A 72,089-nucleotide genomic window follows, 5' to 3' on the forward strand; every position below is an offset into this window, starting at 1 on the left:
CTGCAGAAAGATGGTATGATTTCCCACATTGCATTAGTATCGGAGAAGGACTTGGAAGTTACTTTTGATAACAAGCTCAAGTTTAATCAGCAAGTTCGAAGAGTTGTCGTTGCAGCAAATAATAAACTAGAAATGATCATCTTTTGACCAAGAAGGTTTTCTGCTTCTTGTACAAGTCTTTAATAAGACCTGTCTTGGAGTATTCCTCATATGTATGGCATCCTAACTACAAAAATATATATTGAGAAGCTCAGGAAGGTGCAACGAAGGGCCACTAAACTTCTGACTTCATTAAGGGACCTCACCTACCCTGCACGCCTCCAAAGCCTGAAACTGCCTACAAATGCCTATGGAGATACCGATCAGACATGTTGCAGATCTTCAAATTATTAACCGGTATTGATGACTTTAGTCCGGACCGATTCTCTGCATTGTCAAGATCAGAGAGAACACGTGGGCACAATTTTAAAAATTCAGAAGAATCGCGTTCATACAAAGCTAAGACAAGGTGTATTCTTACAAAGAGTTGCAGCCACACAATGTGAATATCGACCAGGGGAGCGTAGCACAAAGATAAGCGATCAATCGCTAATAAATGAACTGACCGATCAAGATGTGACTCATCTAGCCAATCAGAAACATGTACCCTGCAATGTACCGTGCATACGGCACTTTGACAGAGTATATAAGGCCTGCTTTTACAAATGAACATTATAAAGTCATCCTGAATTATGTGAAAAGAATTATTCGAATAAGAATATTCCATTGATCTCTTTCCATCTCTCTCTCTCTCTTTCTCTTCCTTTTGTTCTGATAATTAGTGATGTAATAATTCTTAGACTACTAAAATTGAGCTTCGACTTAGCTTCTTATATAAGTTTGCATATATACTATGAAGTACAAAAATGCACAATTTACAGGTGGAGGTATAACTAATCATAATTATATTGCACCTCGCTATATGACAGGTCAGACTAGTCTAACGCCGAGGACACTGTTCAAAGCGGGAATTAAGCAACTAACTCGGAAATGACCTGGCGCAGATAATCTACTAGATTGAAGAGCGCCAACCTAACTCCAACACCATCCAACCTTTGCTCATTCTTCTGAAGACGACAAGAACAAACTTGTCGAAACGTCGAGATTGGGTGGTCCTTTTCAGGACCAACACTTGCCCAAGAAAGATACATGGTGTACCGTGAAACCTACTACACCAATCAAGATCATTGTTACACGCGCATTTGGCTCAAAATACTTAACCAATCAGAAGCGTTCTTTCATATATATTTTGCTATTCATCGCAAAACTTTGTGTTACGGGGCCCAGATCTTGTTGTTAATACCGTGGTCACATTTGTTCTACGGCGGCCGTACGGCGAGTCGAAAACAGCCGTTTTATCAATTTTGATTCAAACCACCTATATGTAGTTGGACAAAAAATGTTAAAACGGCTGTTTTCGACTCGCCGTACGGCCGCCGTAGAACAAATGTGACCATGGCATAACTGTCAATATGCATTGTTCGAACCGCCTTTGGAAAAGGTGTGAAAAATATCTTTGAATATTTATAATCCAGATGAGAATTTCTATGTCCATGCTCGATCCAGGGGCAAAATAACTGTATGCCTACTTCGAAGGTGAATTTCCAAGGTAAATATAGATTGTAAAAAGTCAAGTATATATAGGCCTACAGTACAAAATATCGAAATATTATCAGTATGTTGTATAATTTATCAAATATAGATTGACATCATGACATCGTAGTGACCGGACGCGTTTTAGGCGTGCTCCCGATATTTTTTTCATTCCTGTGAGAAATCCACCCATGTTTAAAAACCACCTATGAAGCCATGTCAGATGAGCCCAAGGAATATAACCTAAGGAAACATACATCAACATCTAAATTCAACAAATTCAACAAATCTGTGAAAAATCCACCAAAAATGTCAACGAGTTCTGCCAAATCTTCGGCCCCAGCGACCAGATCAAATCGTCAGATATCGGCACCGGGATCGGGTCTCTCATGGCGCCTCCAACCCGGCGCTGATTCTCCAGGTGTGCCCGTTGATAGCCCCCTGTTAGTTCCGCCGTTTCCGAGCCCGGACCCACATTCACTGCAGGTGGACAGTGATTTCAGCGAGATGAAGGCGATGGTTTCTAAACTGTCACAACAAGTCAACACCAAGCTGGATCTTGTCATAGAGGAAATGAATGCCATTAAGCGGGACATTGCTGAAACAAAAAGGTATGTCACAGAAGTGGAAACTGCAGTCAATTTCAATTCGGAAAAAATACTGAACATGGAGAAAGAAATTTTGCCTAAAATGAATGAATCAATTGATGACAAGAATAACGAACTAGAAGAAAAGATTTTATCGCTTGAACTTCATCAAAGGAAACAGAATCTACTAATCTATGGAGTCCCGGATGTCAAAAACGAAAACATTTATTCCACTGTGTGTGATATTTTCTGTCATTTTTGGGGCATTAATCGTGAGAAGGCCAGTATGATCCCGATAATTAACGCCCACCGGTTACCGGCACCTGCACAACGCGGTAACCAGCCCGCCAGCCCCTGCCCCATCATCGTACGATTTTCTCGCATGGCTGACAGAGACCGCTTGCTGCAAGCTTTCGAGCAACCTCGGCGTCTTTCGGGAAATCAGCACCCTGCCTTACCTGGCCAGTCAGCCCAGCCCGCCCATCCCGGCCAGTTGGTCCAACCCGCCCGGCCAGGTGAGGCTAGCTCCCAGCCCGGTCAGTCAGCCCATCCCGGACAAGCCGCCCAGCCCGGAATGCCCACCCGACCCGGACAGCCCGCCGTACCCGCCCAGCCCGGACAGCCTGCCGTACCCGCCCAGCCCGCCGTACCCGCCCATCCCGTACTGCCCGCCGTACCCGCCCAGCCTGGACAGCCCGCCGTACCCGCCCAGCCCAGACAGCCTGGACAGCACGGCCAATTCGGACAGCCCGCCCAGCCCGGACAGCCCGCCCAACAGAGCTACGTCGAGGTGACATCGGAATCTTTGCCCAGCGCCAATCAACGCTTCAATCGGGTGACTATTCGTACTGATTTACCTGCTAAAATGAAAAAAGAAAGAGGCCGATTAGCTTCATTGGCATACAAACTCCGCCATGAAAAGAAACTAGCCACGAGAATAAGACAGATTGGAACCAAGATATTCTTACAAACTAGGCAAGGCACGGCAAACAGCAGTGTTCAGCCAAATTGGATTAACTGGACTGAATAAGTACAAGCAAGTCAATCGTTATTAGAAACTCTCCTGATGTTTATTTGGACTATAATATAGGTCTCATTCATAACTCATCAGAATCATACAACAGTAAAATTTAATAACAAGTATTATATCTGGCATTTTACAGTTTTCTGCAAATTTACATTTGAACTCTTAATTGATCCCGAAAGTTTTGTTTATATTATTGATCTATTCTATATAACGTTGGACTTGTGTATACGCTCACATCTTATCTTTAAAAGCCAAGTGTTTTTTTTTCTCGCAAGTTTTATATCCAATTGCGAAGTTTCAACTGTTCCTTCATAATATCGAACGCTTTTGTGCTTTTAATGTTTTACAAAAAAATATTAACAACACCATACTTTACCAAAATGCAATCTATTGCTATTTGTGCATGCCATGATATTCATACACTCACAGTGTCTGTGGTTAACTTCAATTTGACCACAAGTTACTGATCAAAGCTTGGTATCTTCTACATAGGTTACTTTCTCTGGAGTGTGACAAATTATGATATATTTTCTATGAACAGCTAGATACGATAATTACTTGTAAAAACAAAACTTTGAATTGTGCTCATGACTTTTGTCTGTATGGCAACACATTGGTTTGGTAAGCCTTGAACATAAATTTTGGCGTTAATAGACTTCACGACATTATTCTTTCCATCTTATAGAGTGCAGATATATGATTTTCCCCCCTTTTACGCAAAATTCATCTTATTTTTAGTATTAATTCATCGTTTCTATTTTGATTATTTGGTATAGCATGATTCTTTTATCTTATGGGCTATTTTATACTATATTGATCATTATAAAGTCTCGCTCACCAAAGTTATTCAAATTCCTTTTTTAATATTTCAATATCTCTTGGTGTTTTTTTGTCACCTATCTGCTTCATGCTTTGTTAGATAAATACATCAATGAAGGAAATTCCAATGCTTTGAGTCCTGAATGGCCCATATTTTGCACTAAACGTGGCAAGAAATTTTGGCTGCGGGTGACAATTTCTGATCTCCTGCGAGGTTAATGCTATATAATTATAACTACTAGTATCTCTAACATGGCTACACTCTAAAAATTCTAATGTTGAATCAGCATTTGGAAGGTTGGGGAGTAGCGGCCTTTTCCAAAGGTTGCATCCAACCATCTATAAGGCTGAATCCAACATTCTAAGTGTTGGGTAGAACCATTTTAAATGGTAAATGCAACATTTGGAAAATGTTGTCGCTCCTCCGTCCTTTCAGAAGTTGAGTTTGCATATCTGTTTTTTAGAGTGTAAATTCCACTTTTCACTGTACTTGCACATTGATATCTTGTGCGTAGGTGTACTTGCTTCTGAGTGCGACAAATTATGATATATCTTTATGAACAGCTGGATATGTATAATTACTTGTAAAACAAAAGTCTAATTGTGCTCATGACTTTTGACTTTTAACTATATGGCAACACATTGGTTTGGTAAGCCTTAAAACATAAATTTTAGCTTTAATATAAAATAACATTAACCTCGCAGGGGGTCGGAGGTTGAATTTTGTGTGGGGGGGGGGGGGAGAGGGGAGGGAGGAGTCGTTTGTCTTGTGCATTTGAGATTTGCGACGGGGTTCAGATGTTTCCACTGTGTTGGGGTGGAGGGAGTAATGTCTATAGACATTATTCTTTCCACTTCAATGTGGTGGAGGCGTCTGGGCCTCGTCGTGGGTCTTAAGATGTGCAAGATGAATGATTTTTCTTTCCTTTCTCCCCTTTTACACGGGATTCGGCTTCTGATCTCCTGCGAGGTTGATGCTATATAATTATAACTACTAGCATCTCTAACATGGCTACACTCTAAAAATTATAATGTTGAATCAGCATTTGGAAGGTTGGGGAGTAGCGGCCTTTTCCAAAGGTTGCATGCAACCTTGTATAAAGCTGAATCGAACATTCTAAATGTTGGGTAGAACCATTTCAAATGGTAAATGCAACATTTGGAAAATGTTGTCGCTCCTCCGTCCTTTCAGAAGTTGAGTTTGCATATCTGTTTTTAGAGTGTAAATTCCACTTTTCACTGTACTTGCACATTGATATCTTGTACGTAGGTGTATTTGCTTCTGAGTGCGACAAATTATGATATATCTTTATGAACAGCTGGATATGTATAACTACTTGTAAAACAAAAGTCTAATTGTGCTTATGACTTTTATCTATATGGCAACACATTGGTTTGGTAAGCCTTGAACATAAATTTTGGCTTTAATAGACATTATTCTCTCCACTTCAATATAGTGGAAACACCTGAACCTCGTCGTAAATCTTAAATGTACATGATAAATGATTTTTCTTTCTTTTCTCCCCTTTTACATAAAATTCAACTTATGTTTAGTAAAAATTCATTGTTTCTATATTGATTATTTGGTATAGCATGGTTCATTCATCTTCTGGGCTATTTTATAATATTTTTGATCATTATAAAGTCTCGCTCACCAAAGTTAATTCAATTTCTTTTTTTAATAAGTAATCTCTTTGTGATTTTGGTCACCTATCTGTTTCATGCCTTGTTAGATAAATACAACAATGAAGGAAATTCCATTTCTGTGAGTCCTGAATGGCACAGATAGTTCAACGCTCCTAATTTGTTTTTACATTCAATTCGACATCTCTTCTAGCTACCCAGGCCGAACAGGTACGGGACTGGAGACTACGTCACACGTGATTATGTTGTGTATTGCAGACGCCACTGCCCTCTCCTGTATGGGTATCAATGCCGGAGGATTTCCCGCGCAAATTTTCCGCGCGAAAATTAATCGAATTAATTAAGCCGAATTAATCTCCTTATAGGCGTCAGTCTCCCTTCACGCCTGCACGACCTGATTTAAAACAGTCACTGCATAGTTCAGAAGTGTATTATTGTGTCAATAATGGTACCACCTTGCACCGATTAGTACTTACGATACAAATATTTTCTCGTAATTAACCTAAAGCCTCGATCTTTTCCTTTCTTTTTATGCAAATACACTGTCCCGATATTACTATGAAGAATTTGCTACGATTCACGCCTCAAACTGGCGCCATTTGGTTAGATAAGTCATTTGTCTACATGATAAAGGAGGGACTCTCTTCCTCCCAAATAACTCAAGTAACGCTAAACAGATCAGTGCGTTCACACCATGACCATTATGAACCAGGGCCTTTATGCAGTCAGTATCATTGTTGTATTCACATTATTTTGTATTAACTTTTCTCTCCTTCCACATATTTTGCCATCAGGCTCATACCAATCTGGAATTCATTCAGGATTCTTGTTTACAATATATTAGGGATGGGTCGATCCAAGAGATTAACACCATTACATTTCACACATTCACTGGTTATTTTGATCCTTGCCTTTGAAGCTATTCTTTCTAAACGCTCCTATCATGAGGAATTGATTTCGAGCCAAATATGCAGAAGACTTTAATCCTCCTTAATAATAATAGAGGGTAGCCCCCATACGATCCCTCGCATCACTGCAACCTCGTTATTACGCATAATACTTCATACATTCACTCTGGGTCATGACCCATCATGGTCGTTTGATTCTCGCTTTCCAAATAATTTAGATATTGAGAACTAGCCGACCCTGTTGGGTCGTGACCTATAGTTTATTGTTCTATCAAATCTGCTAATTCCTTCTCAATGAAGTTTTCAACGATTATACAAATCGCTCATCCAGTTGGAAGTATTACGGCCTCCGCTCACACCCGACTATGTAAACACAGTACCCATCAAAACAGCATCTTATCAGTGTGGGTAAGCCTTTTCACACATGATTCCATACTCTGTATAAGTAATGCTAGAACCAAAATATACACAAATGCTACTTTAATTTCAAGGAGATACATTTTGATTATTTAAATGCAATTTTTTTTCCACTTTATCCATTTACATCTGACCTTAATTAACTTTGTTTTCAAAGTCAGAGTTCTTATTTTTCCATTGTCTTAAGATATGATTAAACACTTTGCTATTGAATGCGTATGATTCATATTAATTCATTTCTGCTCCATACTCATAACAGGGTGTAATTTCAAAAAAGTATATATTTTCGTTTTGTGAAATCGGGTTCTCGCTTGAACATCCCTTATACATGATACGTCATTTTAATTTACCATTATTTTGCTCTCTACTGCCCTCTACAGGTGCCTTCGTGGGCTCAAGCAACGGACACTGCACATGCTCAAAACTGCGGCTTGCTCACCCTTCAATACACAATAAGCGGACTTCCTTTGCCTCTTCTCTCATTACGCTCGTAGGTTCCTTGAACCGCCTTTGTGTATCGTGCTTTGTATGTTGTAAGTTCCCTTTCTGTTCGTTTTTGCTTCAGTACCTCTTCTCATTGTATCTGTTCCTGACCAGGACTTGTATTTCAGATTTCACTGTTCCTGTTAGAGACATTTTAATGTCATCTAAACAAAAAAATGCGTTTTCTGATTTTTCTTTAATATGGCAAATTCAATTCAATTAACGATGATGACTTTCTTGACCTGTTTAGACCACCATTAGTAGAAGGTGAATCAAACATAAATCCCTATGTTACTTCCTTTGAAAATCATGTTACAGACAAATTTAATTCATCGTCACAAGAGTTGAATTATGATTTTGACACTGATAACCAATTTCAAAGTCCATGTTCTGAATACGTCACCCACAACCAGTTTAATAATGTTGTTAAGGAATTTGATAACTCCTCTTTTTCTCTTATACACCTTAATATTAGGAGCATTAATAAACACTTTGATGAATTACGGTTACTTTTGAATAATCCCACCATGCAAACATTTTCAGTAGTAGGTTTAACCGAAACATGGCTTTCTCATGATTCAAGCCTTCCATTCGCTCTCGATGGATATGATCTTTTAGTTAACAACAGACAAAATAGGATGGGTGGGGGCGTTGCGTTATATGTTTCACAATCCTATGATTATGTAGTTCGAGACGAACTTAACAGCATGACTGATACAATTGAATCTCTTTTTATTGAAATTACTATCCCTAACAGCAAAAACATTATCATAGGTGTTATATACAGGCCTCCGAGTTCGAATATTAAATCATTTTTAGATCATCTCTCAGACTTAGTTAAAAATCAAATTTTTGATAATAAAAATTGCTTTATAATGGGCGATTTTAATATTGATTTATTAAAACAAAATAATGTCACACAAGATTTTTTGGAAACATTTTTATCCGCTTCTTACTTACCTTTAATATCTAAACCCACACGCATAGTCAATGAATCCGCTTCTCTTATTGATAATATTTTCTGTAACGTTCTTCCCCCACCCGATTCCTTCATATTACTCTCTGATATCACTGATCACTTCCCTGTCTCGACTAATTTCTCTTTAAAAGACAGATTCAATAACATATATAGCCGTCCATTAAAACGAAGAATAACACACGAAAATATAGCTCGTCTGGGTGCTAGTTTAGACGATGTTGATTGGTCTTGTGTCTTTGATAATAATGACGTAAACTTGTCCTTTGAAAATTTTATGAACATTTTTAATTTACACTTTGACACTCATATTCCAAAACTTAGAGATAAGACATCTAACTACAAAAAATCACCGAAGCTCCCATGGATTTCCAAATCGCTCTTGCGTTCGATAAATAGGAAGAATAATTTGTATTATAAACATAAAATGAAACGCTCTGAGCAATCCAAACTTAAATATACTTCTTACAAAAATACATTGACAAAAATTATACGTTTAGAAAAGAAAAGATATTTTACTAACCAGTTACAACTTTACAAATTATGTGTAAAAATTACATTTCACACATTCACTGGTTATTTTGATCCTTGCCTTTGAAGCTATTCTTTCTAAACGCTCCTATCATGAGGAATTGATTTCGAGCCAAATATGCAGAAGACTTTCCTTAATAATAATAGAGGGTAGCCCCCATACGATCCCTCGCATCACTGCAACCTCGTTATTACGCATAATACTTCATACATTCACTCTGGGTCATGACCCATCATGGTCGTTTGATTCTCGCTTTCCAAATAATTTAGATATTGAGAACTAGCCGACCCTGTTGGGTCGTGACCTATAGTTTATTGTTCTATCAAATCTGCTAATTCCTTCTCAATGAAGTTTTCAACGATTATACAAATCGCTCATCCAGTTGGAAGTATTACGGCCTCCGCTCACACCCGACTATGTAAACACAGTACCCATCAAAACAGCATCTTATCAGTGTGGGTAAGCCTTTTCACACATGATTCCATACTCTGTATAAGTAATGCTAGAACCAAAATATACACAAATGCTACTTTAATTTCAAGGAGATACATTTTGATTATTTAAATGCAATTTTTTTTTCCACTTTATCCATTTACATCTGACCTTAATTAACTTTGTTTTCAAAGTCAGAGTTCTTATTTTTCCATTGTCTTAAGATATGATTAAACACTTTGCTATTGAATGCGTATGATTCATATTAATTCATTTCTGCTCCATACTTATAACAGGGTGTAATTTCAAAAAAGTATATATTTTCGTTTTGTGAAATCGGGTTCTCGCTTGAACATCCCTTATACATGATACGTCATTTTAATTTACCATTATTTTGCTCTCTACTGCCCTCTACAGGTGCCTTCGTGGGCTCAAGCAACGGACACTGCACATGCTCAAAACTGCGGCTTGCTCACCCTTCAATACACAATAAGCGGACTTCCTTTGCCTCTTCTCTCATTACGCTCGTAGGTTCCTTGAACCGCCTTTGTGTATCGTGCTTTGTATGTTGTAAGTTCCCTTTCTGTTCGTTTTTGCTTCAGTACCTCTTCTCATTGTATCTGTTCCTGACCAGGACTTGTATTTCAGATTTCACTGTTCCTGTTAGAGACATTTTAATGTCATCTAAACAAAAAAATGCGTTTTCTGATTTTTCTTTAATATGGCAAATTCAATTCAATTAACGATGATGACTTTCTTGACCTGTTTAGACCACCATTAGTAGAAGGTGAATCAAACATAAATCCCTATGTTACTTCCTTTGAAAATCATGTTACAGACAAATTTAATTCATCGTCACAAGAGTTGAATTATGATTTTGACACTGATAACCAATTTCAAAGTCCATGTTCTGAATACGTCACCCACAACCAGTTTAATAATGTTGTTAAGGAATTTGATAACTCCTCTTTTTCTCTTATACACCTTAATATTAGGAGCATTAATAAACACTTTGATGAATTACGGTTACTTTTGAATAATCCCACCATGCAAACATTTTCAGTAGTAGGTTTAACCGAAACATGGCTTTCTCATGATTCAAGCCTTCCATTCGCTCTCGATGGATATGATCTTTTAGTTAACAACAGACAAAATAGGATGGGTGGGGGCGTTGCGTTATATGTTTCACAATCCTATGATTATGTAGTTCGAGACGAACTTAACAGCATGACTGATACAATTGAATCTCTTTTTATTGAAATTACTATCCCTAACAGCAAAAACATTATCATAGGTGTTATATACAGGCCTCCGAGTTCGAATATTAAATCATTTTTAGATCATCTCTCAGACTTAGTTAAAAATCAAATTTTTGATAATAAAAATTGCTTTATAATGGGCGATTTTAATATTGATTTATTAAAACAAAATAATGTCACACAAGATTTTTTGGAAACATTTTTATCCGCTTCTTACTTACCTTTAATATCTAAACCCACACGCATAGTCAATGAATCCGCTTCTCTTATTGATAATATTTTCTGTAACGTTCTTCCCCCACCCGATTCCTTCATATTACTCTCTGATATCACTGATCACTTCCCTGTCTCGACTAATTTCTCTTTAAAAGACAGATTCAATAACATATATAGCCGTCCATTAAAACGAAGAATAACACACGAAAATATAGCTCGTCTGGGTGCTAGTTTAGACGATGTTGATTGGTCTTGTGTCTTTGATAATAATGACGTAAACTTGTCCTTTGAAAATTTTATGAACATTTTTAATTTACACTTTGACACTCATATTCCAAAACTTAGAGATAAGACATCTAACTACAAAAAATCACCGAAGCTCCCATGGATTTCCAAATCGCTCTTGCGTTCGATAAATAGGAAGAATAATTTGTATTATAAACATAAAATGAAACGCTCTGAGCAATCCAAACTTAAATATACTTCTTACAAAAATACATTGACAAAAATTATACGTTTAGAAAAGAAAAGATATTTTACTAACCAGTTACAACTTTACAAGCGTGATGTGCAAAATACTTGGAAAGTTTTAAAACAAGCAATGAATATATCAAATAACAAATCTAATATTACAAAAATTAGATCTGGCGATGTTATTTTTGAAGATTCCCACCAAATTTGTAGTATCCTGAATAATCACTTTTCTTCAATTGGGGAAAATCTTGCAAGTAATATTCCTCCCGCAACAAAACACTTTTCTGAATTTTTAGGCCCACCAAATTCTAGTTCAATGTTTCTCGCTCCAACTTATAATCAGGAGATAATTAATATTGTCTCTGATTTTAGTTCTAAAAAAAGTACAGGACATGATGACATCAATAATTTTCTTCTTAAGGGGGTAATATCGTCAATTGCGGATCCCCTAACTCATATTTTCAATCTGTCACTTCTTAACGGCATTGTCCCCGAGAGCATGAAAATTGCAAAAGCCATTCCCTTGTTTAAAAAGGGTGATAAATTAGATGTTAATAATTATCGCCCTATTTCTTTGTTATCTACATTGTCGAAAATACTTGAAAAGATTATTCATAAAAGAACTGTAAATTTTTTCAAATCAAATAATATTCTTTCAAATTCCCAATTTGGATTTAGGGAAAAGCATAGCACCACACATGCTTTATTGAGTTTCATTGAAAAAGCGGCACATTCAATCGATAAATCTTCTCATTTAATTGGTTTGTTCCTGGACTTCTCCAAGGCCTTCGACACCATTAATCATGATATTTTACTTAACAAATTACATCATTATGGAGTGCGTGGGAAGGCATTGGAGTGGTTCAGGAGCTACCTCTTGAATAGAAAGCAATATGTCTTTTTAAACGGTTGCAATTCTCAAATGAAAAAAAATAATTGTGGAGTTCCCCAGGGTAGTATTTTAGGCCCGATTTTGTTTATAGTTTATATTAATGATTTTTGTAGATCATCAGACGTTCTTTCTTTCATTCTCTTTGCGGACGACTCTAACTTATTTTTTTCACATAAAAATCCTCTTCACCTTGCTAATATAATCAACTCTGAACTAGAAAATGTTACCGAATGGATAAGAGCAAACAAATTGTCACTAAATCTTCAAAAAACAAAATACATGTTGTTTAGCAACTCCATAAATACACTTCCTGTTGATATTATTTTGGATGGAACTCCCTTGGAAAATGTGTCCCATATTAAGTTTCTTGGAATAACAGTCGATAATAAGCTCTCATGGAAATTTCACATAGATAACATATGTAAAACTATTTCACGCAACATTGGTATAATTAACAAGCTTAAATTTTGTTTACCATTATCGTCCCTGCTTACATTATATTCATCCCTTATATTGCCTTATTTAAATTATGGAATTTTAGCGTGGGGTAACACACAACAAACACTCTTAGACAAATTACTCCTATTACAAAAGAAGTCTCTACGTATTATATGTCACACGGCATATTTGTCTCATACTGACCCATTATTTTTTTAACATAGAATATTGAAAATTAAGGACTTATATTTGTTTAATCTCGGTCAGTTTATGTATAACTATAACAACAACAACCTCCCAAATGTATTCAATTCAATGTTTCCAAAATATCAATCCATTCACAACTATCCAACAAGGCGATTGGGTGAATTTCATTTACCACTTTTAAGAACTTTGCGGGCTCAGAACACATTTATATACGATGGACCGAAGTTATGGAACTCACTTCATAATGATATAACAAATGCAAAATCTTTGAACTCTTTTAAGACTAAATTCAAATTATCTCTATTAAAACCTTATAATATACTCCCAAATTAATTTTAATTCATCATTTCTGTCAAGTCATCATCATTATTATGTCAAGTCATCATCATTATTACTTTAAACTAAAATTAAAACATAAAATTATTATCCTTTTTTTATAAAAAAAATCTGACACAAGTCCTTCTCAGATGTGCTCATTATTGTGTCTATCCTCTCCTCTTTTTTCTCCTCTCCAGTCCGCTTATCCGCCTTCCTACCGGTTATTTGTTTAACGGCATCAATCACATTTTTCGTGCATTATATTCTTTCCAGGTTATTTTATATATTTTTTCTCCTCTTATACACATCATTGAATCCAGTTTGCTTGAGTCCACGACGGCATGTGTTCTATCTACGTACAGCAGCACCCATCCATCTTCTCAGGGCATTCTCCCCCTTTTCCCTTTTTTTTTTCTTCTCAAGTTTTTCTGGGGGGGGGGGGGTGGGAAGGGTAGATATTTTTAGGACGGGTTGTTTTGTCCTTCACCAAACTGTATATTTTTTATTACTTTGTATTTATTTTGTGAGTATTTCCCTCTCATTTATTCATTCTTTTCTCATTTGATTATCTGTATTTATACTTTGTTATTTTGTTATTTGTTGTGTTATCTATTTCTTGAGGGGCCCACATTGTACAAGCATTGCTTTTTAGTGGGTCCCTCCATTTCCATCTTAATTTAATTTCTATTGAAAAATAGTATATATATTTAAAACCTACAATGTGTTGCCCAAATCGTCTAAGTGTTTTTTTTTTTCACTACATATGTATAATTAATTTTGTTTGCAACGGATACAAATATTTATGTTTTATATATGGTATACAATTTGTTTTTGTTTGATGGAAGTGAAATAAATGAATTTGAATTTGAATTTGAATGTATAGAGTCTGGTCTATGACTATGTTTCATTGGAAACCTACATAAAACCTTCAACTTTACGACACATCTTGTCTCGCATAATACAAAACCACTAGGCTTACGTCTTATTTGATTCTATGACTGAATATTCATGCATGACCACCATGATGACGTGACAACTAAATTTTAACTGCCTATCATAATCTCGATACCGACTCATAGGATGGTACTGGTATAGACTCATCTGCGTTGTCGGTTGGTCGAATGTCAAATTTTGAATCGAAAGCTTTGTCATAGCATGGCGGCGCTGCTCTGTCTCCACGCGGCGGTGACGGTGGGGGCGCTGTTGGTGTAATACGCGAATGCATCGGTAACGATCGATCAGAGTTTACGTTACCGGCTCGTGCTGGTGGCTCAGATGGCGCTGACGGAGTAGCCCTTGAATGCCGATTTGGATCAGTACGGCCGCGGGCATCTGGAGCCCGATTAAGAGGTTCTCGCGTTTCAGGTTCACGACATGATGTCCTTTCCCTCCTCTCGCGTCGTTTTCTGCGCAGTTCTCTACAGGTTACACATCGGTAAATATGGGCAAAGCATGACTGGATAGCTCGACCTAAAACACACAACCACTCGTATATCTGTGCAGGTCCACGGCGTATACAGTCCCACAATCGCCCCGGCGAGTCGCATATACAATTGCAAATGCAAGTTCTTGTACGTTCACATCTGTTCGGTAAACAACATACGAACAGGAGGATGCCGAAAACGATCAGGAGGGAGACCACTAATAACGTGATTCTTACTGGATCCCAAGGTGCTCCTGGTGGATACCATGAATAATCATCATCATCACCCCACTCCTCCCACCAATTACCTACAGGAGGCGTCGGAGGAGGAGATGGCGTCTCATCGGGGCGATCTGAAATATTATAAAAGTATAAAAAAAAATCGTCAAAAATATTTATCATTATTTGAATAAAAATATTAATTTCGTGCTAATTATCTTACGCTATACATGATAGTATGCATATGGCGTACATTCCCACTTTTCGCTGTGCAACGCGGACGGACTTAACGACGGTGTATTGATTTTGGAAGAGGCTTTTGGGCCCGTCGCGAAACACTGTCCTGCAATGCAATTTCAGTGACATGAAATTTTTTTTACGTTTAGCATCAGCAACGGAAACATTCAATCTGCGTTTCGTGTGCAAAATTCTGATTGCTACTATGATAACAGCGATATTTCCGATTTAGGACGAGCTTCTAAAGGTCACACAGGCCTAACTACAACTGGCAGGCAAAAGATATTTATTCGAGCCAACCTATTGCTGACTGACAAAAATGAATGAATATGATTGACAATTTAACACTGATTCTAGGGAGGGTACCTACTGAACTTCCTTTTTCCAAATTGGAAAAATATATCACTACTTTTCATCAACCTTTCACCTTTCATCAACTCCATTTGAATTGAGGAGAAACTACCAAAGAAAGAATTTCAACAGATTACATGTACCAGAAGTAGGTCATCTCCTAGAGTCTGATGGCAAATGCTTGAGGAGTAGAAAAATGATAATCCTCTCTCTACTCCTGAGTGGTAGACTTGAGCTTAATCCCGGACCCAACACGGTTCTATTCCCATGTGGCCAATGTGGGCATGAAGTTAAAGATGATGATGCTGGTGTAGCCTGTGACCACTGTAATGTCTGGTTTCATTGCCAATGTATGGGAATTACTGACAGTCATTATGAAGCACTGTGTAATGACTCTAACATTTCCTGGATCTGCAGTTGTGGACTTCCAAATTTTTCGCATGGGTTATTCAGAACCTTCATCTCTGTTGACACATCGAATTCCTTTACCCCTCTCATGACTGACGAGTCCTCTAGTCCATCAAGTCCTGATAATTCATGCGTAGATAGGTCTTCCTTTTCTCCTCGGCTGACCTCAACGCCATTGAGAAACGCCCCAAGAGCGAAGAAGAAGTCCAAATCTCGTCGAACAAAGCTTCGTGGGATGCAAGTTAACTGCAATGGACTGAAGTCTGAGAAGAGCAAAATGGATTTCCAGGCTGCTCTTGCCCAACATGATCCAGACATAATAATTGGATGCGAATCAAAACTGAATGCTGACGTGCCGACATATTCTATCTTTCCAGAAAACTATGAAGTATACAGAAAGGATCGGAATGCATTTGGAGGTGGTGTGTTTGTTGCAGTGAAGAGGGACTTGGCTTCAATCAGGCGTCCTGAGTTTGATTGCTCTGCAGAAGTATGCTGGGCTTCCATAGACTTTGTCAAAGGAGGGCTGCTCTATCTCGGTAGCTTCTACAGACCACCCGGTTCTAAGGATGAGGTGATTGACGAATTACAAGGTAGCATCAGTACTATCTTTCGAAAGCACAGGAAACTGCCTGCTTTAGTCCTAGCGGGAGATTTTAATCTACCGGATATTGACTGGTGTAAAGTTGTAACATCGAATCCTAGAACTTATGCAATTCATTCTCACTTCCTCAACTTTGTGAATGGATGTAGTTTAACCCAGATGGGTAGGGAGCCTACAAGACCGGCCTCTGGAAATATCTTAGATCTTATACTCACAACTACACCTGATGCTGTGAATAATACCCAAACAAAACCTGGGATCAGTGACCATGACATCACCCTGTTTGACATCAATATGCGACCCAAACTCCAAAGAAAACCAGTGCGGAGAATTTACCAGTATGACAAAGCTGACAAACAAGACATTAAGGAGCGCTGCTCTCAGATGTCATATGACTACTTTGAAAGATCTCCTGAAGACATCTCTGTAGAAGATAATTGGATATTCTTCAAGACTTCTCTTTTGTCAATCATGTCTCACATTCCCCACAGGAACTCGAGGCCCAAGACAAGCCACCCGTACATCACCTCGAAGATCATACGGGAAATGAATAAGAGGGACAGGCTATACAAGAAGGCAAGACGTTCAAGGTCACATTCAGATTGGGAAACATACAAAACAAAGAGAAATTCTGTTCAAAGAGCAAAAGAAACAGCTCACAGTGAATACCTTCAAAATGTTGTTGGAGGAAGTCTTATGACTGACGCAAAGAAATTCTGGAGGTACGTCAAAGCTCAGCGGAGAGAGTCGGTAGGAATCCCAACTTTAAAAGTGGGAAATGTTTCCTATGTATCCAATGAGGAGAAAGCTAATGCTCTAAATGCTCAGTTCTCTTCAGTTTTTACACATGATAATACTTCATCTGTACTACCAGACAAGGGTCCCTCACCGTACACACCAATTGAAGATCTCTTCATCAGCTTACGAGGAGTGAATAAACAACTGAAAGAACTTAACACCAAAAAAGCCAGTGGTCCAGATGAAATACCTGCTAGAATGTTAAGAGACTATGCAGATGAGATTAGCCCAGTCCTTACTCATCTCTTCCAACAATCCTATGATGAGGGAATTCTTCCAAGTGATTGGCTAAGAGCTCAAGTGGCCAGCATCTACAAGTCTGGCGACAAGAGTAACCCAGCCAATTATAGACCGGTGTCACTCACATGCATCTGCTGCAAGATCCTAGAGCACATTGTATTGAGCCACATGTCAAAATACTTGGAAAAGAATAACATCATCAACCCAAACCAACATGGATTTAGGAAGGGACTGTCATGCGAAACGCAACTTGTTGAGGCCATCAATGACTGGGCATACAACATCGACCAGCAATGTCAGACAGACGCCTTCTTTCTCGACTTTAGTAAGGCCTTTGATAAGGTATCACACAGGAAGCTGCTCTACAAATTGGAGTATTATGGCATTACTGGTCAAATGCATGGATGGATCCAAGCTTTTCTATCAGGCAGATCTCAGTCAGTTCATGTTGATGGAACATCCTCACCACGAGCCAGTGTACTCTCAGGCGTGCCGCAAGGCTCAGTACTCGGGCCTATGTTATTCCTGCTGTACATCAATGACATCTGTGAATGCATCTCATCACCAATCAGACTCTTTGCTGATGACTGTGTGCTGTATCGCAAGGTCAAGACAAGAGCTGACCACGCAATTCTCCAGCGAGATCTTTCAACATTATCAGATTGGGCAAAACTGTGGGATATGTCCTTCAATGTCAAGAAGTGTGCCCACATGTGTATCTCCTTGAAACGACAACCCTTGGCTTGCAACTTTACCATCAGTGACCAACCTGTTCCAACGGCAACCTCCTGTAAATACCTCGGTGTGACCATCACAGACAACCTGAGTTGGAACTCCCATGCACATAAGATATCCTCCAAAGCTGCTCGTACTCTTGGAATCATACGTCGAGCATTGGGTAAATGTGACCTGAAAGTGAGAGACATTGCGTACAAGCAACTTGTCAGACCTCAACTTGAGTATGCTTCATGTGCATGGAATCCTCACATACAGAAAGATGTAAACATTATTGAGAACATTCAGCGTCAGGGTGCTCGGTTTGTCCTTCATGACTATAGCAGAGAATCCAGTGTAACATCGATGTTGTCAACTCTTCACTGGGATACTCTCCAACACAGACGCCTTCTTAGCCAATGTGAGATGTTCTACAAAATTCATCACAATTATGTTTACATCAACATGCCACATCAGATTAAGTTAAGCAGCAGTTCTCGTCCACAACGTTCACAACACACTGGACATCAGCTCAAGTACACCCAGCCTTTTTGTAGAGTGAACTGCTACATGTACAGTATGTTCCCAAGAACCATCCGTATTTGGAATACTCTCCCAAACGCTGCTGTAACTTCGACCTCTATAGCTGGCTTCCGGGGAGCAACATTGCCTATCATTCAGCAAATATTGCCTCCCCCTCCCCTTAAGATGCTGTAAGAGGGACACACACGCACCACCCGCACACTGCACCTAGCACACTGTCTATAGTGCACCAAGAATACCACCACAGGATCACCACATCACCTGAAGCACTGGCAGCACCTGACACAGCACAACCCTCTCCAGGACAGCGTGTACGCTTTTGGGAGAGTACTTCTTCAAGATTCAAGACTACTTTGGGACATTTTTTTTTTACTGGTGGAAGAATTAGGGCCATTTTACTCAAGTGATGAATTTGACCCCTTCAGGTGTAGTCTTCATAAATGCTGATCTATTTTTAAAATGAGCCGGTCGTGGTACCCTTTTCTGGTCAAATATGGAATGTCAGACATTTATCCTATCCACTGGTAGTAAACATTCAACCCTCGAATTTCCTCCTTATTTTATATGAATTTTTTTTAAGTGCCACTGTAACACACGAGTCTATGGGAAATGAATTAGGCCTGTGATGCCTATACCAAGACTAGCCTATTTCAAGGGGAATTCCCTAGTGGATGAAATACCAGCCCAAACTCTTCAGTAGCAAATTATTCTCACTAGTATGCATGTTTCAATCATCAAGAGGTCCAAAAACTAAACTTAATGGTTATGTGCAAGGCTATAGATCTATCAGGTAACGAATTGTGATCAGTAGCTCTGTGTTTGTATACGGTAGGCCTACCGAGGCTAGGCTGTGTAGGCTAACGTTAGTCTCTGTGTGCATGTTTTCGTATACCAGCGAGCACTGTTGTGTTCGTGTATAGCACCCATTACAAGATATACTAAACTTTAGATAGGCCTTGATCAATTGCAATTGTAAAAATGGTTCATGGGGAAGGGATGGAGAAGAGAGAACTTTAGCATTTAACTGAATAATGGTGGATTCAAGAGGAAGGAGGGTAGAGAAAAGCATAGTAAGTATGTCTGCGGGGGGGGGGGTGGCTGCGCTGTAAAAACTGAAGTGCTAATTTAGCACTTACAGTGCTTGTATAGGGAATTTGAACTAGAAAATCAGCACTCGTATAGTGCAGTATATACAAGCACTATAAGTGCTAAATTAGCACTACAGTTTTTACAGTGTGAGAATGAGTGCTACTGACTGCTATATTTTTCTAACTTTTACTTATTTCTAGCCCCCATCCCTTTAGAATACACAAGACATCTGACCCCCCTCTCTCTCTCTCTCATAATCTGTAATCATAATCTATCGTTTCGCAGATCTCCAGCCAGCTGCTAGCCTCTTGTCGAGGCCCTGCCGGCTGCTCTCCGAGCGAAGCAAGGGATATAGCCATGCATAGCGAATAGAGGGCAGCGAGCCAGGCAGGCCTCTTGACATCTGAGCCGAATTTCACCGACTTTCTTTTGTTTTTTATTGTTTTTACCAATAATCCAATCGAAAACTGGTCGGTGAAAATCATCCAATGAGAGCGCGGGCTGCTATGACGTCATATTGAATATCCATGAGCTCATCTTGAATGGCGACCCGTGGATTCTTGGCGAAGAGTGACGACGAAATATCAACGAGCATTGTATATATGCCTCTAAAATGCTGAATAATGACCGATTTAAGGATTTGCAAGTCGATGAAATTAAATCTGCACTGAAAGGACGAGATGTGTTTGTAAATCTACCCACAGGATATGAAATGACATAATCTTACCAATCTTTCATGCGATTCTACTTTGCGTCGATTATCGAACTCCGCGGTGCAGTGAAGGAATGAATAATGCTGAGTCGTGTTCAGTATTGGTGCTTCCCCTTGACTCGAGTCTGACCACGCCGATCTCCCGGGAAGTTTCGGGGCGGTGGTGGGTCTGTTACGGCTCGTACTACCAGTAGTAGTATTAGTAGTACCACAATTTGTAGCATTTTGCTGATTATATCCCCTTTAGTGTCCCGGAATTAAATGAATCCCTGCAGAATAGTGGACTACTAGCATGACAAGTATTAATATTCCGAACCCCGGACGAAACAGCTTTGACATTTCATTGGTTTACTGGGACTGGTGACCGGTAATATTCATGAATCATATATTCATTAGGAAGACGTTCCTCATGAATATATAATTCCGCTCAGATGTCAAGAGGCCATTGCTATCTGCGCTCACAAGGCCTAATTCGCTTCGCGAATTAGGATATCCCTCGCTTCGCTCGGGAAGCAGCTGCCAGGGCCTCGACAAGAGGCTAGCAAGCTGCCAGTGTAGAGGCCCGCCGGCGACTCAGGCGGGCATACGCTGATGACCAGTCGTACATGCGTGAAAGTTGGATCATCTTGGAAAAAGCATGGTATCCCATGAAATAATTTTGCACAGGAAAAGCAGATCTATATGGCCTGTAACACAAAGCTTAAAGCCCCCTCACACCTGACCGAATGTAGGCGGACGAAGGGTGACGAATGGGAAATGAACGAAATGCACGCGAATTCAACGAATTTAAATAAATTTCCGTCAAATCATGCGAACAGTAACTATTGTCAAATTTTATCAACGAACGGTAAGCGAAGGATGAATATGACATGCAAAGGATATCGATTTTTCGGTTCACCTCTTTGAGAAAATTGCTGCCGAAGGCGAGCGAAGGGTTGATATAACCCAATAAGATGAAGGAACAGTGAGCAATGGTTTGATATGGTGTGCGATTAGTAACGGAGACGAGGGAATAGATCAGGTAATCTTGTTCGTTGTGTCATCGTGTTGCTTCGTTACGGGTTCTCTCGAGATCGGTCCACTTTGGCAAAAGCGCGAAGAGGGACTATGCGCGACAAAAACACACGAACGATTACCGCAGACTAAATAAGAGATGCAAATTCAAACAGATGACCAACTATTTTTCAATTCGTCGGGAAATATTAAACATGTTCAAAATTTCCGCGCGAATTCGAATAATCGCAGCTGTTAGTTCAGATGATGTACGAACCCAAACACGAAGGGTAAATATGATTTACTATCAGTTACCATTGAGAACGATTTTAAAAAAATCCCTTTCGCCAGCCATCGCAAGGCATATTTCAGGTAATTCGGTTAGGTGTGAGGGGGCCTTTAGCAATGATTGTAGAACAGTTTTCTACGTTTGATTTTATTGACTACAATGTACAATCAATCTTAAAAATCGAGTGTATGATTAATCGTTAACCTTTGTGTTACCGGACTATAATGATGCGTCCCCGAGGTTTGCAAAAACTCGCTATTAAGTGGATGAGACAGGGACATGTACCCAATAAATTTTCAAGACAAAGACGAGAGAATAGAAAGATAAAGAAAATAAATGACAAAAGGGTGAATTGTACCAAAATCATCAGTTACACAATTTGATTTTGATAATAAAAACATGAAAAAAATTGTGTTTGCTCTCTTTGATCAATGGGTGAATTCAGTTTCTTTTTACTTTAAGAATATGCAATGAATTCACTTTATTGATTAGTGATTATTATGCTTTTCCAGACGAATGCAAATGATTATACACACACATATATTGTATATATAAATAAATAAATATATATATATATATATATATATATGTATATTGGCGAAGAAGCTCAAAAAGCATTGAAGCTAGAGACGTAGCCTGGATTTCTTCAACTTTTATTAGTACAAGCTTTCGGCCATTTAGTTGGGCCTTCTTCAGGTATCTGAAGATGTAAAAGACATAATGGCTTTACAATTACCATGCATATATTTGGATTAATTTACTAAATATAGGTATATCTTAAAAGAAAATGTTTTACATCGGTAATTGTAAAGCCATTATGTCTTTTTCATCTTCAGATACCTGAAGAAGGCCCAACTAAATGGCCGAAAGCTTGTACTAATAAAAGTTGAAGAAATCCAGGCTACGTCTCTAGCTTCAATGCTTTTTGAGCTTCTTCGCCAATATATTACTTACTGAAGCACCCACGCAATGTTTAGGTCCTTGCTCATCACAATTATATATATATGTATATATATATATGTGTGTATATGTATATATGTATGTATATATGTGTATATGTATATATATGTGTATATGTATGTAGATGTATATATATGTATACCCCTGTACGTGCATGTGTGTATGTGTGCATATATTATATACGACGCTGTTGTTTATATGTTGTTATACCAGTTATTGTATTTGTACATGTATATGCCTATATGTCCATATGTTGCTCCCTTTATACTATTTATATGTTTCGTTCGTTTTTGTTGACATAGAACCCATGAAGAAGGCCTAAGGCCGAAAGCTCGGATTAAATTGTGGTCTATCAGCAACGTCCAATCGTCTTGTCATGGCAACTCTTTTATTTCAATATTGTGTGAAAGATTTAAAAGAGTGACCAAAGCTGTTGTACATGTATAACTTCACACATTTGTATACTTTCTCTCATACGTGTACTGTATCAAAGCAATACCTTTGATCTAGCTGAGGCGTGGCGGCTTGTCATTGTTCAAAACCCACCTTCACCCGACAAACATGACAAAGGAAATTATAATTGGTATCGTGTCAAAAATCTGTCTATCTATCTGACGGTCAATCGGATCGGGGTCGCCCAGCCACTAACCCGTCTCTGTGGTCTAGTGGTTAAGGCACCAACGTTCAAAGCTTGGTGCCCGGGTTCGATTCCCGGCTTCACCCATTTTTCCAAAGGGTAGATAGCTCTGGGGAACCTTGATTTAAGCTACGCCTACCATTGTTCTCTTCATCCATTTCTTTCACACAATATTTAAATAAAAGAGTTGCCAAAGCTGTTGTACATGTATAACTTCACACATTTATATAAATATATATATATATATATGAATTTATATATATATATATATATATATATATACATTATTGTTGGGGGAGGATCACACCTTTATCTATCTTGCAGATGAATTTGAGTCTAGAATCAAGACAATCTGATACATTCCATATTCCATTTCTTTCAAGATCAATTACTGAGCACTTGCTAGTACTAAGCGTTTCATATCTAAAGCTGAAAACAAAAAAAAGGGAAATAAAGGATTACATAAAAAACAAGGATAGAAAGTATTTGTCAATTTTGCCCACACGGAGCCATGATTATGACGAATTGTACGGGATAAGGGCAAGAGATCTTGTGCGTGTGTGCATGTAGTGTGGGTGTCTAGTGGGTTGAAACGTTTGAAATATTTTAAACCAAAAATGTATTGGTGCCGTCGAGAAAAGCACATTGATCAACATTTTTCCTTTATCCCATGTCAAATAAATGACATTATTTGTACACGTAAAGAATCTGCATCGAATTTCAATTAATATTTCTACTTTTTTTTGGTTTACATGGATTTATCTTATGCTATTTATGATCGCAAAAGGGTCCCCGACAAAGTTCATCGGAAAAACAATAAAATACATAAGAAAATAATGATATTTTGGCCACTTTTTGCAGATATTTGTTAGAAATCGATACCCTCACCACAAATTAGCATTCTACTAGCTATACAAACTGAGTTAGTGAGTTAAAGCCAAAAATATGCAGAAAAAAATGAAATTAAGGGCAAATTTTATATGCTTGTTTAAATAATTAATTAATAAAAGAGTATAAACAATTAATTTGAAAATTTTACAATACTGTTTTGTAGTTTACATCCGGCTCTAGATACGCGCGTGTAAATTTTCGCGGCGATCGGGTAATCAGCGGCCGAGATCCGAAGGGGGAAGTCAAATTGCCCCCCTCCCGTATATCCTGGTCTGAAATAGCCCAATTAATGAGATTTGACTTTTGACAGAGTTGGATTACTAGAATAACGAATAATATGACAATCAGTCTAACGTAAACGACTCCAGGCACATCAAAGCTGTTACACTATTACACAGGGTCTGTTTGGAGTCGGTTTCATTGGTGTGTCTTATACATCAATTAAATAGGGAATTTTCGCAATCATTAAGCAGACGTTATCTTTAACAGTCAGTCGGCAGGTCCGCAAAAAGTAATTTGTTTTACCTAAGTAATGTTCATGACTAGAGTGTTTTTGTATTGTTAATGAGCTTGGCGCGGACGAAAACATATTTTTTTGGTCATTGCTGCTCTAAATATTGAAAAAATTTCATCTTTTTTGCATCTTTATATAAAGAGGAAAATTGTTCTTTCAAGTCATGTGTCTAAATTTTTTAAAAGATTTTGTTAAATAGGTGAAACTTTTAATCTAAAACATGATACAAAATAATTATTTTCATGCAACAAAAGCTGTTGTTTTTACATTTAATTTCTGTTTGAGTACAAATGATTTTTAAATTATGATAAAGCTTAAGATCTAAGCTTTAATATGATATAGGTTTTATAATAGGGGGTATTTTTTCATAGGCTAAGTACATTTAGCAGCTAAGAAACAAGAATACCGAGCTTTGATTGGTCATAGAGACAACAAACCCACTTGAATTCCAATGTTTCTACACTGGGCCACTGCTAGGTCACACTCACCATGTGGTGGTAATCTCTTCAAATTACCCGCGCCTGTTTTGAAAACACTATTCACCCAATCAGAACTCTGGATTTTATGCTACTCAGAAATTTCAGAAATCTCGTCTTGCATCTTGATTGAAAACGCTGGCTGCTTACCTATCTAAAAGATGCCACATCAAGAGTACAGAGTAATTTTAAGAAAGTACAGAGTTTGAGTTTTCTGATGATAAAGACAAAGCGTTTAGCACATTTTGCAAGAGAAAACAGGAAGAAATTTCTGTTTGAGGCATCTTTTCAGGCCTGAAATTCACTTATTTTTCAAAATATTTTAATTAAAAAAATAGCCAATGTAAAAAAGTAACATTTACTTTTTCTTATGATGCTAAAAACATCAGTTTTACTTGAGGAAAAAAGTGGTTAAATTATATGAGAAAGAAAGTCTCACGATTCACGAGATTTTGCAAGGATATGAATTCAGCCACGAGAGAGCTTGGATAAATAATTTGCTCACTAGCATAGGGACCTGCAGACTGACTGTAACGCACAACGAAAAAACAGCCTTTGTAGAAAATCTACGAATCAATACAGCAGTGCCATCCTGGACTAAGGACCAACGACATAATTGCAATTTCTCGTCCGATCCGAATCTTCAGACGATCAGCTGTTCCGGTCTTTCCACCTTTCTTAGCACTCCATTCTGATTTGACTCCAATTTTCAAAGGAATTGCTGCATTGTAGAAGCATCTGCGTAGTGATTGCGAAAATATGATGTTACTACAGACCAGCATAAGAACTTACCCGTTGTAGAATTTTTCAGAACTCGATCCATCCAACCATCGTCCTGTAGAATCCATTCCTATCCAGGCTAAGGATGTCAGATCTTTGAACATACCTAAGGAAAGCAATGATAGTAATTGTTTCAATATTTTTTTTTGTTTAATGGAATTTTGACAGCTTTATCTGTAATCGTAACTACCACTGATGTTTATTTTACCATTTAACGCAAAAAGGGGGAAAATATATACATCTCTAAAAAGTTATAAATGTTAAGATAGGCCTTTCTGGAATCAAAATGATTCGTTAGCCTACATAATTTATATCGTGCAATGTAGTCTTCAAATATTATGCTAGGTACTTCTACTAGTACTGCTACTACTACTACTACTACTACTACTACTACTACTACTACTATACTACTACTACTACTACTACTACTACTACTACTACTACTACTACTACTACTACTACTATACTACTACTACTATACTACTACTACTACTACTACTACTACTACTACTACTACTACTACTACTACTACTACTACTACTATGCTTCTACTATACTACTACTTCTACTACTACTACTACTACTGATACTATTACTACTACTACTACTATACTACTACTATTTCTCCTACTACTAATATTATAACTGCTGCTACTACTACTGCTACTTTACATTCTGTCAATATTACCATCTGCTTCATCCACCGACTAGCACCTTACCTACTAGTAAGTCATTCTCCTGTCTGTTGACTATGGAAGTCAAGAAACCTCCATCAAATTTACACTGTGATCCTGCTAGTTGCCATGACAAACTTTCATTGTAGAGTTTGTAGCAGTATCTCGAACGAATAATCCAATCATTAGGACAGGAAACTGAGAGATATCAGGTACAATAAAATAACAGCAGGTAAATAGGAAAATAAAAGAGGGAAAATTAATAATTTTGAGGATCTTTGGTATAGAGGTCAAACATTTTTTTAATTGAAAGATTGTGAACACTGACGCTGTACCACTATAGCTTCATTCTCGTAATGTACATGTATAATGTAATTTCAAAGGGATGCGCTATTGACATAATCGAAATAACTCAATTTTACAGTGGGTTCAACTGCCATAAAATAACAATGACAGAAAGGTAAAAATCAATTATTAAAGAAATATACATTTTTTATACAAAAATCCTAGAAATTGGCAGGCAGCATGTAATAAATTGTTCTCAAAAAGAAGAGAACAGCAGCGGCAACATCAATTAATAATAGCGGCTATAAAAAACTACCATATATTCATGATAGTATTGATGATAAGATGATAATTATGATAGTAATGAATTATTAAAAAAAAATATATATATATATAAAAACAATAATAATGAAAATGATAATCATAACCATAATAGTAATCATATGATAATGGTGATAATAATAATAATAAACAATAATAATAACAATGATAATGATAATATGATGGAGGGAGCAAAAATTCTGGCTATGATGTCTGAACCATTCCTTTCTATAAATTATAATTTTGTATGATAACAAATAAAAATCACGATGAAAATGAATAGTACCTTGGCCAGAAGAGGCAGAGACGAGTATAAGTAGAACGAATGCAAGAAAGACATGAAAGAGTGGCCTCCTCCGAACCTAGTAATGAGAAAAAATATATATTATAAGCGTGACAACCGAGAGGATGATAATATGATTAACCATTTTTATAAATTTTATGTTTACCCAACTTTACGACGTAAATACCTTCCATTTAAATTTTAAAGCGCTTACATTATTATATTAAGCGCTTTATAACAACCCCATATTATTGTTAATGACACTAACATTGTTTGATCATATGTTTCCCATATTTTCAAATGAATCCATTGCAGCGTTATATTCTTCTTTCAATTAGTAATTGCCTTTCCATTATTTTGCTATAGGGACAGGGCCCTACCCCTAAATCGTGATTCAATGTATATATAAGGACCCCCACTCTCAGGATACATGATGACCTTTTTTTTAATCGTCGTTGTGCTTGCTATTATTATATGTCGGATGCAAAGCAGTCATTTTTGGTTACCAACGAGAAAACTTTTCTTCCATTTTCTTAAAAAACATCATGTACCAGGTATCTTGATCCCCCCCCCCCCCCATTTAAGTATCGTAGCTCTGTCCTTGCATGTTGGCACGTTGTACTCGTAAACATACCGCTTGTTTCGTGTTACACGCGATGTGTATACAGGGGAAAATATAACTATTACAATACTATTACTGCTGCTGCTACTACTACTACTACCACTATTACCACTACTTCTAATACAAATACTACTATTACTACTACCACCACCACCACCACCACCACCCCAAAACCCTTATCACTACTTCTAATACCACTACAGCTACATCTAAATTTACTACTACTACCAATACTACTATTACGATACTACTACTATTTCTACTATTATTAATATACTACCACTTTTACCATTTATATTATTGATATACTACTACTACTACTACTACTACTGCTGCTGCTGCTACTACTACTACTACTACTACTACTACTACTACTACTGCTGCTGCTGCTGTTACTACTGCTGCTGCTGCTGCTACTACTACTATTACTACTTATAAAATACTTATACTGCTGCATTAGCTATTATTTATACTCACAATATTAATATAATACTATTGGTACTACTTTACGACTACCACATTTCCTATTAGGCCTTTCTCACTTCTGATACAGAAATAAATGTTCTGTTTTTAATATTTTCTTTCAGCAACGCTTGGAACCATTCACAGTGGTACATTGTATGTAACAGGCATTGCCATTTATGAGCTTAGGGCAATTGTATTTATGATTATTAGACTTACTATAATATTCATACTTCTAATACACGATCATTACACATTTCTTATCCATACGAGTACTCACGCCTTAATTTACTTACCTGAATAGAAACACCAAACACCATCCTTGTCATATTCCTCCATTTTGCATGCACAGCCCTGAAAGCCATGGGAGAAGGCACAATGGTGAAAAACTACCAGCTTCAAACTTCAGCTTGCCATAGTTCTAATTAAATGGTGCTCATGTATGAAAGTTCTGAATGTATTTGACATTAGCTAGGATGATAGCATTTAATCTTGCTCGTTTCTTGTTGCATGAAAGTACTAGGTTACATAGATGCACATACATGCATGACTAAGCTAATATTCATATCTAGTTGCTTCGATGATGAATATTTCAGAAGCGATTCTAAATGATTTGAGTAAATATTTCTTTTTCTATATGTAAACACGGTCAGGACTCAGGATCATAAGTAAATCTAGAGATTAAAGGGGAGGTACATCCCAACCTCAAAGTGGTTTTATTGAACCAGGAAATTAGAGAAGCGCATGGACTAAGTCGACGGTTACTTAGAATTTAGTCAAAGGATAAAATCTAATAATTTCGAGAATTGTATCATTTTATGGTTCTTTTGTGATGCACTTTCACCTCTCTTTTTTTTTTTTTTTTTTGGGGGGGGGGGGGTGTGAATGATAATCAATATATTTCACGCATGAGGGAGTAGTTAATGGTACACATAATATACACAGAATGTGCTCTATTACTCTCTCTCTCACACACACACCCACACACACACAGAGGGTATTTTTTCATCCTAGACCCCCTAACTTCTCCTAAATTTGGGACACACTTTCTATTTTGGTATCAAAAGCATTTCAATTACAAAATGGTACTAAATACACTATTCGCGTATCTTTTATGCAATGTACAATAGCAAGATCTATAATCTTATAGATAGGGCGTCTAATACATTTTCAAGTCCGTATTTGAAAGAATGAATTAATACAAAACTATGTAACAGTCGCTACACTTGAGTATTACATTATTGTTTAGTATCACACTATTCGTTTAATCTATTTCTTACCCCGACATCAAGGGGTCCTTAAGATTATATGAGGTACAAATCCTCTTTCCTGAATGTTTGCGCTGTATTAATATTTGTGATTCCTATTTATAGAACCACGTCACATCATGGTGAATTAAGTCCTCTCAAACCTCCCCGAACAGAGTTGGCAAATAAAATTTTTAAATAAAATATATAAATCCATTGTCATTATGCACTGCTAGTATATGCATAGTATACAGATGGTGTGTTTATTAACTAATTTGATTTGTTTCATCCTGTTTGATTAAGCAAATACAATTTAGAGGCTGTACGTGGTGCAAGAATCCTGAGAGCAGAACATGCGTAAGCAATGCGTAAGAAATGGGTTTCTAAATAGTTATTAGAAATTAATCGTATGGGTAAAAGTTCAAGAATATGATTTTGAAAAAAGTACATTTGATATGTTTCCCTCATTTCACTATTTCGTTCTTTCTTTTTTTCTTGGTCGTTGTGCTTTTGTGGAGGGGGGGGGGGGAACGGTCCCCGTGCATGCCCCACTATATGCCCCACCTGTGGGATTTGGCGTTAAACGTCATAAACAGTCATCTTTAAAATTTGTTACCAGCTTCATTATTTTTCCTTAGTACAGACTGAAACAGATAAGTAGAAATGAGGGAAATGCAAAGACAAAGCCCAATATGGCGTCGTGGCACAAAAAGAACGTAACATATTATATTCAAGTATCTTATCATAAGCACTAGCGTACCTAAAGGGGGCAGGGGGCAGCCTGCCCTCCCCCCTGACGAGTCACACGCAAAAAAAAGGAAAGAAAAGAGGAACAAGGAAAGAGAGAAAAAAGGGGAAAAGGAAGAGTATAAGCGAAAGGGGAAAACTAAAACTGGACTGCAGTCTGTCGGAAAAAAATGATAAACTGTCGGCTCACGGGGCTGTTCCAACTGATTCGGTTTTTTAGTTCCACCATCTTGGTCGGTAAATGTCAATTAAACTGTCCACTTTTATCGGTAAATTGTGATGTTTACACGATACGACTTTTAGAGCTCTCTGTACCGATATCGAGGACGGACTGGGCTGACCAGGGACAGGAAAAAGGTAGAGAACAACTTTTAGGTAATATAATTATAACAATAACAATTTTATTTGGGGCTACGCGCTCGCGTCAAATTTAAGTTGGATACCTAAGATTAATGTAAAGTTTTCAGGTCAATATATCAAAAAATTTCAGCTCGCGCTTCGCGCTCACACTAATTGTTTTTAACTACCATCTTGTAAAAAAAAAGTGGTTAGAATGTCCACTTTTCGAGGGGAAATATCTCAAAATTTCAGCTCGCTCTCCGCACCCGCACAACTGTTTAGATACCCATCCTGTACTGTTTAGAATGTCTAGTGTCCAGTTAGGAATATCAAAAAATTTAGCTCGCGCTTCGCGCTTGCATAATTTATTAAGGAAGATACCCATCCTATTCATAATTAAGTGCACAAAATGTATCGTTTTAGGTCAAAATGTTTAGACAAAACTCGCAATTTTTATTTTTATATTATTGTAGTGTTGATTGTTAGGCACGTGCGAGTGAAAGTGAAGACTTTTTGGGGTGGGGCTTGTCAAATGTTTTGTAAACAAAAATGTCCCCCTTGAAAATCCATGATCTGCCCCTGGGTTGGATATAGATGAGTATTGGTCGTCGGACGTCGGTAATCGGTACTGATATCTGTCAGTAATCAAGGGCATCCCCCTGGAAAAGGCCTAGCTATACATGTACACCCCTGCTTACACATTCCCTCTGGTTATTACCGTCCCCCCCCCCTTTTTATCCTATGTACCCGATCCCTTCGTCCGCCTATCTATCTTTCTCCCATTTCAATTCCCTCAACCTTCTGACATTCCTGCCAGTGAGTGAGAGTGATTATTTTCCCCATATCTAGTGATATATCATGTTACTATCGCATATACATGTATGTTCACGTTCATATTTATTATTTATGAGTGAATGGATGCATTTATTTTTTATTTAACTGTATATATTAAAATAATAGAAATGCAAATCAATACCGGTACATAAATACAACTGATTTCAGTGTCAAATACCTCTTTTATGACGTCTCCAATTGAGCAGAATTGGGAACATAATGTAAACACCTTCAAAGAGGAATAAAAGAAACATTGCAATTACCACCTGATTAGAAATATATCGATCACGATCCAAAGTGGCGTAACTACGGGGGGGGGGCATGGGGGGGCACGTGCCCCCCCCCCCCCAATCGGCTGGCAAAAAAAAAAGGGGGGGAAGGAGAAAAAGAGGGAGAAAGGAAGAGAAACGTAGTGGGAAAGAAGAAATTATTGTTCATTAAAATGTTATATCATAATTATGTTTTGTTATATTACATAAGAAACTTTTTTTTTCATTACTTTATATGAAACATAATTTGCTCAGGGCCTATGTCTTCATTGTTCCTGGTGCTCGCACTGTCTGTTTAACGAGATTTATAATCCTGTTGTACTCAAACCTCCCGTTTTCAAGTCAATATAAGCCAAATATATTTCTCGCACTTCGAGTTTTTTTTTTTTTTTGTGTAAAATAACCATTGCTGGTCTTCTTTATTCATTAAACAAAATATATTCACAGTGCTAACATTTGCCTCCATTTCTGGAGGGAAATACATGGTTTTCTGGATTTCACATTTTCTTCTATCTGTAAACGATATCTTAATAGGTAAAACAAAATATTAAACAGCCTTTGAATCGTTATTTTCCTTTTAGATTCTTTTCCAGCGAAACATTTATAAATGGTATATAAAGCATAATTCAAAATTATATCTGCATCATTTTTTTCTTTTGATCTAAATGAAATTCCTGATAATATATGACATGGCTGGAAATGAAAATTTGGCAAAATATATTTCTGTACATTTTCTTCAACTTTTTTCCAAAATATTATCATTATGTTACAAGAGAAAAACATATGACTGCAATCACCTTTTTGATCACAGTAAAAACATTGGTCATTTTCTTTTAATTTCCATCTAAAAAGGTTAGCTGGTGTTGCCAAAATATTATACATGAACTTAAAATTAAAATTGACCAGTACATTGTCCTTAACTAACTTTAACTTAAATAACCAAACATCTGTCCAAATTGGTAAACAGTCAAATACTAAGGTATTACACCAAAATTCCTCTGCTCTAGATTCTTCAGTTTTTATGTGGATCAATTCATAATATATTTTCCTAACTGTCAATTTACTTAATGAAATAATACTATCAACCAATCTAATATCATTATATACATTAACATTGGATCTAAATTCCGAATACTTCTTTTGTAATAAACTTGTATTAGAAAAAAGAGACATGGTGCCACATAACTCAATAGCCTGTCGTATACGAGCATACTGACTGTACCACCTTCCGTCCTTAACTACTATTTTAGCGCTAATCTTATCTATAGGTAGAAAACCCTTATCATCCATTAAATCCCCCACAAACAAAATATCAGAGTTTATCCAATTCATATAGAATAACATTTTCCCTTTGTATAAGATATCTTTATTTAGCCAAATCATTTCTTTTTGATAATTATCCTGTATATCTGCTTGAATATTTCTTGAATAGTTATACCTTTTTAATAAGAAAAACGTTGATATCAAGTTATAATAGAAATAAGGCATCCTGTTTTCCAAAAAACATTTGTTTTTAATATTATATTTACAATTCATAATAACTTTTATACCACCCAGTTGCTGAAACCAGTAATCAAACATACATTTACATCCAGGGTTTAACTCATCACTCAAATATTTACAAAGCCAAAATAAATTCAACGACGCAACTTTTGTTTCAACATCTAACATATTTAGGCCACCTTCCTCTATTGTACTTACTACATTAGTCCGTTTAACCTTTGCGGGTCGTCCTTTCCATAAGAAATTAAAAAATAATTTATCGAGCTCCTTTACTATTTCTTTAGGACAAGAAAGAACTTGTGTTGTATAAATTATTTTCGACATAATCAACGATTTTAATATTAAAATTTTCCCTCTTAACGTAAGGTTTCTCTGTTTCCATATTTGTAACAACTGTTTAATTTTTAATATTCTTTGTTCAGACCAATTCATTTCTAAACTTAAATGCTTCTTTTTGCAAAAATAAATACCAAGAGACTTAACATAAACGTCCTCCCATAATATATTTCCAATATTATTTGTCGGATTGTCGTTTCCCAGCCAAATAGATTTTGTTTTGTTTTCATTTAAATGAATTCCAGAATATGTTTCAAAGTTTCTAATGATATTAATAGCTGTATTGCCTGATATAACTGTCCTAACAAATAATGTCATATCATCTGCTAACTGCAGTATCTTAAAAGTATTCTTATTTTCATGTTTGTAACCAATGCTCAAACCTATGATATTATTATTTTGTCTTATCTGATTTGCAAGGGTTTCAATGCAAAGTATAAATATTAATGCGGATAAGGGACAGCCCTGTCTTATACCCCGCGATGGCTTTATATCTCTTGTTAACCATCCATTCGTTAATATATTAAGATGGGGATCATTATATATAAGTGAAATCCATTTCCTAAAACTATCTTTAAAACCATATATCTTTAAACAAGCATCAATAAACTTCCATTCTAACGTATCGAATGCTTTCTGAAAATCGGCAAATATAATTGCACCATCGGTTTTGTTAAAAATGCTATAATCTATAACATCCTGGATTATTCTGGCATTATAAATACCACTCCTGCCCTTGATATAACCTACTTGGTCTTCATTAATTAAATGAGTTAAAACCTTTTGGAGTCTGTTTGATAGTACTGTAGCAAGTATTTTGTAGTCAGTATTAAGTAATGTAATTGGTCGCCAGTTACCCAATTCCATCGAGTCTCCACCTTTAAATAACAAAGTTACAACACCCTTTCTCTGCAAAAAACTAAGCTTACCTTTGCTATAACCTTCATTTAAACTATTTACAACAAGATCTTGTATATCAACCCAAAATTCCCTAAAAAACTCTACTGTTAATCCGTCGATACCGGGTGTTTTATTGAGACTCATTCCCTTTAACGCATTTGTGGCATCTTTAATTGAGATCAGTCCCTCGCATTCTTCGGCTTCACTACCACATAAATGAGGATGATTTATTTCTTTAAGATACGCTTCGATCAACAACAGATCGGGATATTGTGTTGTGTATAATGAAGAATAAAACTTTTCTACTGACTTCATAATTTTGTCCCTATGAGTTACTACTTTCTTTCCTATCTTTATCCCTGATATATATTTTTTTGTGCTATTCCTATGTTCTAAATTTAAAAAGTATGAAATATTGCTCTCACTTTCTTCAAAATGTGTAACTCTAGACCTAACTTTTGCACCATCGCATTGCTTTTTGTAATACATATTAACCTTTCTTTGAACACTAATCATCCGTTCTTCTATCTCCGAATTACCTGCATAAAGTTGCACATGTAAACATTCTAATTCTTTTTCCAATGAAATTAATTCTTCCTTCTCGGCTTTCCTAAGCTTCTTAGCAAAAGATATAGTATAATCTTTAATTCTCAACTTACATAGGTCCCAAATATAATGAGCGTCACATTCTGTTTTAAATTCATTTTTAGTATGAGTGATAACATTAATGACACCAGTTTTATAATCGCTGTTTTTCAGGAGTGAGTTATTCAATTTCCAGTATGAAGAGCCACGGGCAGCATTACGTGATGAATGTATTGTCATAGTAATAGCACAATGGTCTGGACACATTAATACCGGTTTAATGGACATATTATAAATGTAATCCACAAACTCATTTTGAACTAGCCAGTAATCTATCCTCGATGACATATTCAGATACTTACTTCTATAGGTATATTGTTTTTTGTTTTTGTTAATTTTCCTCCATACATCAACCATCTTAAATCTTTTAACACATTGCATATATCCATTTGGTTTCTTATATATTGTTTTATTACCTATCACGTCAATACTTGGATCGTTAACACAATTAAAATCACCTCCTATGATTAAAACATGTGAACCAGTAGTCTTACAATCATAATTACTCATAATCTTTTCCAACTTTAAGAAAAAATATTCTTTATTCTTCTTCTCTGTCGGAGCATAAATATTAACCAAAATTACATTTTTGTCATTTATTTTAGTATCTGTAATCAAAATCCTTCCGTCGTCTGATGAGTAAATCAAATTAACAGGTATTTTGGAATTCTTTTTCACTAAAATTGAAACACCTCTGCTATGATTGCTTCCATATGAATTAAAAACTGTTCCATTCCAGTCTCTTTTAACAATGTTATTTAGATCTTCCGTGAAAAAAGTTTCCTGTAAGAATATAACATCTGTATTTTTCTTCTCCAAATAATGAAATAGTAACCTTCTCTTTTCTTTATTTCTTATCCCTCTCACATTGAGGGACAAAAGAGAGATTCCCTTTACATCATTCATTTCTTGCTCGAACCTTTTCTACGCCTTTTCCTGGTTTTTCTTCGACCTTTCTCCCGCCGACTACCTCTCGAATCACGTGATTGCTCGGATTCTGATTCAAACGACTCGCTATCATCGGATGAATGATCAACTGGATCTGACGACTTCTCTTCTCGCGCCCACATATCTCGGATACTCTGCTGCTTTTTTTCTAAGCCTCTGTTCTTCTCTTTCGGCCTGACGTCTTGTGCTCTCTCTACCGTAGAACCCTCTGTTGTCATGTGATCATCTCGCTTTCTTTCAGAAGTAGAAACGGAGGATGCCGCCAGTTGCTGGTCACACTCGAACGCGCGATGTCCGGGATTCTTGCATTGTCTGCAGACAAAAGGCTTAGAACAGGTAGATGAGTGGTGCCCCGTCGCTAAGCACCGTGAACACGTTGCTACCGACGCTTCCGTTATCTGACCTTCGTGAAAGATTCGTGCCTTGAAAGTAGCTATGCTGACATGACGGGCAAGCGGCTGACGTGACTGGTCGATGAAAACAACCCTGTCCCCATTAAGACATGTAGTAAGTTGACCTCCTACTCTCAAGCGTTGTCTAACGACTTTCCCCTTCACAACAAGTTTCCATCCTTCTAATTCAGCTACGATGAGATCATCAGAGACAGATAGTGGAACATCTTTGATAGTGAGCCTCACGGAATTTTCAGATTCGTATGAAATAAATGGGTTTCTGTCATAAACACTCACCATTTGTCCTCTAAGTAGAATTCCACTGCTAATGAGAGCGATCCTTGCCTCTTTACTATCTATGTAGATCCTCCACAAACCTCTAACCTTCTGCACTCCAGTTAAGCGTTGGTGATCAACCACTTTGGCCAAGGCTAGGTACAACTCTTCACCGGTTGCCATGTTATTTTGAACATTAGGTATGTCCCGTTGCCTGATGTAAACTGGTTTCTCTCCCTCCCTTTGAACGGGGGTACTGGGTGTGGCTCTACCAGCGTACGTTGTTGTGGTACTAGCGCCTGCTTGATCTGAATGCACATATTGATTTCTCTCATTTTTCTCACCTTTCTCTGCATTTCCTTGAAATTCTCTTCCTAAGTCTCTTCCACTAGCCATCTTAATCGCTATGGTTTGTTGCAAAATCGAAAAAATATTGTCCTTTCCGTGAAAAAACGATATTTCTGGACACCTTTCTAACAACCGTGGTTGTCTTGAAAAACGCCCTCATATTATGCACTTCGAGTTATTATTGTTTTATATAGTGACATAATTATGCTTCTTTTTTATGACTTCTTAAAGTGATCGCCCCATTATAAGGTCTTAATATTAAACATTTCCTGTCCGTGCTAACGTTTGCATCAGTGGATTGGCGAGATGTGTCTGCTCTTCATGAATTCCTAAAATCAGTCCTTAAAATGTCCCTTTTTCTGATCTAAATACCAAAAATTTTCAGCTCACGCTTCGCGCTCGCATAATTTGCTTAGTAAAATACGTATGGTCTTAGTGCATTCCTACAAACAAGCCTTAAAATGCCCCTTTTTAGGTCCGAATTTCTTTAATTTTCCCTTCTAAAGTCCTTGCAATACTCGATTAGGGAGATGCGGATGATAATCATGATTACAATGTGTGCAATTGCTTCATGTGTTTAGATGTACAAAATCAGCAAGCGCTTGGTACTCGAATAAGATGACTATGGTGATTGGTGAGATATGTATACTCCTAATGGATTCCTAAAATATAGTCCTTAAAATGTCCCTGTTTGGGGTCAATATATACAAAAATTTCAGCTCGCATTGTTTGTTTAGCGAGACAGGTACGTATCATCATAACAAAAATTTGCTTATAATGTCCCTTTTTTAGGTCTGAATATCAAAAATTTTCAGCTCGCGCTTCGCGCTCGCATTATTTGATCAGTGGGATACATAATTGTTTTATGGCACTGTCCTTAAAATGTCTCTATTAGGTCAGTAAACCTGGCAACTGAGCGCGCTCACTAAGTGACTCAAAAATTTTCTGGTGCCCCCCCCCCCCCAATGCCGTGACCCACGGTACGCCACTGACGATCCAATACATTTCATTTCTTGAATGATGTACAAAAAAAGAATTAATTTCGACAATAAAGTGCAATCGCCCGATAGCAAATATCAGTAGTAGCAAGATCCCAACTGTTTTATTGGGCACCCACCTTCAAAGCCACCTCCAGACCTACACATCCAAAAACGTGTGTGGGAGGGGGGCTGCAAAATGCAGGGCAACGAGGACTGCGATGTACCCAAATATCCTCGTGTATTGGTACTGTTATGACCGAATGTATAATTTCTGCACGTTTCACATCATGTAAAAAGGCTAAATAATATTTAAAAACATGTTCGCTCGCTCCTCTCGCTCGAAAATTAAAAATTGTGAAGTTGATATTTGGGCAATGATTATCAGCCCCCCTTGAAAAAATTGTGCCTATACGTCCATGCCTACTACCCCCCCCCCCAACCTTGCTCATCCTTGTCGCTTGCCCCCCCCCCCCCCTGACGAAATATGCCAGGTACGCCACTGATCATAAGGCATGTACATGTAAGCCCAATCATTTAATGATTCCGTGTTTTTTTTTTTTTTTATTATTATTTATTGGTATATATGCACACAAAAATTGACCAGCAGCACAAGCTGAAATGGCCAATTAACTAAGATTCATGAAGTACAGTATACAGATATGTAACAAAGCAAATGAATAAAAACGTAATTACAGTATTCTATATCAAAACTTAGATCCAATTAAAAGATGTATCTCATAAATAGAAGTTTGAGAAAGAGAGAAATAAGCAAAGGGGAAGAGGGAGAGAGAAGAAGAAGAAGAGAGAGAAATGAGAGTAATGGAAAGAAAGAGAGGGTGAGAGGGGGTATGTCCTCCAAATAGAAAGAGAAAATTGAGTGAGGTAGAGAGAAAAACAGAAAGTGGTGAAGAAGAGGAGAGTGACATGGAGAACATAGAAGTCAAAATACTGTCAATTATGATTGACACTACATAAAGATATGAATATCATATATAAGATACAAAATGAATTATGTATATAAATAGATGCAACATAAGAACAATTAGTATAATACATTTTAGCAAGACAATAACTGTAATCATTTCAAATTGTCCATGTTGTGATTTTGAGATTTTTGCAGAAAATGAAAGTACAAGTTCTATTCTATTCATAACTAAATTTCTATGCAGCAATTTTTCTTATTTTTTTAGATATGAGGGGATTTTCACGGCGATGCCATACATTTTTTAACAAAATGCGCAAATCCCATTGGAAACGTCTACTGTAACAGATCGATAAGACGTTTTGGCTGACCGCGATCTCAATGCACGCGGTCAGCCAAACCGTCGTATCGGCACTCGACACTGTATTGACTTTGCACGTGAAAAGCGATACGATGTTTTGACTGATCGCGCTCATCGCGGTCAGTCAAAACGTTGTATCGCCTTTTCCCTATGGCTTTTTTGTACAGGCAAAATCTAAGTCGCTCAAACGGAAATTACAAGCATGTAGCTCTTATGCCATATTTTCTCCTGTCCTTAGTTTTTTGTTAAAATAAGCATACCAATGTCAAGCAATTGTCTTGGTCTTTCCAATCATGTATTTTTCTGGCAATGAATATGTTGTAAGGCTGGGGAACTAAGTGTGAAAATCATAATTGATATGTCATTCATGTATATCTGATTTCGGAGAGCAAAGTTAATGCTGATCTAAGATTGTACCAGAAGTTAATTGTAATAAATTGTATAATATATGCACAAGTACGTTAAGTTTGTGAATTGTGAGGCTTTGCCGATAATCTGTTGAAATACAGCATCCACGGGGTGCATTGAACGTACACGACGCAGATCGATTTGGATTCGGTATCCAATAGATTAAGCTGGATGCGAACGAAACGATTTACATGATCGTTTGGATGTCTTTCCACGGGAAATCTAGGATGGACTTTTAGTCCTAGGCGACGACTGTGGTGAGATTTCCTCGTATGATGGGTCTTTTGCACACCAGCAAGAGACTATTACCAGGGCTTGCTCTTTTGGTAGTCTGGTTGGTCTGGGGCGAACGGTTCGGAGTCTGGAGCAGACGGCTGGTGGTCCGGAGCAGATGGGTCGGTCTGAAGGGGATGGTTGCTGGTCTGAAGCAGACGGTCGGAGGTCTGGAGCGGACAACGGTGAAAACTACAAGTAGAGCAGAGCCAATTGGTATGGTCGTGAGAGCCTGACTGCGGTAGGACCCATACATATGGTCGAGGGATCTTAACTACATGGTTCAGACGTTTCCGGTACTGAACAGATGTCAGTGGTTGCAGTACGGAATCAGACGTGGTTAGAGTACGGAATCAGACGTGGTTGCAGTACGGAATCAGACCTGGTTGCAGTACGGAGCAGATGGGTCGGACTAAAGCGGATGGTTGCTGGTCTGAAGCAGGCGGACGGAAGTCTGGAGCAGACGACAGTGGAACTTACGTGTAAAGCAGAGCCCATGGGTATGGTCGTCAGAGCTTGACTATAGAAGGGCCCATACATGGTCGAGGGATCTTAAATTACAGGAACCAGATGCATAGGGTCGAGAGAGCTACACAAGCTATTAAAACCGAACCACAGAGCTGAATTCGGTTTTCCTTCATGACTGAAACAGAAAAACGACTTATTCGTTGTTACCTTGGATGCATATGGACGGGTGGGATGTCAGAGCTGACAGCATGAGTTGTAGCCATCTGGTGCCGTCACACGTGGTGTCAGAAGTGGGATCCAGTGACAATGGCACAACAAGAAAACATGCAGTACCAACCTACACCAGGAGAGATGATGGCACAATTAGAGAAGAGCATGACAGAACTTGACCAAATGAAGGAGCAGTTAAGATTGTCAATAAGTCAAGCACCAGGTGCAGAATCAAGTGGACAAGGTATTCCCAAACTGTGAGTGGACAAGCGGACAGAGGACCAAGGTATGACTCATAGATGGAAGGGCTGGATTCAGTTCAACGCCCAGAGTGCAGATGAGACGATCGTCTACTGCAAGACCTGGTGTTCACTTTAGACCATCACAGTTTTCCTCACATATGCAGGATGTGGGGATGGCAAATTTTGATGCTATGATTGACAGACGACCACATCTACTACCGCGAAGATTTGATGGACGCACACCTGTCTAAGATTATTTTCATCACTTTGAGGCCTGTGCTTAAGTAAACAGGGAAGCAGTTCCGTTTCTTGCTGCAAGTCTGAGGGGCTCTGCTCTAAAGTTGTTGACCCATGGAGTGGTGTTGACATACGGCGAGTTGGTACACGTGCTCAGAAACAGGTTTGGCCTCGGTGGCCTCGGAGGCAAAGCTGAGGTATACCTTGCAGAGATGAGGCAATTTCTTCGCCAACCAAAGGAAAGTCTCCAGGAGTTTGGACAAAGAATACGGGAACTGTGTGGATTTGAATATCCCAAAGATCGGCTTGCCCGAGGGCATATCCTAGATGCCATAGTAACACCGGAACTAAGAGAGGGATTGTTCCGTGCTCAATCTCGCACATATAATGATGCTGTGGAAGCTGCTTTAAACACAAAGGCCTTTCTGAGAATGGAGAGTTAGAGTCAAGCGGACGACCAGGTACAGTCGAGCTCTGGAAAAGCAGGAGTGTGAAGTTCCAGCAGAGCGGGAACAGCAACCAAGGAATCATATTATCGACAAGATAGTAAAGGCTGTCAAAGACGCCTTGGATGAAAGAGACGAGAGAAAGGAAACAACATTCAGGACCAAGAACCAAGAACAGATGGCGTAGAGACCCAAGGAAAGAGAGAAAGAAGCAACGTAAACCAAAAGCTGATGAGCAATAGGAACAAAAGTGTTTCGACTGCAATGGAGTGGGGCATTGGAAGAAAAACTGCCCATATCCAAAGAAAATAAAGGAAGAACAGCAGCTCTTCAAGTACCCGAAATGGAAGTGACGAACGAAACCAGGATAGGAACAAACCAGAGTCGGAGCGACTCTAGATGTCACGAGAAAAGGGCTTGAAGAGAAAGTCAATAGAAAAGAATTTAAATCGCTGGTCAACACTGGAGCTAATATATAACTCTCACATTGAAGAGAAAGTGTTTGACCAGATAGAGAAACTCAAGAGACCAGAATTACTACCAGTGACAAGTCTCGTACTACAAGCAGATGGATCTCAATCGAGGATTAGAGGGAAGTCAATATTGGGAAATACAGATTGGAGATAGCCGTCACTACAATTTCTACAGTGGCTAGTCCAAAAAATTTGGTAATTTTAGTGATAGATTTCCTAGTCCAAATCAATGGTTTATTAGACTGCCAAAAGATGGAATTGAGGACCAATCATGGCATAATTCCAAGCCTAGATAGTAACGGAGAATCATTCTGCAGGAGAATAGTAGCGGGAAAGGAATACTCTATTTCCCCAGGACATGGAATGGTATTCGCGGGTAGAGTTACAAGGCAGGAAAGTGTCACTAGGTGATGGATTAGTGGAACCACCTGCGAATCCAACAGAACTGATCACGAAAGCAATGTGGGGTTCGCCTGATCTCAGTTTTATAGCGATACCACCCGGGAGCAACCTCTGCAGATGTAGTTTATCACCTTTCCTCTCTGCAAAGTTGCACCTACAAAGGTGTTTCAAGATAAGGAAGGTGCAAAGGTTAATCTTCTGTTTTTTGTAGTATATTTTATGTTTTTCGTTCGCATTTTGCACAACCATATACTTATCATATTGTTGGTCCCTTTTCTGTAGTTTTGTACTTTCCGTGTTCATACTTGCTCTGGACTTTAAAACGTACATGTCAACTGACGTAATCAAAAGTTTATAAAATAAAGTCGAGTAGAATACAAATGGCCATTCAAGTTTATGTCTGCATAAAGAAAAAAAAGACAATGATTTTTTTTAGAAGATGAGTAATTGCTAAGCAAAATGACAAAGTAAACTTATACGCAGGCATGACGTTCCATTTATTTTTTCCAAGCAATGAATGATATACATGCCAATGTGTGGGTGTGCTTTTTTGTTGTGTGTGTTGACGATTTTCAGCGAACTTTCAGCCTAGATTTTCCCATTTCACAAAAGTTAATATTTTATATGCACTCTGTCAGAACACTTAAAAGAATCATCTACTCTATGTAACTTCTGAACAGTCATCTGTATACTTGACGAGATGGCGTAATATCATATTTTTGCAATGTCGATTAATGACATTATTTGTCGACATGGCGAGATACGTTATCTTGCCAAGTCGACTTGTATGAAGCTATACTTCGTAATGGTGAGACACATAATAGATGAACAATAATGTACATGTAACTCGCCGTATCGAGTGTGTGTGCAGTAGGTGTCATTCCTTTGATGAAAAAAATAGTTTGAAGAGTAATGAATATTCATTCGTAATAATTGACCAATGGTGTGACTACTAGAGGAGAAATCGGAATAGTTGTGTCAAATAAAAATCTAGACACTGACTCATAATTCGGGGGTTTCATCGTCGCATCTGTATTGTGTGCAGATCGCACATTAAATGTTGGTTCTAAAGCATACTCGTAAGATGGTGTGCAGTTCTGTCTGGGCGTGACGATGGCGGTGACGGCGGGGGAGCTGTGGGCTCCGGGAAACGTCGACCTGCGGGAATGTGGGTTCTTTGCGATGTGGAGGGCGGAATTGGATGATCAGAAGTGAAGTCATTGGGCGTTGGAGGAGGTTAGGGTGGTACCGATGGAGTGAACCTTGGTACTGATTGAATATCCTGTTCAGTCTCTGCCAGTTGAACCCTTAGTGGTTCCTGCGTTTCAGGCTCCGGAGATGCCCTTTCCCGTCTCTCCCGTCGCTTTCTGCGCAGCTCTTTGCAAGTTAAACATCGGTACAGGTGAAGAAAACATAACTGGATGGCCAGTCCTAAAATACATAGCCAGTTATATACCCAGCGACAAAATGTAATCACCATATCGGCCATAATTTTGCAGATGGCGAGCAGGCATTCCCACAGACATTTGGCAAGACAGGATCTGATGGGGCTGCTGCTAATGCAACCGCCAATACACGTAATGACGGCGGCCAAACAAACAGCGATGAAGGCCATGAGCGAACGAGAAAATCCGTTTGATGAGCCTATCGTATCTTCTTCATCTTCACCGTTTGCTGGCTCACTGTTTACTTCGGAAGGAGAGACATCGTCATGACCACGATCTGCAATGAAGAATTTAGTGTATGAGAAATATCGAAGTTTTGACCTAAAACGTTAACAGTTTAGTGAAGCAGAGTCATTCCAAAATTTTCTACGGAGACTAATTGATGGGCCCTTAAAAAGCTCTGCCCACTAAACAGGAAAATGAAATTTGACAAGTTGAAATTGCAACAAATCAAATAGCATATAAAACGCATGATGATTATAGCAATGGTGAAAAACATGTTTATAATGTTTATTATAATAATTTGATATTGATTGACAATAATATCAAATTCAGCGGACGAAATTATTAACTTCAGTGATGATGATGGTGATACCAATGATACTAATAACAATATTGTTTTTAACAAGAACGAGGTAAATGATAAAAACAATAAAATTGGCCTTATAATGATAACAGTTATACACTTGATGATAACCAGTTTGATTATGAAAAAGGTAACTTATTTTCGTGACAATAATAATATGACTGCCAAATCTTGTTTGCTGTCAATTTGCATTTTAAGAGAATAAAATGCCGTATGGTTTCATGAACACTTTTATTATGAAAAAAATATATTTATAACGTGAGCAAAGCGAAAGAGACTAGGGAGAAAATGTTTATACTTATTGCGTTGTTTTCACACATTTCGAGTTGGAGACTGGTCAGAAGGGAATTACCTTAATCATTGCAGTTGCTCGCCTCAAGTATATACAACGATATTACAAATTATTTATTAATTTTTGTGTAATTTATAATCGTCAATTGTTACATGACATCTTGATATTCCTGGCAGATTAATGCTTAGAATGAAAAATAAGTCAGTGTAATTGGAACAAACCTTGATTCTTCTTGCAGATAAAGCTGAGTCTGGAGGCAAGGCAATCTGATACGTTCCACATTCCAGTTTGTTCAAAATTAATCACTGAACATCTGCTTGTGCTAAGTGTTTCATATCTAAAGCTGTAAACCATAATAAAATGAATAAAATAAAAACATAGACCTACGCATATCTCAGTCTGTTTGGAGAAAACCAATGGCACAATACAGATACCTGTGTTTATTTTATTCATAGTAGATTTGTTTTAGAACATTACACCTTGATGTGTTTAAACCGTTATATTCATAACTTAAGGCTGAACAAGCTAAGGGCTCGCACCTGGCACCGCCCGGGTGTCACTTTGCAAATGTAAAATTATAAAAAGAAGGCAAAATGTAGACCTTTATGAAGTTGATAATCATTTTCTCTAAGCTTTTTTGAATTTTGAGGAGGCAAATTAAGATCCATTATACTTCCATGGTCAACCATTGCCAATGAGAACCACACATTTGACAAAGTGAATCCTTTCAAAAAGAAAATTAAAGATCATTGTGGCTATTTATCAGTTCCATTCTCAGTTTTTACTTTATTCTTATTTCCAACAAAAAATATAAAGTTCATACATGATATCATGAAATTTAACAATTAAAGTAAAATACATGCAATATAATTTTTGTATTATGAATTTATGAATGGATATCAATCTGAACATCGTGATACAACACATGATATAAAATGTCACCTTAACCTCTAACCCTATGTATCAGATAAAAGTTAGTACATTAGCAAGGTATAAAATCAATTTGCTTATAAATGATCAACCTACCCATTGGAGAAACGGTGAGAACTTGCTCCATCTAACCAGAGTCCAGTAGAATCCATTCCGATCCATGCTAAGGATGTCAGATTTCTAAACGAGTCTAAATGAGAGAAAAACAAACTGATGCCCTAATCTTCTATAATCTTCTAAAAACAATTTATAAATGTACTCAACATGAAGCGATACATTGGATGAAGGATATTACATACATTTTTTTCATTTAAGAAAATGACTAGTTTCTTATTAAAATTCAAGGGATGTCGAAAAGAATGTCTTCTTCTTTTCATTTCCCCTTTTTTCTAACAAGAAACAGCTCATTTTTTTAATTGTAGAAATACTATTATATTTTGCTTCTATGCCAATGTACCTATAGATAATTAGAGTATATTAGAGTGCAGTTTATGCATTGGTATTGTCTAATATTACCAGAACTACAGACGTAATAAATTGCATGAACCCTAAAGCTATAATAATACGAATGATGACAATGTAATGATCTACATGTACGGAATTTGAGGCAGTATTACTAAAGAAATAAGAGGCTCGTAGAACTTGTAGCAGTGATTGAGGAAATGTGATCTCGGTAGATCTTTCATGAAAAACAAATAAAAAATGTTTCTGCTCCAGTGTAAACTCTGATCCTTGTAATTTTCAGAAACTCTTGGAATTTATAATAATGACAATAGATGGGATTTGTAATGCGCCAAATCCACTCCGCAGAGTGCCCAAGGCGCAGTGTAAGAAAGAGAGAAAAAGTACAAGTACCATAATAAATAAAGGAACAATTAAGAGTGGGAAGCATTGAATAGACGCGTCTTAACCATAATTAAACTGGGGAGGGGTCAATTTCACCCCCCCTAGTATATGCTGGTCTCAAATAGACCAGTTAAGATAGGGTTAAGGTAACGTTTAAATGTGTCAATTTAGGTAACGTTTAAATATCCCGCTCGTTCGTAAAGTTGCTCGTACCAAATCGTACGAACAGATATAGTCTCGAAATATAGTCTGAATACATTTAAGAAAAGGTATAAAATACAGCTTACCTACAAGGAAATCATTCTCATGCCTGTCAACAATGGAGGTCAAGAATCCTCCATCAAATTTACATTGTTCCCCTGCAAGTTGCCATGACAACCTGTCATTATAGAATTTGTAGCAACATCTGGAACGACTTATCCATCTCGTTGGACAGGAAACTTGCACAAAGAAAATAAAAAGTAGAAAATAGTTATTCATAGCAATTGACAATTACACGATCTTTCACGATCAAAAGTATTTTCTGAGAAAAAAAAACAGTTAACATAATTATGCCTGATAAAGTTCTTTTACAGGACACCTTATACACGAACCATTACCATTTCATCTTTATTATTAAACACCATCACATCCCAATCTCCACCCTCTCCTTCATCATCATCATCATCATCATCCGTCATATTCATCATCATCATTATCACCGTCGTCGTTTTTTATCATTCTCTATATTATCGCAAAGTTCTTTTTTATTCTATTTTTCAAAAGTTGATATTCCATTCGTTCTATGTCGTCCATTCTGATCATTCAATATGATTATGTATCTAATATATATTTTGGTTAGTCATATTCTCAAGCATTTTTCTTCCAATGACAATAGGTCGTCAAATGATTTGATGTTCATTATGCATGTATCTGATTAGTTGTCAAAACTTCTTTGTCATAATAATAATAATAATAATAATAATAAACAGTTCTTGTATAGCACATATCACGATTATGAATAATGTCTCTATGCGCTTCCAAAGGACTTGGATATTATAACCCCAGCTGTAGCTTGGCAGCCGTAATTACTAAGATTACAGCGCACACGCATTTCAAGGAATAAATTCCTGCCAGGTACCCATTCACCTCACCTGGGTTGAGTGCAGCACAATGTGGATAAATTTCTTGCCGAAATATTTGTGTCATATTTGTGATGCAAAAGAAAAATCAATAAAAATCATGTCCTTGATTTCTTTCATTATGATCGATATCTTATGACTCAATTCGGAGAACCATGGAACAACTACATGCAACTACATTACATTGACTTAATATCATGCCGATCAAGATTAATATTAGGGCACAGTCTTACAAAAGGTAGTGATTGATCGAACAATCTAACTAAATCAATGTCATGCATTGTTCTGCAGACAGGAAATGTTCCCTTTTGGGTACAAAGATGAACACACTGATTTGTGAAACGAATGATGCATATATGAGCAAACAGCATATTCAGAAAATATTTTTAACAGATAGATGCATTTCTAGATATTGGCGCCGCTCCACATTTGTATTGATCGGATCTATCACAACTCTTTGTAAGACGGGGTCCAGGATAGCAGATTGGACTACAAACAGGGTCTCACTGCATATTAAAGTACTCACCGTGGCCAAGGTGGCGTTTTGAAGGCATTCACCATGGCAACCTTGATATGTTCTCTTGCCGGGTCATTTGTACTTACCATAATCGAGTTGCCATAATGTTAAGACTTTTATTTTGGAGGAATGATTGTAAAAAAAATTATTCATCTTAGTACATTAGCACATATAAAATTATGATGAAAGAGATAACATAAACTACCTTGACAATCAAGTACAGGAATGTGTGAAATCAGAAAGTGTGCAATAAACAGCAATGCCCAAGGAACCTGATAAAAGAAAAGATAAGAGAGTGCTTGAATGGTATCAAAACACACAAATATAGTGATGCAAAACCAATAGTTAAGGTAATACCTCCACAATTCTCTCGTGACACATAGTTATTTTTTTTAATTTATAAGTTTCATTTCCACTTGTTAAATCAAGTGACTAGTTATCATAACCCCCATCAAACCAATTACATTATTGATAAATGATTATGCATGGTGTCAATGAAGATGAGTTCATGACAATTGAAATTTTAACTATTACTTCTCATACTGCTCCTCGACATACTACACTACTACTACTACTACTACTACTACTACTACTACTACTATTACTACTATACTACTACTATACTACTTCTACTACTACTACTACTACTACTCCTACTACTACTACTACTACTACTATTACTACTACTACTACTATACTACTACTGCTACTACAATTACTACTACAACTATATACTTCTACTACTCCCACTACTATTACTGCTGCTGCTACTACTACTACTACTACTACTACTGCTGCTGCTGCTGTTGCTGCTACTGCCACTACTAGTACTACTTCTATTACTCCCACTACTATTACTGATGCTACTACTACTACTACCTAACTACTAAGTACCACTATTAATGGTATTTTTCTGAAATCTTATTGATAGTAATATTATTGTTAGTGATATCTTACAACCATTGAGTGAGTCTCTTCTCCGTACAGTGAGTCAAAGTGACGGTTTCGTAGCCTCACCTTTATTAGGCGAGTGACTCTTATTTTTTCACGAACCGAAAACATAATACTATTCATAATATTACTAAACATAATATTATTCCTACTGAATGTACAATGGTCATAACCAATGCCATATCCAGGATGGACTACTTAACCTACCTGAACGGAAATATTCATGTTTGAGAGTGTGTTTAAACGGTATCCATCCATATCAGAAGCACAGCTAGACACTGATCAGTTCCAGCTCAAAATAAGTCACAAAGATAGTATTGCAGAAAGAAAATCCCCAGAGCGTTTATTGAACAGTCACGGTATACCATAAAATGATAGTCATTACAGAACACGCATGAGTAAAAGAACACCGGATAAATATTAAATCCTAATTGGTACGTAGTGATTCTATCTGTAAAAGTAAAACAAAATCGCTAAAAACACCATTTAGAGCAGTATGCATGTAAGAGTATCGAGCCGATCATACTTTCATATTTTGAAAACACGTCACTCTCGACACACAATGCACCGCCTATACTCCAATCAGCAGCCATGTACGATTTCTACTATTTTAGCCTTTGTAATTGAGCTTACACTATATCGAGCAGTTGTTGGTCCTACATTCATGACATTATAAAAGGGCGCCTTCTACTTATCTATTTGTTTTTGTCGTCTTGGATCTTTTGGGATTGACTAAATCTGCACTTAGACCATGTAGACTGCTAGAGTTTTCCACCTTTAAGCTGATAGACCCCGGAAGGGGGGGGGGGCACTTACATTTACGAGTGGATACCATGCGCGACCAAAAAAAACACGTAAAAAGGATGTCTTTTACAAGATAGGGCACGTTACGTACGTAACGTAATAAGGATGTCAAAACACTAAAATAATGAAAAAGGGTTATCTATTTCGCTAGGAAAGCTACGTGTTTAGGGTCAAATTTGCAAGGGTATAAAAAAGACTAAGATGTTTCAAAGGATGTACTTTTTGCCCCGTCAACACTGAGTGTTTAGAGTCCGATTTGCGGGAGGTGTGGGAGGTGGGGCCTTATCAAACCCAATGACCCAATGTAGGTAACGGTAAAACCGACGACCGCCGTCCGTGACATAGCTAAAAAACTGTACTTGTTTCAATTAAGGAAATGCTTGCCAAGGGTATCGTTTTGTTTCCAATACTTGTTAAGGGTATGGTTTCACACGCCAATACTTGTTAAGGGGTGCATTTTCAGAATATGGAAAATACTTGTTTAGGTTGCTTTTCGAGACCCCATGTTCACGCATGGTATCCACTCGTCAACGGAAGTGGTCCCCGGGTGATAGACATGGACAGTGTACGTGCACACAATATTTTCAACAAAACTTTATTTGGCTTAATCGTGTCGCACATTTTTTGTATGGTCATTTTGTCAAGTAGATATTTTCTACTCCACATAGTCATTTCGAAGGGGCGTAATGTGATGTGTGTGTGTTAAGGTGTGTAATTTGAATAAGAAGACTTAAATAAATTGGCTTTATGAGTTATTCAACCCTCTCCTTCTGCCCCTCCCTGCTTCTCTCCTTCTCCCTCCTCCTCTCTCCTTTTCCCTTCCCCTTTCTCTCCCTCTTTCGCTTTCCCTTCTTGCCCCTGCCCCCCTCTCCCCCTTTACCCACCCCATCCCTCCTCCTTCTCGTCCTTGTTTTCCTGTTTGGGGCCGTTGTCTTCTCTCTATCTCACTTTCATATTTTTTTCCTTACAAAACACAAAACATTGTAAACTTAAACATACAGAAATTGTTGGCTTTTTGTGACAAAAAACTTTGACAGAGATAATCCCCTTTAATTCCCTTGTAATCCTCTCATTAACAAGAAATCAATATAACATGGAGATGGTTGAGATAACCCGTTTCCTGGGTTTGATTTTGATTTTGTGTCACTAAAATTTTTTGTATACAACATTTGCCTTAGCCGTCTTATTTCTTTACTAAGACGTGTCCGGACAAATTAATTATTTTGTGTTTATATATATCTGATGGACACATATTATTTTACTTAAACGTTTTCTTCTGAAAAAGGGTTCAATCTTGGAATTTCCATGTTCAATATTTCTAAATTTATAGATTTGCAATTCATTTATGCCATGATATTTCACGTTAAATTGTCTTCTAGTTTGGATGTCAAACACGTATGCATTGATAGCCTATTTATTGATGAGGTGGTAAAATATGAGTTTGTACCATCGGAATGGTTTTTATATCAACAAGAACTTGCCGGATCTGGTAGGGTGTTCTACATGATTCTTACAAATCACGATTACGACAATAGACCGTATTGTGACCATAAACTTTTTCGTATCGTGTCTAAAAATATCTAATTATCTCATAGGGCATATCTTTCAACGATGTTTCGTTATGAAAGAAATCATAATTCAGAATTTCCAAGTTAAGCTTTCACTTTGGTATAATGTTTTGGTTTCGGTTCCCTTTAAAGGACAAAAGATGGATTGGTGTGTTTCAAAGGGAGAAAAATTCCATCTTGAATGTTTGCCCTGTATTAATATTTGCAAAGTCCTATTTTTGGCACCACGTCATGTACCAAACACCACCATGTAGAATAGTGTACGGGTTTACAACACTTTAAAATGTGTTTTAGTCCCCGTCTGAAAATGGTACCAAATTGTTTTATATTACCAACGACGAAGAGAATAATTTTTCACAGAAAGAAGTGATTCTATCCAAGTGAAAGATGGCTTTGTTTTATGTGCACTTCATTCTACTCGATTCATTCCAATTTTAGTTTCTTAATCTATGATATAAGCTTTAGGCCTACTTAGAAATTGACTTTTACCATTGAGCTAGGTCAGGAGGCGCGATAGCTCAGTCGGTAGAGCGGGGGATTCGTATTCCGGTGACCCCGGTTCTATTCCCACTTGGTGCGCTAGTGCCCTTTGGTAAGGCATTAATCCTCAGTACCAGGTCCTTCGGAGAGGACCTTAAGCCGTCGGTCCCCTGGTTGCTTGCTTACAAGCATTCATGCTTCTCAGCAATCAGGTCAAACAATCACAACCACCACCACAATGCTTTTGCAAATATAGTTTTCCCGTCCAATTTCATCAGAGTTGCATTTGAATTAATGAAAGGACGTTCAAGTTCGAAAGATCTTTGTCCACCCTCTACACGCATGGTTCATTTATTAAGCATTCAATTCCGTTCTATAACGTTCCTTTGAATTTTGTAGAAATTCAATTTAGAGAGAAATTCGTTCAAATTAATTGCCCAAAGTTGTCATTGAATTTCGCTACGACGGACTGATTGTTTAATTTTGCCTTAAATACCATTTTCAATTTCATTTATCAGCACACATATTTGCACTTTAAACGTCCAAATTCAGAGAACATCTTTCTGTGTTCATTTTTTATTACGTTATACAGTAATTTTTTTTAAACTATATCTTATCTTTCTATTTTTCTGATCTTTTTAGTAAGATTAATTTTATTCCATTATGTTTGATAAAGATGTGATTTATGTAACACTTATAGGATATGTTGTAAACGGTTATTCTTCTAGTGATTGGTGAGCGGGAGGATATAGTAGGTATTTTTTTTCTTCATCATCTTTCTTCTTCTTGTTCTTTTTTTTTTTTATACATAATTGTAATTTATATTGTGTTGGGGAAGGGATAAGAGACACATGGTATTGGCCACAGTTATGAAAGTAGAACAAAAAGGAGTTGTTGTTCCGATGATGGTTTATCAGATGGATGATAAATTTCTGTAAAATGGTAAACATCCAATTTCAAAGTAAAACCCATTTCCATAATTATTCAAAAGAAATCAAACAAAATACACCAACGAAAAACACTGTCAATATCCCATAAGTGATTGCATATTTATGATTTTGAATTCCTAAACGTTCGCAAGGAGGGTACCGGTGCGAATTTGAAAACACTTCTTCAGCTATTTTTTAATTCTAGTTCTTTATACATATTTAAATGAGATAGCCATGAAATCGTATGCCAATAAAAGTAAATTGAATTGAGTATTTGGCCATTTAAATGTTGATCTTATAGGTCATTGACATTAGTTGCAAATTTAATTATTGCATCATTAAATCGGTTGACATTTTGACGAAATTGGACGGGAAACCTACACTTTAAAAAATGAAGTGCTAATTTAGCACTTACAGTGCTTGTATAGTGACTGCACTGCGAGTGCTGATTTTCTAGTTCAAATTTGAACTAGAAATTCAGCGCTCGTAGTGCAGTCACTATACAAGCACTGTACTAAATTAGCCCTTCATTTTTTACATTGTATATTAAAGCCCCCGACCGCACCCAAAGTAAAAGTGGCAAATCATATAAACTCCAAAACACAGCATTCTGGCATTGCAAGCTATATGCATTTTCAGTGCTTTCCAGCTAATACGGTTCCGAAAATAAACTTTTCTTTCTTCGATTACGCATAATGACTTAGAAATATCATAGTTATCTTTTCATGCAAGCTGAAATTGACGAAACCTACAAAATTGGACTGGTGGTTGTCATACAGTAGTGGTACAGCTTTCCAACTCCATCTCCATTCAGATTATGTGTAACAGATTTTCCTGACATAGCAAATTAGGCCAAATAAGAGCCAATAAAAGAATACACAAAAAAAAGTTGTTTCCATCCATTTGAGCACTGAATACTTGCTAGTGCAATCTTCCTCTGCATAAATTGAATAGAAAATGAAAAGATTTCATAATTTGTAAATAACAAAACTACTCTTTATCTACGTACATACATGTGTAATCACAACACTCCTGATACAGTGTGACTTCACGTAATCTAGGCCATTAAAGGTCATGTCCACCCCAGAGTATTGTTGATCGAAAATGATTGAGAAAAATCAAACAAGCATAACGCTGAAAATTTCATCAAAATTGGATGTAAAATAAGAAAGTTATGACATTTTAAAGTTTCGCTTATGTTTTTCACAAAACAGTTATATGCACAACTCAGTGATATGCATGATATGCAAATGAGAGAGTCGACGATGTCCCTCACTCACAGTTTCTTCTGTTTTTTTATAGTCTGAATTAAACAATATTTCAATTTTTACAGATTTGAGAAGGACCAACTTAACCTGTTCAGGGAGGAATAAAATTTGTTTCACATGCCAATGAGGAGAAACTTCAATTTTTTCATGTTTCATATAATAAAATACAAAAGAAATAGTGAGTGGATGACGTCATCAGTCTGCTCATTTGCATACCGACCAGGATATGCATATAACTATCTTGTGAAATTAAGCAAAATTTCAAAATGTCATAACTTTCTTATTTTACATCCGATTTTGTTGAAATTGTAGTGTTATGCTTGTTGGATTTTTCTCCTTTTATTCAAATCAAGTTTTTATTGGGGTGGACTTGTCCTTTAAGAAGCCCAGGAAAGCCTATTGTCGAAGCCAGTTAATTTAAGTTTTCTTCAGCAAAATACTCCGCTGTCAAGCGGTGAATATGAATACAACTTACATTGTTGTATTATGTACCTCATATAGTTCCCATTTGTCAATTATACTTTTAGCTCTGGTCATATGAACATAATTATGCATGTAATAAATCAATCATTACAGAAAACAATATGGCGTCATTTTTTACATAATGAACAATGATGAATAAAATAAGATTAATTAATCTACAGTGTACATATTGAGTAGTGTATGTTTAGGTTTTTCATATTTTCAAGCATGTTTGCCTACTCTGGGAATCCGTCTTCCGCAAGTTATTTTATATTCAATCTGCATGTTTGTGATTTATTATCAAAGCTTCTTTGCTGAATTGTTACGCAAAAGAAAAATGAATAAATTAAAAAAATATATATTTAAAACATTAGAAGTGTGGATTGTGTGTGTGTGTGTGTGTGTGTGTGCGTGTGTGAGTGAGGGGGAGAGAGAGAGAGAGAGGGGATGAGAGACAGAGGAGAGAGGTTGAGGTGGTTGTGTCTGTGCGTGAGTGAGTGAGAGAGAGAGAGGGGAGGAGAGACAGAGGAGAGAGGTTGAGGTGGTTGTGTGAGTGAGTGAGAGAGAGGGGAGGAGAGACATAGGAGAGAGGTTGAGGTGGTTGTGTCTGTGCGTGAGTGAGTGAGAGAGAGAGAGGGGAGGAGATACAGAGGAGAGAGGTTGAGGTGGTTGTGTGAGTGAGTGAGAGAGAGGGGAGGAGAGACATAGGAGAGAGGTTGAGGTGGTTGTGTCTGTGCGTGAGTGAGAGAGAGAGAGAGAGAGGGGGAGGAGAGAGGTTGAGTTGGTTGTGTGTGTGAGTGAGGAAGAGAGGTAGAGACAGGAAGGGGAGAGAGAGAGGAGAGAGGTTGAGTTGGTTGTGTGTGTGAGTGAGGAAGAGAGAGAGACAGGAAGGGGAGAGAGAGAGAAGAGAGGTTGAGTTGGTTGTGTGTGAGTGAGTGAGTGAGGAAGAGAGAGGGACAGGAAGGGGGGGAGAGAGGAGAGAGGTTGAGGTAATTGTGAAATATTAAGGATGTGGGTGTGTGAATGTGAGGCAGGGAGAGGGGGAAGAAAAGTTGTGCCATTGATTGATTGAAGGTGTTTGTGGGTGTGCGTTCATCAAGTGGGTAAGGATATGCGTGTGTATATGTATTTATTTTATAGAAGTGACATCTCTGACTGCATAATGAATTTAAAAGTATGGGAATTGATTCACATGACAAGATTAAGGGGGGCACTGGGCTACATGCTTACATTGGCATCGAAATTTTAAACGTTTAAAAAACATAACTGGGTAATAGCTAATACAGTGGATTTTCGCCAAATCTTTGGCAATTTATATATTTGTTTACTTTGTCAAGTTTAAAACAACTTTAGGCCAGGATGAGTTTCCCTTTGATAACCTGCCTCCTGATGGTAGAGGGGTGGCGCGCTTTCATTCTGATCTGATTCTGATGCTTTGATAAACTTTCTTCTGTGCCTTAATGTATGCGCGTGGGTGGGTGTGCGTGTGGGTGTTGTTTGTATGTATGGTGTTATTTAAAGGGTTTTGCATGTGTGTTTACACATGACGTGTGTACGTAGATCTAAACACCACATGGGATGTCTTCTTAGGATTGACTATTTTTGCTACAGCTTTCGTTCATTTTCAACAGTTTATTTTTTTTTCTTTTCTTTTCTTGTTATTTTTCTTTTCTTCATTTTTTTATTTTCTTGTTATTTTTCTTCTTTTTTCCTCTTTTTTGTTCTTTTTTCTCTTTTTTATATTCTTTTTCTTTTCTTTTCTTTTCTTTTCTTTTTTTTTTTTTTTTTTCGTTTCTTTTCTTTTGTTCTCTCTTTTCTTTTCTTGTTTCATTTTTTCCTGCATTTTTTCTCTTTTCTTTTTCTTTTATTTTCTTCTTATATAGACATATTGTATTTTTGTCCTTTTAGAATAATAATTTTCCTTTTTTTTTTTTGTATGCGTTCTGTTTCTTGCAGGACGTTTGATTTTCTTCTGCTACAGTAAGCTGCAACAGAGAAAACAAAAGTAAACTGGATTTGTGGCCTGATAAAACTTCAGGTTTCGGGACACCGAAAACTTAAGTATGGGATGAAAGTGCAAAAAACAAACAAACAAACAAACTTGAAAACAAAACCAAATAAACAACAAAACTTCTCTCTTCATAGTGTCCCCCCTGACAAATCACCAAATTAAAGAACTCGGACAATTAGCAAAGGGTAAGAAAGGGAAAAAAGATTAAGGAAAAAAGAGAGAGAAAAACAGGATCCACGACGATCGCTTAGCTCCGCGTTACGGGCTATCTGTTGTCAATGTAGTAAAATGACATATAATCAAAATATTTAGGACCATAGGAAAGTGAGTAAGAATCGACCATGTGTCTGCATCTTCTTCTGCTTTGTGTCTCCCTTTCATAAATTTAACGCTTGTAGAAAAGAAAAAAAATAATAATAATGAATAAATAAATAAATAGATAAAAGGTAAAAAAAATTAGGGGCGGAGAAAAATTCAGACTTTATATAGTCGTTTCGTTCTGAGAACGAAACGGACCAGTGCAGATTGGGTTTCTACCTTAGTACTCTTTAAGAGAGTCGTCCTGTTTTCGTGTAGTCTTTATACAGGGCCCCATGATTGATATATATATCACTGAAAACAAAAACGTAAGAAATTATTGCCAGGTTACTACGGTTTATGTGCCTGGAAAACTTCTGTGATTTATATTCTCCATTTTAAAACCAGGCGCTCCCATTACACACCTCAGACAATTTATTGGAAACCAGTTTAGCAGAAAGTAACGATTAGAACTAGGCCTATTGGGAACGCTCGAAGCAGACTTGGAAGGGATCTGATACCGGTTTGGAAAACCTCCTCGCGATGTGGTTTTCAAATCGCTTTGCCTCGTCAAGACCACTATAGGTGAGGACACAAGTCACAATTTCGCGCGAAACATATGACCCCACTGAGAGCGATCCCATAGCAACAAGATCACTTTGCATAAAGTGGTTCTAGTCCAAGAAAAATAAGGTTTGACCTCAAACAAAAATTGCAACAAAATCTTTTTCACCGCAATGCATGAAGTCCGCCAAAATAAATATCCATTCTTTAATGCCAAACCAATTGAAAAATGCCTAAAATCTAGGTAACTGTCACGTGGGAGTGACTTTTCTTAATAATTATTTACCTACTGCTGCTTGACACCAAATAAGGAATACGTAAAACTGATAAATACAGTTATTAAAAGATTTAATCAAATCTCTTAAATCATTATGCTGTTTCCTTTTGATTTGTTTTACAACAATTGTACATGAAAATATACATGAATATTGATAACAAAATATAAATTAACAATAATAGTTGAATCGAGCCCCCATCATCTCTTCTGGCCTGACATGCCCCACTCGGCCCTGGTGGTCGGTCCAGTTCCTGGCTTCCGCAGCTAGCGTTGTCTTTTCCACTCGGCCTCCGCAGACAGTGTTGCCCCTTGATGAGTAGCCCCCAGGTCAAAGAGATGTGGCTTCAACGAATAGGTGGACGAGATCGAGTCCCCAAGATGACATGAATTTTGGACGAATCATGTCGGTGGAGAACCGGCGGCAGCTTGGATCGTTATCTCGTCACCGACGTAGTCCCTCAGTTTTAACTTCGACTGCCTATACTAACATATGTGGTCTATTCTCGCCTAAGTGGATCTCCCTGAATTACTGAAATTAACCTCCTAGTATACCCTTTCGTTACTAGGACTAACTGTAAAATTTCTATACAGTAATTCAAAGAATTTCAATAACAGACGAGTGCATGAAGCAACACATTCTTAATAACAAAAGACTTCCTGTGCCTCTGTACACCTACATTCATCAATGGTAGGGCACTGTATTAGCTATTTATGACACCTGTATGAAAATGCTTACCTCATACGAAATTTATCTAACACTTGTACAAAATATGACATCAACCTGGTACACTTATACTCGAAGAGAGTGTTAATGAGTATTGGAGGTTTTGCCCTTTGACATCTGAGGGCCTTCCAAAGGTCAATTAATGACGTCAAAATATAAGAATAGTGATACTCGGCATCATCGATTCATAAAAACAAGGATATCGTATACTAATTAATGATACAGTTTTGTTCATTAGATCATTTGGATAAAGATCGCAGATCTCAACATTTGACTTCTGAGAAAAATTGAAAGGTCAAATACCTAAACTATCAGTTTATTATTAACCGGTGATGCCAAATACCTATATTTTTACATGGTAAGGTCCTTGACTGTCAAAAGTCAAAGCCCCTAAAAAACAGGAATTATCTCTGGAATATTCAGCGAACATAAAGGTGATATTAAAAAGAAATTTACCAACATGAACATGCAATTCAGAGACTACCGATGCAAAACATCAATATTCTGACATTTAGAGGTCGTTAACATTAAGGTTATTGACCTGTAGATGTCAGCAGAGGTCAAATTTGATTTGATTATCCTAATGCTAAATGAAATTATTGACAGGATATAATACTGGTGGCTGTTTAAGGCTTTGATTTGTAAAAGTGAAATGATTAGACCAGTGTTTGTACTATTCCCAAAATTATCACGATTGCAACCATTTTTGATTTATGCAAATTAGACATCTTTCCACCTCAGAGTCTTTTCTGGACTTAAAGTATGTCATGTTGGCAACTTCATGAAAATTTATTGTGCTCAAATAAATTGTATTTCAATACTTTATACGATAGCCTTGTATATCATTAACCAGTAATACTAAGTGTCAATATCATAAAATGTAAGGCCATTGACCTTTCCCCTCTCTCCAGGGTCAAAGGTCAAAACATATAATAGCACATTTACACACTAAGAAATTCGGGTTCAATTTTACACCCCTAGGGGTGCACAGGCTTGTCCCTATACGAGTACCCCTAGCGGTGCACACGTACACCTCGAATAGGGGTGTACAGTGTGCACCCCTATTTGGGGTGACCATCTGCACCCTAGATGGTGTACACGTCTACCCCTGAGGGTGCATAATGTACCCCCACCTAAAATAACAAAAAGATTGTCTAGACTTCCGGCCCATTCACTTTCTGTATCGATTTTTTAATTACCTTAGTTGGGATTCGAACTCACCTCGTTTTATCTGTAGTAAGGATTCTTACTTTTTTTTCATCTTTTGCTGATAGTTGTGATTCAAGTAGCTATATTTTCTGTTTCTCCAAAGTATACATAATCAAATGTGGTTTTTGAAGCAACTATCATCACATTAATATTAAATATCTTAAAAATTATTTCACTTCGGTAAAGTGTGGCCTAAGTGCATTGTTATTTCGGTTAATCTTCGATCACAAATCAACTTTATCTATTAATACCATACGTCTATCAGCGAAACTGATGGGGTGCACACAAAGAGTACAGGGGTGTACAACATACACGAACTCTCGCATAAGAGCTAACTTGCACCTCGATGGTATTAAGGGTGTACGCACGTATCGTACACCCCATTTGCACCGGATTTCTTAGTGTGTATGAAGTATTGACGCAAAACATCAATTTTCTTATATTCCGAGGTTGTTGACCTTAAGGCCATTGACCTCTGGAGGTCAGCAGAAGTCTAACTTACATCCTAACTTTAGAGTGAAGGCTATGGTGAGATATAACACTGGTGAAAGTTTAATGCTCTAATTATAATGTTTGATAATGCTATGGTCAGAATAAACATGTAACATTCTCTTGATGGCAGCCATTTTGGATTTATAAAAATCAGACGTCTTTCACCACTGGAATTTTGGGGAATTCAGAGAAATGCATTGCGGTGAAAAAAAATTATGTTACAATTTGTTTGAGGTTGACAGCCCCCCCCCCCCCCCCACTAAAATCGGCTATTTTTCCTGGACTATTCTGAAAACCATTTCAGGAGATGGTGATGAGGACGCTAGTAAAAGCGGTCTTCCAAACTGGTTTCCTAAAACAATTTAAGGGTAACCAGTTCAGGATATACAGGGACTAAGTCACGTACGCCTAGAATTGAAATCAGTACCACTTAGAATTTTGGGTAAATAGTCACGTGCCATTCGTCTTAGCGGCAGTGTAGAACCTAGTAAGTGCATATATACCCATTCCAAATTGGGATCTATTGATTAAAAAGGGGTCTTTTTATAAGTTAGCATTTAATGTTTATCTCACAGGCATTTTGCCTCAAGATCGTTGTGAGAAGGGAAATGCTCTACTTTCATTTCCATCACAGATATAAATTAAATTTAACAAACAATCACCCCCCCCCCCCCAATAATTCACCATGAGAAAATGATTAAATATGATTATATCTAATTTTTGCCATTATGAAAAAGTAAAGTATGTGTTTTGCATTGATTCATTTGTCTATTTCATTAATATCATACAAGTAGGATTTCAAATTATGATAGCGAACGACTCATTTGGGAGAGCACTGGTCGGGCAAGAAAGGCTCTGGGGTTCAAATTCGAATCGGGAAGTGTGATGTTCTCACATTCCTTCTCCGTGATCGTTTAATTTCTGTTTAGAATGATAATAAGAAAACTAAAATTCGTGATTGGAACGGCAAAGAACCGGGGGACCGTTTCGCCCGTTTCATGCTGTCAGATAGCATTTCACTCATACATCACAATTGTAGGCATTTTATAGTCAAGCAAAGCCAAATATTGTCAATATCATTTTTCATCATACATATTGCACATAACATAGTAAGGGTATGGTATCCTTTTTAAGTTCAAAATACATCAGTTACCATTTAGTGGCATAAGAAATGTTTCGCTGTCAATCATGTTTTCAGACAGTATAGTCCACTCACAGATCACAGTCTCCTGTATTAGTGCTCTCTGTTGTGATTTCTTATACTATCCTTGGATCAGGTGCCCGTTTCATAAAACTTGTGTTAATAACAATTTTTCAGTAACAGTTTAAAAGCTACTAAAATCCTTCGTTCTGATTGGCTAATTGCAAATTTTTTATAACTACCTGCTCGTGAATTAACGCTTCATTCCACTGGAGACAATATTAGATTTTCTCTCTCGTAAACAAACGCAATCTACGGCATTACAAAGCGTGTTGTTCGTTAACGTTTTCTGTTCATGTTAGACTGTCAACGCTTCCTCATTTTTTCCCACTCGAATCCATGCGTAGCGGTTTCGTAAGATTTTGGTCCTTGTGGGAGGGATGGGCAAGACTAGACTCAAATTCTACTCAAAGTGAAATTAAAGCACCCCCCCCCCCCATTAGACCACCGCCCAAACGTGTCATACGTGCACATCTATACATCCTTTAACTTATCCCCCTCGACTTTGTCTCCCCCATATCTTGATTGAAAGTTCCTGGCTGTACGCCAATGTGTCCCAGTGGCGTAGCTACAGGGGGCCTGGGGGGAAAGACAGAAGGAAAAAAAGAAGAGGACAAAAGAGGAAGAAGACGAGTGAATGAAATAATGTGAGGGGAAGACTTGCAAAAAGAAACAAATCTTTCATGTTACTTTATAAAATTTTCGCTCGCGCTTCGCGCTCGAATTACCTGTTGAATGAGATTCATATCATGCTCAATAAGTTGATATGGTGCATAAATATGAAGTTTTTAAGTCAATATACGAAACATATTTCAGCTTGGACATCGAGCTATCATTATTTTTTTTCATTTACAAATTTAAGTACTCTGTAAAATTTCCGTTTTATGGTCTACATAAACGCTCACCGCCAGTATGAGTTATTTGTATTTATAGTATTACGCCTCTTGGCGTTCCATACATGTCATGTGTTGTACACAATTACGATGCTTTGTATTTTATGTTTAACGATGACTCGGTCACGGTTAATTAAACTCATCCCAACCTATACTTGGATCGTCTGACGTTTCACCTTTTATTGTTCTTGCGTGGTGTCATGCGGTGGTCATAACCTAGGCCAAATTAAGCTACCATTAATATAGACGAAGGTGAATCTCGCCCATAAACAAGGGATCAGGCGTTCCGTTGTAACTTACGGTGATAACCCAGGTATAGTTTTCATTGATTGGGTAGGGTGGATTTGTGCAGTCCCATACATTGAGATGCACGTTGCGTCGACACACAGATGCGCTTTAACCGTGGCCGGGCCCGCGGATGTGTCCACGCCCACGGGCACTGCGTCGAAGCGGCGACGCGCTAGTGGTCCTAGCAGTAGGCCTTGGTTCCCTGCCGTGATTCAGGGATGTGATTTTGAACAAACCTTGCAAATTGATGTCTTTAGTGCCTCCACAATCAGTATGGTGAGACAATCGACCGCTGACGACCTCGGTCTTGATATTGTTGGTGATGATTGTGATTTTGATGATTTTCAGTCCTATTTTGTTTCTGCTGAAGTGGTCCCTGTACCACAGTCATCTATCATTGGCTTCAGCAGCTTTTATTTGATTCATAATGGTTGTGAATTATTTTTTGATGGATTTGTTGTTACTGACGAGATCATGGATTCCTATGGCGGAGATGTCTTGGTAGGTGCTCCTTTCATGGAATGCAATGACGTATTGATTAGACCATCCAAACGCTGGATCACGTTTGGCGATTATGACATCAGTTACTCTTATGGTTCCTATTCCAGTGAGTGTGATCCAGCCTTGAGCGTGAATCGCATTGTTCCCAATAGCCCCTACGATCATTTGAGTCATAGCGAGTGTGAACGTGGCGCCGTAATTGTAACCTCTCAGAGAGTGAGTGTTGCTAAGAATGCTAATGCTGATGTTGGTCCTGACCCAGTGGACACGTATTGTGCTGTCATTTCAGAAGGAGATGTAAATGGTGGTGCAGATTATGGAAGTTCTGACATGCATGATTACCCAGAGAGTCATAGGGCTTCAGTCCTGCAGACGAGTGAGAACGAGGGTAATGTTGTTGATTGCTGTGTGACCCCTGATTCAGTCTGTCAAAGGAGTGAGAGTGATGATGATTTTATCCTTCAGGAGAGTGATAGTGACGGTAATGATCGCAAATACTATGCAAGCCCAGACCCAGTCCTTTATGAGTTTGAGTGTTGTCATGTTGAGCAGTACATTAATCCAGATTCCGTATTACCTGAGAATGATGGTGAGAGTAGTAATGATACACATAGTCCTGAATTTCCTGAGTCTGTTGAGGTAACATGTACCCAATTAGATAATCTGAGTGATGAGAGTCGTGGAGACGAGAATAATCATGTGAGTTGTGATGTTTACCGTAATGTTGATCTCTCTTGTAAAGAGAACAGAGCTCAAGTCTTCGGTGATATCGGTTGCGATATTACTGTTGGTAGTCAGGAGGATAGTAGTAACGTACATGTGGTCCCGGTACTGAGCAGTGCTCTGGAATTTCCTGGTACAGTGACTTCAAGTACTGAGCATAGCTCTGTAGTTCCAAAGTGCAGCTTCTATGATAATCAGTTTACATGTAGCCCTGGATTTTACAACTCCGCAGTTCTTCCTGATACTCAGCAACTCATTGTTGGTCATCATTGCATTGATGAAAGTGCTGTCCAATCCGGGCGCAAATCTGACATATCGTATCATAGCAATACCGTAAATACTACGTTCGTATCCGATTCGTTTGTCCGTAGCGAGTCCGTCTGCTCCGTGGCCATAACCGAGTTATGTGGCAATCGTATCGATCGCAACTCAATCGGTCACATTATCGCTATTACTCCGTCCAGTCGTATTGGAGTTTGTAACGACGGCCGTTCGATAAAGGCGCTTCTCGCGATGCATCACCAGAACATGATTGGCAGTAAGAGAGTGTTGTACTCACCAGCACCGTATCATTCCTTACCCGTGGAAATCTGCAGTGATACCATCTTCTACCATGATCGCATGCAGAATTGGGATATCTCAGCGATGCGACGTCGACCGTATCATCTCTCCATCTTCAATGTCCAAGCGTTGCCTCCATCCTCCAGGCAGGTTGACGCACTTGATACAATCCCAAGCATCACTGAATCTTCAGCTCTGGACATATTCTCCTGCCTTCCTAGTTGGTATCCCCCTGTGGATAGTGTGAACTCTGCTGGCCAAACTATCCACTCTTCTGCCTACCTAGTCCCTTCACTGACTGACCACTTGCTTGTGAATGGCACCTCTGGTGACCTTGATCAGTCCTCCACGCACCATGTCCCACAGTGTATGCCCTGTGACACTGGCTCTGATGGCCATCGCTCATGCCTTACTGGGAATCCCATCATCTGGTCTCTTGGACCTCGCCCACCTTCATCTAGCTGGGTCCTTTCTCATGAGAGATCTCTGTATGCCTCGAGCTGGATCTACCTCACCGAGCCCGCGTGGGTTATTCTGAATCCTGCCCTGGTTATTGGTGACGTAGCTTACATGGACACACTTCACTCTTGTGTGCTATCAGACTTGCCCCCATAGTGTTTGAGTTTATACTTAGTCTACAGCTTACATGGACTTCTACCTATTTTTACATCACAGTCTACGAGGAAGTTGAATTTTATGGACTCATGTTATCATGATATGGACTTCATACACAGAGGAATGTTGGTTAATTATTTTGCTGGTCTTTAAAATTTTAAACCTGTATCACATTGGATTGCTGATTACTGTTTTTTCATGATCTCTTATTTTTTATTCATGCATGTCATAATGTGTATTACCTGGTTCTTTATTGTTTATTGCTTTATGTTTTGATTGCACCCCTTTACCTTGATTGTGCTGGATTGTGTAGATACTGCGGAATTATAAGTTGCTTTATAATAATACATTTAGTTTTTAATTAGCATATTAGCAGGTTTTTATTGCTTTCTTAATATGTTTACATTTATTGACAATAAGTTTGTATATACATGTGCCCGATTAATGTTGTTTTATGGCAGATATGACATTAAATTTTGGTGTATTAATTTTTTTTTATTAATCGTGCATTTTTAGCTGTTGCAGACATTGTGATTAGTTGGTTGTTTGTGGAATTATGTGGTAGGCCTATACTTGTGTGAGTGAATTTGGGTTCTCGCCTACCAAGTATGGTTTGATTGTTTGTGTTGCTGACCTTAAACTGTTGTTGATGTTCATAATGTGTTGACTGCAATGTGTGCTGATGCATGCTATGGTGTTATGTTTTATTGTTGGGATGTTTAAAAAATCAAGTAGAAATGTGTTTAATTACAATTTTTGGTAGTGTTTTACACCGGCTTATGCATATGTTGTTATATTATTATACAATAATATGTGTGCTGAATTCAGTATAGTGCTTCATGCTACAAAAGATGCATATTTTATTTTTATAGCTGGGAAGTGATTATTTACATGTAGTTTTATGATTTGTTTATAATAGTCAAGATGCGAGAACAATGAACAGTTACCGCCAATTATCAGTTCAATTTGTTTTTGTAATATTTTGAATAAATCATGATATGCCTATACATAGTGCATGTTCAGGTCATTGGATGCAGTGTTGCTAAGTGTTGGTAACCACTGGGAGATATGTGTAGCAGGGATGTACAGAAGTTAATTTATGATAGTTTCAAAGATTTTGGTATTATTCCTTAAGTAACCATTGTTTACAAGTAGTTGGGATTGTACTTGTTGATAAGGACCTGCTGGTGTAAATAAAAATTGATTTGTACTTTAGAAATTTGATAGTTGTAGTATGCGTTAACTTTATTGGTTTAAATGATATTATGCAGATGTATGTAGATCAGGATGTTTGGTATAGTTTAGATACTAACGATCAAATATTGTGTTACTGAGTTTTATTGCAGGTCAATCTTTTATGATGGTAAATTTTTAGGAAACGTAATCATTGTATAATATTTGATTGTTTTTTTCCATGCAGATATTCTAACATACGATTTTTAGCGTATGTTTAGGTTGCTTGCAAAAAGATCATGCTGTTACGTTTATTACTCATGCAGTTTCCAACATGTGTTAAGGTTGCTTGTAAACGATAACGTTAAGTTTACTCATACTGGTTTGATTTTATTTTAGGCATCAGTTCTTGCGCATACATTGTCATGATTGAAAAGAGAAGAGAAAAGTAGTCACGCCAGTATGAGTTATTTGTATTTATAGTATTACGCCTCTTGGCGTTCCATACATGTCATGTGTTGTACACAATTACGATGCTTTGTATTTTATGTTTAACGATGACTCGGTCACGGTTAATTAAACTCATCCCAACCTATACTTGGATCGTCTGACGTTTCACCTTTTATTGTTCTTGCGCACGCTGTGTGGTTGCATTATTTGATTTGCGAATAGTTCCTATTGTCTTCGTGTATTCCATAAAGTTCTCCAAAGATCCATTTTAAGATGTGATTGTCAAAACGTAGGCCTATAGGTTAGCGCTGCGCGCTCGCATTTTGATTGGTGAGTACTCTAAATCAATTCTATAATCAAACAAGTTCCTCTTTTTCATTACATTTTATTTTAAAAATTCAGCTCGCGATTTGCGCTTGAAATAATTGTAAAAAATGTATAAACCATTGTAATGCGTATTTACATTTACAAAATTTCCAGTTTTCAAGCCTTAAAAACAACAACATTCACGCTGTCATTAAGCATATTAGATTAAAAATTAGAAAATAAAATTTTCATGAATTCCTAATAAGTAATTTGAGTCTTTTCGGAATGGAATATCGACAAGCTTAGGAATAATAATAAGATAGTCTTCATTTTCATATGATGACAAAATGTCCTTAGAATGTTCCGGTCCTTTGTTAAAATAATTTTTAAAAAAATATCAGCTCGCGCTTCGCGTACGCATCATTCATTAAGTGTGATCCACTTCCACTTCACAATTTTCCTACACAGTACTTGAAATAGTGCTTAAATTTGCCTTTTTCAGATCGGAATATCAAATTATTTGAGCTTGCGCTTGCATTATTGATCTTCATGATTAAAAAATGTATTTAGAATGCCCAGATTCTAGGTCTAAATCTAAAACATGCACACATATGTTTATAGAGATAGCATGCATGTTCTTTATTTAAAACGTGCTTAAATTATCCAGTTTTAGATCAGAATATCAATAATTCGCGCTCCTATTATTGAAATATATACCGTCTTCGTGTGTAACTGTAAACAGTCCTTAACAGGTCCTTTTTTATCATGCAAGAACATTCATTAAAAATTTCTGCTCGCGCTTGGCGTTCGCAGTAATTATCTAGTTACATATACATGGACGCATCTTGTTCAGGATCACAAACATTGCCCAGAATGTTAAATTTTCAGAACAAAATACATGACAGTTAAAAAAAATTGCTCGCGCTTCATGCTCGCACATTATATATAGGGCTTACGAGATTATTTCATATTTATGTCGTTTTATATGAATAAAGCTTAAAAGTGACTGATCGGGGAAAATATAGGTGAAGATAATTTTGGGCCCCATTCCCGATTGGCAAAAGTCGGATCCGCCCTTGTGGCACATACACACACACAGAAAACAATGTTGCCCCCCTGAAAAAGCAAGGACCCCCATGCCCCCCCCCCCCGGAAGAAAATCCTAGCTACGCCACTGGTGTGTCCGTCTCTATCTGCCTATCACTTATCTCTCAACATCCTGTCTTCTGACATTGTTGACCCGGAGACAAAAGGCTTCAAAATAAAAGACACATCAACACGATCATTGCATTAATATTGGAGTCAGTGTCATCATTCAGGTCTAACAGATCGGTTTGCATCTGAGTTCATTAACACTATAGTTACTGCAGCGAGTTAGGTATGTATTACTACTTTTTTTAATTTGTCAATAATTCCAAAATGCCTGGGTGTTGATCAGGCTCATATCCAAGGTGTTACCCGGGTGTGTTACATATTGATTGCAAATCTCTCTTTTTTGTCTTATTATTATCTTTTGTTAATTTCTTCTTTTTTCAAGGAGGGGGGTAGCATTGTATGACATGCTATTTTAGCTGATTTTTCTATTCAACTTCAGCAAAAACAAGATGTTCATGTTCCCATGGCCAAGGAGAATTTCGGAGATATATTTTTTTTAATTACATCAAATTAGCACCACAGGCATGACAGGTGGTGTCTGCTAATACACTTGCCGATGTAATACAATTCAAACCTTTGCAGGAGTGGTAATATCAACACCCCCGGCAGTGTTGGTTTTTTAATTGACACCAACAGTGCAAGGTAGAAATATAATCAGCTTGCATATTCATATTTTCGTTTTTCTTAGGGCCTTTTCACACTTGAATCTTGAATTATCATTACAATGATGATTGTAATTCCTCTTTAGAATCATCGGACCTTTCACACGGGAAATTCTCACCGTAATTTCAGTGAAACTTAACTGGAATTCATCCTACGGACTAGAATTTGAATTCGTGATTATGATTAACGTTTGTGATTCTAGTTTGGTTTCACACGTGCTGAAAATTCGTCATTACCCTTATTTTTCACTGGAGCCATCATTCAAATTACGATTTTGTTTTACCGTGTGGAAGAGCGGTTAAGTGGCCACATAATTTGCGTTTATACGTGGCCACAAATAATAAAATGACCTTGACCATATCATTTTTTTTATCAAAATGTAAATGTGCAGTCTTTCAGGCCTACATGATTGTATTTCAGTTTATTATGTTTCTAATTGCAGACTGAAATTATGTTTTCAGTATTTTCTCATTCTTAGTGTAAATGCAAACCTGAAATTCTAAAAAAAGTAAAAAATCAGGCCCAGTAGAATTCTTCACCATATTTAAAAAAATGAGACATAAATGATACAAATATCTGATATATCGAAGTGGCGCCACATAATACGGACTAGGTTCAGAATACTGCTTGACTAATTTTTAACAATTTAATAAAAGAGAATTAACTAGGTGATATTTAGACAAAAAGTTATATGTGAAATTATTTTCTGAATATTATGTCTAAATCTATCACAAGATAAAATTTTAATTTTAAAGTGGTCAAAAGTTTACTACAAATGTTTACTAGCTCACTTCGCTCTCTCAGGGCTTTTAAGAAATTTTGCTACTGGATGTCCGATTCAAATATTTTTGATAGGTACGTGATGTAAGATGACCTAATTGTGATGATAATACTCTACTGACTGAGAGCTGCACATTGCCAGGCATGTTAACCGGGCTTTAGCATCAATGCTCTGGTGCCCCCCCCCCCCTCCATTTAACACCTTCCACTGGCGTGCGGATGGGGGGGGGGCGAGGACCAAAAGCAACTCATGGCAAAGGAAAATAGAGAGAAAAAAAAGAAAATGACAGGAAAGTGGCGAAATATACTAATTTTCTTAATCTCTCACGTGTCTTATAGAATTAAATTTTTTTTGTGATCGAAAGGGTAAAAAAAATTGATAGCCCGGTTCACCCCTTTGCAGCTTTTTTAGAAATTTTCCCATATTTCATGTATGGTCGTCTATTTTTTTTTTTTTTTTTTAATTATTTTTTTTAAATTTATTATTATATATATATATATATATATATTTTTTTTTTTTTTTTTTTTTTTTTTTTTTGGGGGGGGGTCATTTTGCCACCTGGTCGTCCAGCAAAGGAACCCAATGAAGGTGATATCATGATCTATCTTTATATCAAATCCTTTTACAAGTCCCGGAATTTCCTTGTCTGGAAGTGTTTGTATTTTATCAAATAGGTCAGAGAACAGGAGAAAAGGGAAGGAATCGAGTGAATAATACGATACCATTTCCTGCCAATGTGTATTTTTTGGTTGTTTTGGGTCTTTTCCCATTTTCATAAAATAATATTTGCCCATTTTACATCTTTGAGCTGTGCCTTTTGTTTTTCCCTTTATTGGGGGGTGGGGGTATTTCTTCTCCTTTTTTCTTTAAAAACTGATTTAGTTTTAATAACTTAACCACTTTTTTTCTAGATCTGTCATGCATTTGGGATACGTTTTCATTACATTTCTAAAAATATCCGTGACAAGATAATTCATTGGAATTAAGTTTTACTGACGGCACCAAGAAAAGCTTTGGCTCCAAATTAAGAATTCAAACAAGTATTCCAGGCTGGGATAACGACAATGTCTTCGAGGATTCCGACTGGACCAACGTTTATTAAGACAACATGTTGATAATGACATTGAAGAGGGTCATACTAGAAGTGAACCAATTTTCATGGGCCCAATACTTGAATATGCTGCTCCAGTTTGGAGCGGAGGTCTCACAATTGTCCAAAGACAACGTTTAGAAAGAATTTAAAAAACGCGCCTTATAAAGAATTATCTTTAGAAATGATTATGATTGTTACACCACTGCTCTTACTCTATTAAAATTACAACAATGAGAAAATCGTCGAAATGATCTGATTGTCGCCTTCTTCAAAAGACTTTATTATTTACAGTTCAGTTTGAACAATTATTCATTCCCAACGATTGCAAACAATAAATCTACGAAAGACAAGAAAGATATACGAACCCAGATGTAAAACTAAGCGTATGTGGAACAGCCCATTGCAATCCCTGATCTGATCCGTTTGTACAACAAAAACCCTGGAATGATTATTCTTTTTGTATTGTATATTACTTTTAGGATTATTTGTCATGTTCATTGCCATAAATTGCCCTTTCTTTTTATGTATTTGTCACATGTTCTTGTCACGATCAATCTTACCCTCCCTAATGGGTTTTTTTCTTCTTGTTTTTTCTACCTAACTCCTTTAACCCTGTACTCTTTCCTTGCCTTCTCCTTTCCAAAAATCTTTCTTGATCCTGACAATATACAGTTATGCATGAATGTAATCTTAATAGTTTTAATTGTATCATAAGATCAATGGTATACAGTATACTGTATTTTATCTACTTGCACACTTGAACATTGTATTGGAAAATGTATTCAATGTATACTTGTATTTTTAACTTTGTAATTCACATGCAATTTAGTTTGTTAACTGCAATATGTGGAGAATTTTAATAAATACCTATCTTTCTATATATATATCTATCTATCAATTCCGACTTCTTGCCAGCAATTA

At 37.3% G+C, this 72,089-nt stretch overlaps 3 protein-coding genes across 3 annotated transcripts in view; 1 reads left to right on the forward strand and 2 right to left on the reverse strand.

Annotated features, from left to right (window-relative positions):
- Positions 1 to 13,784: 13,784 nt before the first annotated feature.
- Positions 13,785 to 29,386, reverse strand: LOC129274770 (uncharacterized). Its single transcript, XM_064108834.1, has 6 exons — positions 29,083 to 29,386; positions 27,706 to 27,781; positions 26,859 to 27,011; positions 26,152 to 26,245; positions 23,786 to 23,907; positions 13,785 to 15,037 (listed from the first exon to the last, which is right to left on the reverse strand). The coding sequence occupies exons 1-6, from the start codon at positions 29,149 to 29,151 to the stop codon at positions 14,316 to 14,318; spliced, it is 1,236 nt and encodes a 411-aa protein (XP_063964904.1). The 5' UTR covers positions 29,152 to 29,386; the 3' UTR covers positions 13,785 to 14,315.
- Positions 29,387 to 43,470: 14,084 nt separating this feature from the next.
- On the reverse strand, positions 43,471 to 50,234 carry LOC135156373 (uncharacterized). Its single transcript, XM_064108698.1, has 6 exons — positions 49,888 to 50,234; positions 48,935 to 49,001; positions 47,379 to 47,531; positions 46,342 to 46,435; positions 45,537 to 45,658; positions 43,471 to 44,714 (listed from the first exon to the last, which is right to left on the reverse strand). Exons 1-6 carry the CDS (start codon positions 49,936 to 49,938, stop codon positions 44,230 to 44,232), a joined length of 972 nt encoding a protein of 323 aa, XP_063964768.1. The 5' UTR covers positions 49,939 to 50,234; the 3' UTR covers positions 43,471 to 44,229.
- Positions 50,235 to 68,746: 18,512 nt separating this feature from the next.
- Positions 68,747 to 72,089, forward strand: part of LOC129274768 (5-hydroxytryptamine receptor 1F-like) — an 8,889-nt gene continuing 5,546 nt past the window's right edge. Inside the window, exon 1 of the mRNA XM_064108826.1 lies at positions 68,747 to 68,854. The gene's annotated coding sequence lies outside the window, so the exon portion shown is untranslated. The remainder of the gene's footprint in view (positions 68,855 to 72,089) is intronic.

Source organism: Lytechinus pictus, chromosome 13 (assembly GCF_037042905.1).
Source record: "Lytechinus pictus isolate F3 Inbred chromosome 13, Lp3.0, whole genome shotgun sequence".
Taxonomy (NCBI): Eukaryota; Metazoa; Echinodermata; class Echinoidea; order Temnopleuroida; family Toxopneustidae; genus Lytechinus; species Lytechinus pictus.

What these genes read in the sequence shown, in the direction of transcription:
- LOC129274770 (XM_064108834.1), bottom strand. Translation starts at nt 29,151, where the DNA reads ATGGCTTTCAGGGCTGTGCATGCAAAATGGAGGAATATGACAAGGATG. An exon ending in TGTTTGGTGTTTCTATTCAG is followed by an intron (nt 27,782 to 29,082) that starts GTAAGTAAATTA and finishes TCTCATTACTAG; the next exon opens with GTTCGGAGGAGGCCACTCTT. An exon ending in TCTGAAAAATTCTACAACGG is followed by an intron (nt 23,908 to 26,151) that starts GTAAGTTCTTAT and finishes TTTTGTTTTCAG; the next exon opens with CTTTAGATATGAAACGCTTA.
- LOC135156373 (XM_064108698.1), bottom strand. Translation starts at nt 49,938, where the DNA reads ATGGATGGATACCGTTTAAACACACTCTCAAACATGAATATTTCCGTT. An exon ending in ACATGAATATTTCCGTTCAG is followed by an intron (nt 49,002 to 49,887) that starts GTAGGTTAAGTA and finishes TTCTTTTATCAG; the next exon opens with GTTCCTTGGGCATTGCTGTT. An exon ending in TGAGAATGATTTCCTTGTAG is followed by an intron (nt 46,436 to 47,378) that starts GTAAGCTGTATT and finishes TCTCTCATTTAG; the next exon opens with ACTCGTTTAGAAATCTGACA.